The sequence below is a fragment of the Dendrobates tinctorius genome, unplaced genomic scaffold, assembly GCF_039654945.1.
Source record: "Dendrobates tinctorius isolate UK_male_01 unplaced genomic scaffold, ASM3965494v1 ptg000089l, whole genome shotgun sequence".
NCBI lineage: Eukaryota > Metazoa > Chordata > Amphibia > Anura > Dendrobatidae > Dendrobates > Dendrobates tinctorius.
This window is the reverse complement of record NW_027361757.1, coordinates 21,193,364-21,265,452: the sequence shown is the minus strand read 5'-3', so window position 1 is coordinate 21,265,452 and position 72,089 is coordinate 21,193,364. Positions and strand designations below refer to the sequence as shown.

Genomic DNA, 72,089 nt, shown 5'->3' with positions numbered 1-72,089 from the left:
AGGATCCCCTTTGTGGATGCTCTTTAAGAGTGACTTCCACTTTGATAAATTTAGCGCATCCATGGATTACATGGACAGTTGTTTATTGATTTTGTAATATGTAATGTTACATATCCCTTGTGTTGGTGGCTGCAAGGTAAATGTAGGCTTGCTGATAACACCTGACCACCAGGTGGTGGTTAGAAGTTGGATGATGAAGCCAGCAGCAGACGTCTTCTCTTCATGATGCTCCTTTTTATGGCATGTTTTGGCATGTGTTCAAAATGATTCTATGAAAAGACATGCAACTGCAAGGCGTACAGCTGCACATGGGGGATCTACATGGCCAGCATATACTGCTAATTACATAATGGCCTCTACACCAGACAAAAAACACAAATCTTATTGAAAAGTGTCTGATAAAAAAAACGATGTAATTGAAGACAAAAACTAAAAGACAAAGCACCTATGTATGAATCAGTATGTAGGGTAACTATGTGGAAACCGTTAATATTCTAGCAGAAAAGAAATAGCCATTGGATTTAAATCTACACTATAATCCTTTTGCATTGCTATTAGTGTATTAGAGAAGCAAGGAGAGATTAGTGATATTATCCGAATAATCACTATTATATCGTAATTACCAAAGCCAGGGTTGTAATCAGGAAAATTCACTGGGGTGAAGAACATTCTTCTGCTCGTATGCTATTAGCATCCATAAATTGAGCACAGAATTAGCGACTAAGGCTCCATCCACAGAGGATTTCCTCCCTCCTTGTAGCACCGATACTCTGACTTCCATTCTCTTTCTTTATCAGCAATCCATATATCTGATGAAGGTCTATTGTGATGAAAACATTTGTTTTACTCTTGATTACATAGAAAAATATAAATACACATTTGCATCATTGTTGAGTGTCAAGCTATTTGCTATGTATGTATACTTTTAACAGTGCTATTATTATTACTGTTTATTATAGTGCCATTCACTCCATGGCGCTTTACATGTGAGGAGGGGTATACATAATAACAAATACAGTAATCTAAAATGATATTAGTCACCGACTGGTACAGGAGGAGAGAGGACCCTGCCCACGAGGGCTCACATTCTACAAGGGATGGGTGAGGATAGAGTAGGTGAGGGTAGAGCTGTTTGTGCAGCGATTTGGTCCATCGGCGGTTACTGCAGGTTGTAGGCTTGTTGGAAGAGGTAGGTTCTTTTTGAAGGTTTCCACGGTAGGCGAGAGTCTGATATGTTGGGGTAGAGAGTTCCAGAGTAGGGGGGATGTGCGGGAGAAATTTTGTATGCGATTGTGGGAAAAGGAGATAAGAGGGGAGTATAGAAAGGAGACCTTATGAGGATCAGAGGTTGCATGCAGGTAAGTACTGGGAGACTAGGTCACAGATGTATGGAGAAGACAGGTTGTGGACGGCTTTGTATGTCATGGTTAGGGTTTTGATCTGGAGTCTTTGGGTAATGTGCAAGGATTTACAGAGAGGACAGGCTGGGGAATAGCAGGGGGACAGGTGGTTTAGTCGGGCAGCAGAGTTTAGAATAGATTGGAGGGGTGCGAGAGTGTTAGAGGGGAGGCAACAGAGCAGGATTTTGCAGTAGTCAAGGCGGGAGATGATGAGGGCATGGACTAGGGTTTTTGCAGATTCCTGGTTTAGGAATGTACGGATCCGGGAAATATTTTTGAGATGAAGTTAATAGGAAGTGGAAAGGGCTTGGATATGTGGTTTGAAGGAGAGATCAGTGTCAAGGATTACCCCGAGGCAGTAAGCTTGTGGGACTGGGGAGAGTGAGCAGCCATTTACTTTAATGGATAGGTCTGTTGGGGGAGTCAAGTGAGATGGGAGAAAGTGCTGCAGACCTATACTTTATCTTATGATGATCAATTCAACATGGACATTTTCCTTGGTTTAACCAATTAAGCAAACAACAGACAGACAACCCTGCTATTGATTTATTTTTGACCCCCAGCCATCTTAGGTCAAGGGGGTCAAAAATTAAATTTCGAGCCATGTTCCCATTTGAGTGTCTTCACAGGGAGCTTAAGTACATTTCCTCATATCCTCTGCTGGTACAACTTAGCACTCACCAACACTTCTGCGTAACCACAAGTTACCCCACAAATCAAGAAGAGCATCAGTGTTATTGTGCTGTTTAGAAGAATAGCAATTAAAGCACTTTCTGCTACCCCCACATTCTGAAGCAGGCAATCAATAAATGCAACCAATTCCATTTCATGGACAAGAGGAGAGGACTAGACAACTAGACACTGCAGGGAATCAAATTAATACCTATCAAGTAAACCATATAATAAAGCCTCTCATATAAAGTTTGCAAACAAGACCTATACAGAAAACTAGGAGTATGAAGCCATAGAAGGGTACAATAAACTTTATTGAATAAATACCACAATAAACAAGACAGATAAAAAGGAAATGCTAAAACAGAAATACATCTCACCAGGGTAATTACTGTACAAAAGATATACTGTAAGTATCATAGATTGGTAGGACTCAATAACACTTTCACAAAAAAAGTTAATCTAATATGTCCTCTTTGTAGAGCAAAAAAATAGTCAATACTGTATGTATAAACATGTTAGAATTAGAAGCAGTCTCTTGACCACCAAATATTGTTAAGGTAGTAGGAATGTTCATCTGAGCATTATTGGAAAGATAAGGCATATAAATATACTCTATATGTGGAAAAAAAAATCCTACAAAAATATAAAATACTTGCTGAAAAAACGATTATATGTTCAGATTACATGAAACTACATCCTCTGTCAGTTGCCATGCAGTTAACAATGTTTTAGGCAAGATCAACATCCTCCACTCATGCACAAGTTAGTACCTTAATCTAGTCATCAGTATCATATTTACCCATGGTGAGAGTTAGTACCTGGAAGAAAACCTCTAACACGTGTTTTGCATCTGGCTTTTTTGGAGGGGGTCTAACACAGATGACAGCATGTGAGCCAGCAGCTGTGACCGGTGGTAAAAAGGTTACCACTGGTCACAGTCGTTGGATGAAAGGAGTGCTACTATCATCATCCTACACCTATTCTCGGTGAGTGCAGTGAGAGTAGGCATACGACAATGGGAGTACTCATCAGCCAGCGCCTGTGCAAAAATGAAATGAAATAAAATAAAATAATGGCGTGAGATGCCCTCTATTCTTGATAACTAATGTAGGTAAAACTGACAGCTGTGGGCTGAAATAAATAATTTAAAAACACATGGGGTCCCCCCATTTTTGACAACCAGCCAAGCTAAAGCAGACAGCTGGGGGCTGGTAAGAAGCCATGGACATTGGCTCCCCAGCCTAAAAATGGGGTAATATTGATGTCAGCTTTGTAATGACATCAAGCCAGGCATTAGTAATGGAAAAGCATCTATAAGACATCCCCATGGCTAACCCCATAATTAGAGATGGATGGACCCCTGGACATTCGGGTCTGGTGTGGTGGGCTGAACAGTTAAAAAGAAGTTTGGGTTCGGAGGGCTGACAAACACCTGGTGTTTGGGGGACCAAACCCGAACAATAACACTGACTTCCTGGTGAGGTCCATGTTCGATGTCTGTGTCTGAACAGTAAGTGTTGGGTACAGACACCAAACTTTACTGTTCGGGTTCACCTATCTCTACCCATAATCAAAAGTAAGAAAGACAAAAACAGAAAAAGTCCTTTAATTTAAATAAAGACACAGAAAAACTTCTTCATTTGAAATAAACACTCCACACCCTCTTTTACTCATTTATTAATGTAAAATTAAAAATATTAAAACACCATATTCCTCACCTGTCCGACGACAAGTTATTTCATTCTACAGGGGTCAGCTACTTTAAACGTGGGTCGCAATAAGAGGCACCTTAAAGATAGGATAAAGGAACATTTGGACAATATCAATAAGGGATTCATGGGACACCCGTTATCACACCATTATGTAGATAAACACAATCGGTCTTGTATTGGGACTTCATTTTGCGGCATCCAAATTGTTCGAAAGAACCCAAGAGGGGGAGACTTTTTAAAACATATGTCAAAAATCGAATCAAAATGGATTTTTTTGTGGAACAGTTTGGTGCCTAAAGGACTCAGTCATGAAATAGAAATATATGCCTTGTGAGGAATGATATTTAGGCAATGAAATTTTTTTTTACAACAACAAAGCTGTCACAGAGTGAGGCAAGCACCTGTCAAATATATTGTCCCCAATCTGCTACAAAGACTCAGCGACTAATTAATTGGAGTTTAACGCATTTTATTTTAGCATAAAAGGACATAAAAATAAAAAATAATTAAATCTAGTTTTTTTTTAAACATGGACGTTTATATTTTTAATAGGTCATGAACATTTTTAATCTAATTTACCGTATATACTCGAGTATAAGTCGATCCGAGTATAAGTCGACCCCCCTAAATTTGTCTCAAAAACCTGGGAAAACTTATTGACTCGAGTATAAGTCTAGGGTGGGAATTGCCGAAGATACTGGTAAATGTAATGCTGCACAACATACAGTATGCCCCCAAAATGCTGCACAGTGAATGCTGGCCCAAATAATGCTGCACAACATACAGTATGCCCCCAAAATGCTGCACAGTGAATGCTGGCCCAAATAATGCTGCACAACATACAGTATGCCCCCAAAATGCTGCACAGTGAATGCTGACCCAAATAATGCTGCACAACATACAGTATGTCCCCAAAATGCTGCACAATGAATGGTGGCCCAAATAACGCTGCACAACATATGCGCCCATAAATGCTGCACAGTGAATGGTGGCCCAAATACCGTAATGCTGCCCCCAAAGTGATAGGATTACTGGTAATCCTATCATATTGCTGCCGCTGCCGCTGCCCCTGCTGGAATTTAAAAAAAAAAAACACTATATACTCACCTACGTTGATGACAGCTGCTCCTGAGCGTCGCCGGCTCTTCAGTGACTCAGGCAGAGGCCGCGTGCTTTCCACGTCATCGCGCCCCCTGCACGTCACTGCCGGAGAACGGGAGATAGCGGTGCGCAGAGATTTTGAACGCCTCCGCGGCCCTATCATCACCCGCCGCCGCCAGGACGCTGCAGGGGACCGCAGACGAACACCGGGGACCGCGGAGACGACTGGGACAGCGGAGATGACGGGGACCAGGTAAGTTGGCACTGTGACCCGAATATAAGTCGAGGGGGGGTCTTTTTCAGCCCCAAAAGGGGGCTGAAAAACTCGACTTATACTCGAGTATATACGGTATATAATAAATTATTTTTATAACAACGCAACTGGAATGCCGTACTGTTGTGGTTCCAGTAAACAAACACAAGTCAGTTCACAGGGGGATCTTTATGTCTACAACATGAGTCTGGTTACAATTTTATGCATGTTCTCATGTGTATGTGCATATGTGTGTATGTATATGTATGTATGTGTGTATGTATGTATATATACACATGTGCAAATACTCTTTTCATCAACCATAGTTCAAGATCATCTCGGTTTGAGTGTAGTACTACAAATATGTCCTATGTTGAGTTTTTTTGTATAACAACAAGGAAAAAATTTAAGGATTTTGGCAACTCAATGACACCATGTAGCAGTGAATTCTATACAGTATGTTGGATATACTTGTATTCCTCTATAAATGAACTTTAGAGATAGGCATCACTGGGCTAGTTTTGCCAATGGTCCGCAATTAAATCAGGCAGACTTTATGGAGGTAACGATGGAGTAGAACGTGGCTATATATGGACAACAGAAGCGGATGAGCCATACCATGAGAAAGAGGGATTGAGTCCCTCGAAACACGTCGGGAAATTGTCCCCTACACAAGTCCGTTGTACCGGAAAGGTGACGTCACCAATAGCCATGCTCCTCGCTCACCATGCCACTGCACGGGAGCGCCACCGACCGGAGTGTACTGCTACACGTTGCAGACACGAGTGCATGGTGAACTTGTTACTTGGGAGGATGCTACCTATCTCTGCTAATTGACTACATCTGCTGCATCTCCACCAAGACAGACGGAAAGCCTGCATCTGCAGGCACGCAAAAGTAAGTGCCCTTTCAACCTGCAGATTGCAGGGGACATCTCAACTCTCTGGCAATGGGTTCCTGGGGTATGCTGCAGGCGTTTACATGCTAATAGCGCTGCAGACCCCCTTTTTTGATACATCCATTGACAATTTATTTGTCCCTCGAAAAGGCCAACTCTGCATCATCTGGATTGCATGGCTGAACAGTGGCATGATGCAACAAATGGATTATCGATGAGCAGGTTAGGAATATGGTGCTTTATTATTTTTAACTTTACAGTAATAAATGAGTGAAAGAGGGCAAGGAGTTTCAAATAAAGGAGTCTGTGTTTTTTTCAATTAAAGGACTTTACTATGTGTATGTTTATATTATATTTAGACTGTTTGGTTTGTAATGAGGGTGTTGTAAAGTTGCCTCTCCATTACTAACCCGTGGGCTTGATGTCAGCTTACATTACAAAGCTGACATCAACCCCACAAATATTTCCCAACTTTCCAACACATCAGGACAAGTGGGAAGAATCAGGCAAAGCGCTAGAATTGGCGCAGCTAATAAATGCGCCTTTTCTGGGATGGCTATGGGCTACTATTTTTAAGCTGGAGTGGGCCAATATCCATTGCCCATTCTCAGTCTGAAAATACCATCCCCCAGCTGTCTGCTTTAGTTTGGCTGATTGTGAAAAATGGGGAGACCCCATGTGTTTTTTTTTAAATTATTTAAATAATTAAAAAATAACATGGGACCCATCTATTTTTGATAATCAGCCGAAATAAAGCTGACAGCTGCAGGCTGCAGCTAACAGGTGTCAGCTTTACCTGTGCTGATTGGCAAAAAAAAGTGGTTCACATGACATTTTTTTCTTTTACTTAAGGGCCTGTCACACTAGGCAATATCACTAGCAATATCGCTATAACTTGTGACGTTATATCGATATTGCTAGCGATATCGCTGTGTCTGATACTAACCTATGACCCACTCCCCTGCTGCTTATCGCTGATCGCGCGAGAACATCCTGGACTGTTTCTCGTTGTCAGCTTCCTGCGGCGCTTCCTGTGGAGAGACGAGCAACAAGCGTGGAGCCGGGCGGGAGGACGTCAGGATCGCCTAGTGTGACAGGTAAGTAGCGACCCTCGTCCCCAGCGATGTCGCTGGTGAGATCTGCCTGTGTGGCAGCTCACTAGCGACCACTTAGCGATGCACCAGCAATCCTGACCACGTCATATCGCTGGTCGGGATCGCTGGTGCATCGCTAAATGTGACAGTACCTTTATTTATTGAACAGTGGCTGTTGAATACTCTCATAATATCAACAACTGCCAATCTCATAAACTGACTGCAGTAGAAGTGTTTATGACTTCTAGACCACTCAAATAGGACACACAGCACCCCTATTCTCATGAATGTGTGGGTCCCAGTGGTGGGGATCCCAGCAGTTTGCCCAAAGCATCTATCCTGTGGGTAGTTGATAAATATTGTTCATCTTCCAATCTTTTAGATTTCTACTATGATGCTCGGTGTTTACTTGAAGATTTTAGTTTTTGTTTCAAAACTGGACCAAAAAATACTCCTTTTAATGTGTGACTTACCAAACATAACATTTGTGGAAATATTGATGGAAACAACATCTTTCTTCACACACACACGCACACATACACACACACACACACACACAAAGTAGTGGTAGTATTTCCTTAATCATTTATAGAAACAACACAGTCAGTAGATTCCTATGGATGTGCCTCTAAGGTTTCAATCTGCTCTTTGTAAATATCATTTACTATCTACAATGAATATTTTATTCCCATGACTCTCCCATTACGTTTGTATAAATGTCAACTGTTGTATATTTTTATATTTTGTATGGGGATTAAAAAAGAATTTTAGGCAGAGTAAAACACCTCCTACGCTTTTAGAGGGGATTCCATGCAAATATATTATCTCATTACAATGAAATTCCTTGACAATATAAAATTCATTGATGTCCTAAAAATTCTCCACAGATTTCATTAACTAGAACAAAATGATAAAACAGGGCATATCCGAAATAGCCTGGATGTGGAATTTTCCATTTAATGGGACATTAAGTAGTCATGTCTAGTGAACCTCCACACAATTAATTATCACCGATGCCTCTTTTATTGGTAGTAAAGTGAATGGAATACATTTTCAATCAAAAACTGAGTCTGTTCAACATTTTCTACCTTTTCAAAATATCTTTACCAATAAAATGTCAATATTTTGTTTCATATTCAGTAATATTTTAATTTAAAGAAGTTGTCCGCTACTTGCACAACTTCTTGTCATACGCAGGGCTGCCACGAGGAATTTTAAGGCCCCATACTGGAAAATTTTTTGGGTCCCCTTGAGACTCCACCCAGTCTCCATCTCTACTCCAGCTCTGCCTCCACCCCTCAAACCTTCCACATTTCCACCATCCCCGCTTGGAAAAACTCCATTTCTGCACGACGTCCTCACCAATCACACATTGCATTTATATTGGCTGTCTAACAGCCGCAAAACATGTGAGGTGGGGACTTGAGCATGGCACTCGAGCACCCGTGATACTCGATCGAGTAATGAGCGTACCTGAGCACCCCAATGCTCAATCGAGTATCGAGCAGTGGCGAGCACACTCGCTCATCACTAGTAACTAAACTTTCATTTTTTAAATATCTTTGTCCATAAAAGTTATGAAACTTTGCAAATCAATGATTAGGAGATTGGTTTTGAGTTCTGTAAAATAATTGCATGTAAGTGACCTCCAAACCACTCCTTTTCCCCAGTCTATTTTCATGCATTCAGCCTAAACCAAGTGCATATTTCTTTATATCCATGTTAACCAATTCATTATTTGTAATTAGATGTAGTGTAACTATGAGTATGCAGCCAATTACTAACCTCACTAGTCAATGATGCCACAGAACCAGTTGGGACCTCTGGAATGGTAATGCAGTAGTGGCAATTCCCATAATTGATATTCGTAACAGCATACCCAAAGATTACAGGGTATTCCTACAGATAAGCCATAAATTTCCCAGATTTTACAATGTTTTTAAATAGGTTGTTCAATATTAGAAAAAAATGTCTTTTTTTCTCAAAACAGTGACATTATTGTACAGGGATTATGTAGGGTATTGTAAGTCTGGCTCAGTCGCATGAAAGAAAACCTCTTTTAATGGTTGCAGTTGGCAAATGTGAACAGTTTGTCATTGGCCTTCTGACTACAAAAAGGAATGTCAAAAGTTAAAAAATATTTATCCTTTTTAGTAAGTATAGCACATAATCTTCTGTATTTAAGAGCAAATAATTAGTTAGCTAAATAGTACGTTGTTATGTTGTTTCAAATATTACATTGAACTAATATAATATCAGCTTCTACTTGGTGTGACAGGGTCATTGGCACTGTATATGCCGGGAGATATGTGTCGCGAAGATTGCTTTCTTCCATGATCTGGAAACCCATACGTTTCTCTCCAGCATGCTATGTGCTGAAGGGGTTAATCAGCCATGATAAAGGATGTGGTTTTTTGGTGAGTAGGTCAGAGATGGGTGGGATGCCTACTCACCATATCTCCACCTCAAGCCAGTGGCTGTGGAGAAAAATGCTGACATATAGTAAAGAAAAAGCCAGCTCACCTAGTACTTGAAGTCCAGCTTGCATGGAACCAGGTGGATCCACACCACATGTTGACTGTTTTCATATACCTGTTGCTTAATGAATGTATTCATTGATGTAGTTGTGTCATGTGACTTGTTCTGACTGTTTTCATTGGCACATTTTTAGTATTTTAGTAAATTCTTTTGTGTAGCCAAGCTGTGATAAAGAATGCAAGTGAGTGTTCGAAACGCGTATTGCTCCCCTGCCCTGTCTATGCAACCATGTTAATTTTTTGTAAGTTTTTAATGGACCTAAAATAAAGAAAGAAATATTTTACCAGACGCTGGAACAACAAGCCTTTTTTTTTCCTTGAGATAAATGTTGAGCCACTGTTTTTTTTCTCTGTTGTATATTGGAGAGGAAAGTCTCCAGATGTGGGTCCAGGAGGAGCTGAGGACTTTGGGTGTTACTTGTGGGTGAATCCTGCAGGAAAAAGGACTGTACTGAACTCCATCTTTGTTTTGCTTTGCCATTAGGCCAGAAGGTCAAGTTTACTTTGTTCAATCGTGCTATGGTTTATGCTGTGCTTTACTAAACCAGCAGGTGATTTACCACAAGAAGCGTTCCTGTATTTACCTCTGCAAGCAGCTTAGTGAGTCAACCCATCACGTGTGGTGTTTTGAATGTAGGCAGCAATCCAGAAACACACATAGTGGCTGTGGACAACTGCATGTCCTGCATAAAATCCGCCATCCAACACGAGACGTCTGGCAACACGGAGGAGCTTGTGAAGCATCTGGTCCAGATCCAACAGCTTGCCAGTCAACAGCAGCAAATGGCACAGCAGGCAACAAATAAACTGTTGGCACAACAGCTCCAACAACAGCAGCAACAACAGCAACAGGAGGCGCCAATGTGGCAAACTCCTCAGAGAGGCAATTCGTGGGAGTCTGGCAGTCTCCTCCCCAACTCCAGGTGATGACTCGTACGTCTGGAAAGCGGTAAGATGAGCCATGCAAAAGATGACCCCATGGGATGATGTGAAAGCTTTTCTGACTGTTTTCAAGAGGATGGCTGAATGGGAGTAAATTCCACCAGAGCAGTGGGTGGAGATGCTGGCGCCAAATTTGACAGGTGAACCACAAAAGGTGTAATATGACTTAGCACTACAGGATGCTAAAGAATACAGCAAATTAAAGACCGAAATCTTGGCACACCTGGGAGTATCTCTGTTATAGCTCAGCGAGTCCACCACTGGGCGTATGCTGGCGACAAACACCCTTGCTCGCAGATGTTTGATTTGTTACACCTAGTCCAAAAGTGGTTGCAGCCAGAGATTTCCACTCATGCCCAGATGGTCGAGCATGTGGTGATGGACAGGTTCATCCACTCGCTTCCCAGGCAAATACAGAACTCGGTTGCCCAGGGTGACCCTCGGAATGTGGATGACCTGGTTAGCCTGGTTAAGAGATACCAGGTTGTGGAGAAATTCCTTGGGAATCCAGACATTGCCACTTCTGCCTACTGGGATAATCAAAGGGAGATGGGCTCTCCATGGAGGGTGTCTAGATCCACAAATGGGGGGCATCTCAATCTCGCTGAGGTGTCCCCTAAAGCCATTATTAAAGATGTGGTCTGTTGGTGATGTCACAATCCTGGAAACGTAGCAGTTCGATTTCATATGTCCCCTGAAAAAATGGACTGCAGACTAGGTAGGCTTTACTCCTATTATGCATAATTGGCCTGCAATGTGGACTGTCAACCCGGTGAGGAGCAGCAGGCGTGTACCATGCCCATTAATAGGATACTGGTTCTTGGACTTTAGAACTCTGGAAGTCTAGTGACCCAAATCAGTGCTACACTGCCCCACTAGTTGATCCCTAATAAGTTTGTGTGCATCCACTGAATACACAAAGACGCCAAGGAATACCCTGTAGTCAGAGTGACCATGAAAACAAACTGTGGTACTAAGTCCCATGAGGTTGGTGTAGTAAAAGACTTGATACATTTTGTCATACTGGGGCGGGATTTTTCACTATTTTGGAACTTGTGGCTAAAGGGGGCTGCACAGAGTGTCCCGAACAAAAGTCAGGTCCCTCTGGAAGACTCCATCAAAAATAAGGATGGAGGAGTTTCCCCTATGTGTCCTCGCTGGAGAGGGGGACGAGACAGTGACAGAGGAGCCCATCTTCCCTGAATTAGATGTGCCTGAAGAGAGCTTTAGGACTGCTCAATTTAGAGATCTTACCTTAAAGGGGGCATTTGATAATGTAATTGTATTTAATGGGGTTGCGCAAGAGACAGGGGCTGACACCAGGTTCCCACACTTTGCTGTCAATGGCTATTTATTGTATCGGATCACATATCCAAATTCAGGGAAAGCGAGATAGAGGAGCAGCTGTTGGTTCCAGGTCCCTACCGGTTTAGGATTTTAGACAGGGCCCATTTGCATGTTTTGGGGGGACAGCTGGAGGTATAGATAATTCAAGAGAGAGTAATGCGGAGATTCTATTGGCCAGGATGTTACCGGGAGATCCTAAATTATTGTAGGTCCTGCCCCACCTGCCAGATAACCACTCCTACTTCTCATTTATGAAGTCCTTTAGTCCCGTTATCTGTGATTCAGAGGATTGCCATGGACCTAGTAGGTCCCCTAGTTAAGTCAGCATGGGGCCATAAGTATATCCTAGTGGTCATGGAAATGCGACCCAGTACGCTGAAGCGGTGCCATTAAGGAACTTTTTGGCTAAGAATATCGTCCGGGAGCTTGTCCATATCTTTTTAGGATGGGCCTGTCAAATGAGATATTGATGGACCAGGGAACCCTCTTCATGAGCAAAGTGATGAGGGAGCTATGTAGAGTCCTCCAGATTGCCCAGAGGCGAACTTCAGTTTACCATCCGCAGACCGATAGCCTGGTAGAGAGCTTCAATAAAACCTTATGGGCCATGCTCAAGAAAGTCATTGAGAAGGATGGTCGAGACTGGGATTTTCCACAAGACGTGTTCCTATGTTTACCTCTGCAAGCAGCTGAGTGAGTCAACCCCTCATACTGGGTATAATATTACAAAAACTAAAAAAATTACAATATATACCATAATCACATTTATAAAAGGTATCACAGACATTACAGAAGATCATTTCCTTTTGCTACATGGAAGCAAATCATAGCAATAGCTTTGTGTCATGTATCTTGATTCTTCGCATCCTGTTGGATGTCCCACTGCCATTGGTGATCAACACTGGAACGTGTAGTTCTATTAGAATAGTGGAAGCAATGTTTTCTCCCTGCAGCTTTAATAGAGGAAACAATAAAGATGCTAAAACACTTCCAATTCAACACAATGGGTGGTCATAAAAATAGAGTTTGGTGTTTAATGAATGCTGTGATCAACTGACCCACACAGCATGGGTGATGCAGTGTTGAAGAATAGAGATGTCTTCAAACAGATAGATAAGAGAAAACAATATTGGCCACCCTGTATTAATGCAGTTCTGACATTTATATGGCATAATTGCACTGAAAATTGTTTTGTTTGGATGACATTTTCTGCCACATGATATTATGATGGTTAATTCACTACCAAAATTCAAGAAAGTTCTGGAATGGATGCCTTTCTTGAAAATACAGTACAATATTACAGGTTATGGGTACTACATTCTGTGACTGATTTCAGTATGTGGAGTTTGGAAGGAATTGTTCTCCTAATATACAGCTATTAGTTTCTGCTATAAGCTGTTAGGCCATAGTTTGAACTCAATGAACTTAAGTCTACCTTCAGTCTTAAAAACTATGAAACTACAGGTTTTTTATATGAAGTTTACATTTCAAATTGATTTCCATACAGCACTAGAGTTGAGCGAAGCTCATGAATTTTGATCTAGGTAGAGCAACTCAATATGTGTGAAGGAGGTTAAAATGCATTAATTACATTTGGTATGTAACAAATCTGAAGAGTTAAAAAAATAAGAAACTATTATATGCATATCTTCTCAACCATCCCCATACCTATCTCACCTTGACCATTCCCTGCTTGGTCCTCTCATCGGTTCCTCAGAGGGTACCACTACTGACTAGCTCAGGCCTCTTACACACATCCTGGTAATTCCTGTACAAGAAAAAAAGAGTACTGGTGAGATCCATCGTTTGTGTCAGTGTGCCATCCGTATGTATGTGACATCCATGTATTCGTTTGCTGTCCGTGGTCCTTCTTTCACAACCGTGTGCCATCCATATGTCCATGTGACAGGTACTGGCACCTAGGAAAACTACAACAGTTTGCACTGATCCCAGTCGAGAGCTGAAGGCAGCTCTAATCATTATTACCTGGTCTCCCTGTGATCAATGTAACCAGGCGACAATGATGGGAATTGTATTCAGAAACAGCTGTGTAACTCCTGTGTAAATAAAGGAATTAATAAAAATGGCCTCAGGCGCAATTTTCATAACCAGCAGAGGGAAAGCCCACTGCTGGGGGCTGATGTTAATTATCTGAGACAAGGGACAATACCCCATAAGGTTCCCAGGGAATTAATAACAGCTTACAGCTGTTTACTTAGCCTTTCCCGGTGAATTTATGGGGGACTCTAGAAAAAAAATGACATAGAATCCCCCTATGAATACAAACCAGCCAAAGCTAAACAGACAGCTGTGGGTTGATATTAATAGCTTGGGAAGGGGTCAGAGACATTGCCCCCCAGGCTACAAACATCAGCCACTAGAGAAATGGCGCATCCATAAGATGGGCCAAATCTGGTGCCTAGCCTCACTCTTCGCGTTTGCACTGTGGTGGTGGCAAGTGGGGTAATAGGGTTGGGGTTGATGTCGCCTTGATGTCAGGTGACATCAAGCCCCGGGGTTAGTAATGGAGAGGTGTCTATTGGACACCCCCATTACTAACCCCATGATAAGTTTGGAAATAAACACACAGCAATAGTAAAATCTTTTATTTGAAATAAAAATCAACACCATATTTTACACATTTATTTAAAAACAAAAATAAAGCTATACTAACCTATTCCATTGAAACCCTTGTCCCCTATAATAGACAGAAAAAAAAACAACCATTATACTCACATTACGCCTAATCCATTGAAGGTGGGTGCTTCGAAAAATCCATCCAAATCCATCTAAAAAACAGACATGTGGGGTTCGACATATGCCATTGAGATTAATGATGTGCATGATGCCCACCACCATTACGGAATAGGAGCCAATAAGAGAGATAGCTGCAGAGCAACAGCTGTGAGACAGGTAAAGGGAGGTCTGAGGAGATGCACTCTCACTTTCATATATATATTGGACTGTGCAAAGGTTTTTGGCAGGTGTAAAAAAATGCTTCAAAGTCCTTTAAAAAATAGTTTGTTGTTATTAGTTAAAATGCAAAGTGAGTGTAAAATAAGAACTCTAAATGAAATCATTATTTGGTGTGATACCCTTTTGACTTTAAAGCAGTAATTTAGGTACACTTGCACACACTTATTGGAAGAATTTGGCAGGCAAGCTTTTCCAAACATTTTGGAGAACTAACCACAGATCCTCTATTGATGTAGCCTTGTTGTCATGCTTATGGATTCAAACCCTTGATTCTGTGTTCTGAGGTCAGCATCTCTTCCAGATGAGCAACAACAGATACACCTTTTCTTTGGGTGGTTTAGATCTGTTATCTTTGTTTCTGTCAATTTTGGTTACCAGGTGTCTTTCATTTACTGTTTGTCTGTCCTATCACCTGTTGGGTGCAGCTTTAAATACCTTCCCCTACTGGTTATTCCTGCTGGTGATATACTTGGATGATATTTTTAACTACTCAAGTTCTCATGAGGTTCATTGGCAGCATGTTTGAAAGGGGTTTCAGGTTCTTTGTGACCGCCATTTGTTTGCCAAACAAGAAAAATGTCAGTGTGAGATGCAGCAGATTTAGTTTTTGGGTCATTTGGTTTCTGCTGAAGGTCTTCAGATGGATCCTGTTAATGGCCTTGATTGGGTGCAACCTACTAATCGTAAAGATGTACAGAGGTTCTTAGGTTTCACTAATTATTATCATGAGATCATTAAAACTTTTCAGTCATAGTCAAACCTCTTACTGATATGACTAAGAAAGGTGTTGACTTTACCTCTTGGTCTTCTGAGGTTGTTGATGCTTTTGCTGCTCTCCAGTTAGCCTTTTCAAAAGCTTCAGTCCGCAATCAACCAAATTTTGACTTTCCTTTTTTGATTGAGGTAGATGACTCTTCTATAGGCCTGGGTGCTGTTCTTTCACAGAAGAAGGAAGGTTACTTTCATCCTTGTGTGTTTTTATAGTTGAAATTCTCACATGCAGAGTCCAACTATGATATATGCAATCAGGAACTCTTGGCGGTTATGAAAGCTTTAAAAAAATGGAGACATTGGTTGAAGGGGGCTAGACATAAAATAACGGTCTTTACTGATCACAAAAATTTACTGTATGTTGACGCTAAGTGCCTAAATACTAGACAGGCCCAGTGGGCTTTCTTTTTTGCTCGACTTGATTTCTCTGTGGCATATCTCTCTGGCACTAAGAATGTTAAGGCGGATGGCTTATCACATAGTTTTGTTCTGGAGTTAAGGGATAAAAATCCAGTTAAAATGCTTAGGGGTGGTGGTGGTGGGTCCTTTTGGTATCATTCTCAGACAGCGTATTATGAGACTCAGGATGGGGCACTGGAGGGCTTGCCACCCTTCAAGTTTTTGTGCTTTTCTTGCTTCGCATTGATCTTCTTAACAAAGTACATGTCTCAGTGTTGGCTGGACATCCGGGTTCCTCTGCCACCTGGAGAGCTGTTTCCAGGTCCTTTTAGTAGCACAGTGCTTGAAACGATGTGGATAAGTGTATTCTTAAGTATAGGATTTGTGCCAGGTCTACAACATCTCGCCAGGACCTTTCTGGGTTTCTTTTGTCTAATGAGGTTCTTTCTCAACCTAGGACCCACTTGTCAATGGATTTTGTCATGGATTTGCCTAATTGTGGTGGTAATACTGTAAGCTAATTACTGTGGTGGTGTGGGTGGTGATTGACCATTTTAAGAAGATGGTTCACTTGGCTCTGTTACCAAAATTGCCTATGGCTAAGAGTTTAGCTACTTTGTTTATCTCCCATGACATTAAACTACATGGTGTTCATAAAAACATTATTTCTGATAGAGGGGTTCAGTTTGTGGCTAGCTTTTGGTGTAGCTTTTGCTCTAGGTAGAGAATTAAGCTTTCATTATCCTCAGGGTAGCATCCTGAGACTAATGTTCAGATGGAGAGAATGAGCCAGGAATTGGAACAATATTTAAGATGTTTTGTCTCATCTAATCAATAGGATTTGGGTGGATTTTCTTCCTCTGGCTGAGTTCGCACTCAATAACTATACCTCTACCGCTGCCTCACCTTTTTTCTTGTGAGGGTTTTCATCCGGTTTTCTGAGATTTTTATGGTTTTCAGACCAAGAGACCTGCCAACCGCAGTCAAAAAAGGACTCCTGTCTTTCAGGTGGAAAATTTTGTATGGCTATCCTCTAAAAATCTCAGTCTTAGGCTATGTGCACACGTTGTGGAATTGCCGCGGACATTTCGGGGGGAATTCTGCAACTCCCTGCGGCGGGAAATACGCTAGAATTTCGCATGTGTAATTCCCGCGTATTTCCCACCTTTTAACTAGCGTTTTGCAAACGTAATTAGCTTGCAGAATGCTAGCGTTTTCCAAGTGATCTGTAGCATCGCTTGGAAAACTGATTAACAGGTTGGTCACACTCATCAAACATAGTGTTTGACTAGTGTTACCAACTTTTTACTATGAGGCTGCCTCCGCGGCATCAATAGTAAAAAGATATAAAGTTAAAAATAATTAAAAAAAATAAAAAATTGTGTTTTTCTCACCTCCGGCGTCCTGCGCAGGGTCCCTGACCCTCGCGATGCTCCCGGCAAATCCCGTTCCCAGCGATGCCTTGCGACAATGACCTTTCATGACGTAGCGAGACCGCGACTTCATCAAAGGTCATTGTCGCAAGGCATCACTGGCACCAGAAGATGCCAGGAGCACGCTAACGCCTGGGGACGCTGCGCGGGACGCCGCAGGTTGAGAATATCACAATTTTTTATGTTAATTCTATTTTTTACAGGGATATGGTACCCAGAGCCAGGAGGAGAATCTCCTCTCCTCCAGACCCTGGGTACCAGCTACACATGATCCCCTTACTTTGCGCATGGTGAGCATAGCCACATGTGGAAAGTGGAACAATGCTTTCCTATGTGTGCGGAATTCCCGCGATTCCACACAAAGAATGACTATGCTGCGTATTTTTCCGCGATGCGATTTTGCAGAGGAAAAATACGCAGCATTAGCACAGCATGTGCAGAATGCCATTGAATACAATGGCTTGCTTATTTTATGCATTTTTGCAGCATTTTTGCTGAGAAAAAACGCTGCAAAAACACAAAATCCACGGAAATTCCCAACGTGTGCACACAGCCTTAAAGTTCCACCTAGAAAAATTACTCCTAAATTTGTTGGACCGTATAAGAAAATCAGAATCATTAATCCGGTGACAGTGAAGCTTCAACTTCGGTTGCATGAAGGATTAATAATTCCTTCCATGTCTATCTCCTTAGAAAGTTTTAAGGGATGCTGTGTCCTCATGACAGTATTCAGGTAGACTTGGTGGTGGACAAGGAGTATGAGGTGGAACGAGTCTTGAAATCCAGACGTGTCAGAGCAACTTCAGTTTCTCGTTAAGTGAAAGATTTTCTGTCTGGAGGACTATTCCAGGGTGGATGCTAAGGACCTATATGCTGATTGCCTATTGAGGGAGTTCTATCTGCAGTTGGAGATCTTGGAGGTTTCATTGGCTCCCCCTTGAAAGGGGGGTACTGTCATACTTGTGAATTCAAACCCTTGATTCTGTGTTCTGTGGTTGGCATCTCTTTCAGCTGAGCCACAACAGATACACCATTTGATTGGGAGTTTTAGTTCTGTTACATTTGTCTCTGTTGGTTTTGAGTAACAGATATCATTCATTTACTCTGTTTGTCTTCCCTATCACCTGTCAGGTGCAGCTTTAAATACCTTCCCCTACTGGTGTTTCCTGCTGATGACATACTTTGTTGGATTCATTCACTTTCTGTAGTTTGGGTTGGTTGAAGTTGTTTTGTGTGTGATTTCTTTATTCCTTATGGAACTGTTCTCTACAAACCCTAAGAGCTGCTAATGATATTCAGGGTAAGCCACCATCAAGCAGAGGGGCCTTTGCGTTATCTTAGGGTACCAACCTCTGCAGTCAGGCAGGGACAGATCAGGGTCAGAGAAGGGAATTTCCTGTTCTGAATAGGGACCTGTCAAATTCAGGTGTTTGCCACTCTGGTTTATACGTTACTCATATGAATGTGCTTTGGCAGTCATAACACTTGTGCAAATTCTTCTGTATCTTCATGCAATCCCAGACAGACTTGATGATGTTGAGCTCAGGGCTCTGTGGGTACCACATCATCATTTCTCAGATTTCCTGTTCTTCTTTACTCTGAAGATAATTCCTAATGACATTGGCTGAATAATTGGTGTCCTTGTTCTGCTGTGCAATAAATGGTATTGCATGATGGATAATTATTTACCTGTGTTTCTCAACACTGAAGACTCCATTAAATCTATCTACCTAGAAGACAAAAATGGAGGCAGCACACCTGTTAAGGGTGAAAAAGAATGCTATGGGGCGGCACGGTGGCTCAGTGGTTAGCACTGCAGCCCTGCAGAACTGCGGTCCTGGGTTCAAATCCCACCAAGGACAACATCAAGGAGTTTGTATGTTCTCCCCATGTTTGCATGGGTTTCCTCCCACATTCCTAGACATACTGATAGGGAACTTAGATTGCGAGCCCCATCGGGGACAGTGGCAATAATGTGTGTAACGTGCTGTGAAATTAAATATTTAATAGCCCAAAATGGCATTGTTTCGGCTCACACTTTGACCCAAAACGTTGCTGTTTCTCTTTTTTCTTTTTTGTATCTATCTATGTATTTATATATATATATATATATATATATATATATAGTCAGTTACATATATATATATATATATATATATATATATATATATATATATATATATATATATATATATAGATATATACACACAGTGGGGGAAATAAGTATTTGATCCCTTGCTGATTTTGTAAGTTTGCCCACTAACAAAGACATTAACAGTCTGGGGTAGATTAATTTTAACATTGAGAGATAGAATATCAAAAATAAAATCCAGGAAATCACATTGTATAAATTATATACATTTATTTGCATTTTGTAGTGAGAAATGAGTACATGTTCCCCTACCAACCATTAAGAGCTCTGTCTCCTACAGACCAGTTAGACGCTCCTAATCAACTCATTACCTGCATTAAAGACAGCTATCTTACATAGTGACATTTATAAAAGACTCCTGTCCACAGATTCAATTAATGAGTCAGACTCTAACCTCTACAACTTGGGCAAGACCAAAGAGCTTTATAAGGATGTCAGAGACAAGATCATAGACCTACACAAAGCTGGAATGGGCTACAAAACCGTAAATAAGATACTGGGTGAGAAGGAAACAACTGTTGGTGCAAAAGTAAGAAAATGGAAGAAATACAAAATGACTGTCAATTGACATGGATCTGGGACACCATGCAAAATCTCACCTCGTAGGGTATCCTTCATCATGAGGGTGAGAGTTCAGCCTAAAACTACACAGGGGATCTCAAGGCAGCTGGGACCACAGTCACCAAGAAAACCAATGGTAACACATTACACCGTAAAGATTTAAAGAGAAGGTGCTGAGGTCAGATGAGACAAAAATTGAGGTCTTTTGGCATTAACTCAACTTGCCGTGTTTGGAGAAAGAAAAATGCTGCCTATGACCCAAAGAACACCGTCACCACTTTCAAGTATGGAGGTGGAAACATTATGTTTTGAGGATGTTTCTCTGCTATGGGCACAGGACTACTTCACCGCATCAATGGGAGAATAGATTGAGCAAAGTACTGTAAAATCCTGAGTGACAACCTCCTTCCCTCGGCCAGGACATTAAAAATGGATCGGGGCTCGGTCTTCCAGCAAGACAACGACCCAAAACAGGCAGCCAAGGCGACAAAGGAGTGGCTCAAAAAGAAGCACATTAAGGCCATGAAGTGGCCTAGTCAGTCTCCAGACCTTAATCACATAGAAAACTTATGGAGGGAGCTGAAGCTCCGAGTTGCCAAGCGACAGTCTCAAAATCTTAATGATTTAGAGATGATCTGCAAAGAGGAGTGGACCAAAATTCCTCCTGACATGTGTGCAACCCTCATCATCAACTACAAAAAAGTCTGACTACTGTGCTTGCCAGCCAGTATTAAGCCTTGCTTGCCAGATGGATCAAATACTTATTTCTCACTGCAAAATGCAAATAAATTTATATAATTTATACAATGTGATTTTCTGGATTTTATTTTTGATATTCTGTCTCTCAATGTTAAAATTACGCTACCCTTAAAATTATAGACTGCATGTCTTTGTCAGTGGGCAAACTTACAAAATTAGCAAAATTAGCAAGGGATCAAATACTTATTTCCCTCACTGTATATAACAGAAATAAATGAATTGGAGTATAAGTGTAGGAGCATGTTCACACTCGCCATTAAACAGACAAATCCTAAGATACAAACAAAATGAACATACACCCTGCTGTAAGAAAGTAGAAAGCAATTGTGCCTATAGTTAACATAAGTTACTTAGTAAACATTGTTTTTGATTAAAAAAAAAGGTATACCCAATCAGGACGGTCCTAACCTCTACTAATAAATACCTTATCATATTTATACTGTATGTATATATACACATAAATACTTTGTACCCACCAAACCATCAGAAAACAGCAGATGCTGAGATCAAACAGAAAACAGATTGTTTCATTATTAAAATTAACTAGAAAACTAGACAAAAATGATACATGTGAGAAGCATTCTAGAGATGGTACAAAATTATTTTTGCTGAATGATCATTTTTCTTTATAAAGCTTAGTAGTGTTTCTGGATAAATCCTAAAAAATATTCAGTAATTAGCAATATCTCCACGAAGAAGGTTGTCATAGTAATCCTAGCAGGTGTATGTACTGTGGCTTCACAGTGTATAACAAGGTCTAGATAATTTCAGATATTTTCTCCTTGTAAACAAATGACTCATAAGTGTTCTCATAAAACACATAAATGCCATTTAAGAAATATTGTAACTAATTGTTTGTCATATTTATAACAAAATGTTTACTAACCAGGTCCCTACTGTAATCTTTTTCCTTTTCTAAAATCTAGAAGCCATAATTAAAGTGAACCTGACAGCTGACACATGCTGCTCGATCCACAGGCAACATTTATCAGACACTGACTGTAATATCTCAGTCAGGTATGTTTTGATTTATGTTTTAAATGCCGTCGGAGACCAAGACCACGCTGTAGACTTGTCAGACAGTCGGGTCCCTGGTAACTTCTCCCGTCCCACTGCCCTGGATAAACAGATTTCTGGCTACGTGTGTGTGTATAAGTTAGGGTGTGTTCACACTGAATATTTGGATCAGAAACTGAATCCTTCTCAAATAATCATAACTTGGTCCTGGTGATGTATTAATGTATTTGTCATGAAAATACTAATATCACAGGGGTGCTTATTTTAGTTATCCCACCGCTGCCACCAATACATCACCAACTGCAGGGATTTATGTATATCCTGCTTTCCAGTTCCTGTTTGGAACTCGCAGCTCTCCGGAGCCCCCCCTTACCCTCAAGTCAGTCAGGGAACTGCACCTAGGATAAGTAATTTCCGGATGGGCCGCCTAGACGTGTCCTGGCTGTTAGGCAAGCTGCAGTGAGGGAAGTATAACTACTCCCAGTCTCAGCAAGACAATACTCTAATAAAACCCGTTCCATCACTGCCAGCTTTACCCAACAAGCCCAGAACAAACTTCGCTTCCACCAGCTCAGATTCTTAATTAATCACAGGTCTGTAGCAAACCCAAAATAGTAACATAATTCACTTCGGAGGTCATGCAGATACGTTATAGAGCAAGGAGAAATGAACTAGTAATTTTATGTATTTTACTCCAAAAGGTAGGCAGTGTTTACAAAAGGTATAAAAGATATTACAAAGGGAGACAATTGAAATATGTACAGGACAATTACAAAATATCAGGGACTAAACGTAGAGAAGCACTTACATTTGCTTACATCATTTCAGGCAGTCCATGCGGTCAGTGGAGGGGCGATACATCACAGTGCATAACAGAAGCCTTTCTGCGGCAGTATCCCAGGGCAAAAGCCGCTGGGAACTGAGCTCCCACTAACTTATACCCTATGGTCGTGACATCACTGAAGGGGTTGAGTTATGGAAGCTCTCCTCTTTTTTACAAAGGTTGAAACTTTGCTGAAAACTCGTAAGTATCATATCTCGGAGAGGGAACCTCGTATAGTGACGAACAAAGTATCATCTTACTCAGCATGACGCTGGAGTTCATTTAAGTCCAAACTCAAAGTGCTTGCATGAATTGGCTAAGTAGGAATCCATTTCTTGGATTCTACTGACGCTGGAGTCTAAAAAACTACAGGGTGGTTAGCTCTATCGAAGCACATCCCAAATATGTAACTTTCTTACTTGTAACACCAACTGGGGTCAACATATGCCCTAATAGTTAGATCTTACATCAACTCTATCTTAGACACAGAGCACATGTTTTTTACACAAAAAACTGACCTCTGCTAATTAACACATTCCTGAGGGAGGGGCAGGAGGGGTTTTGGATTACATGCAGGCAGAGGGAGAGAAAGAGCTGCAGCTGCTGACATGGGGAGAAGGAGGGGGGTTGAAAACCCAGAGTGTGTCTTGCACAGACCTACTGGATGTGTCACGGGGCAGTAGGAATGTCACAGGGCAGTAGTGGGGAAACAGGAGATGTGGAACCTGAGCCCCTGAACTGTCCCTCAGGCTAAGGGGGTGCCCTGACTTTCCTTAGCTTGGGGGTACATTTGATGGTAGTGAGGCCCAAGTCCCCGACCTGTCCCTATTTCCTGTTTAGCTCTGAGCTAAACTCCCAACCCCCTCCCAAGGAGGTGAGGCAAAGTGAACTGCACCAATAACATGAAAGGAAATATAAAACAGACACCATGGACTTAAAGCAACTAAAAACCAAAACTTAGCTTTATCTGCTGCCAATGCTCCCAGCGGCAGAGTAAGGCACCAGATCAGCATCCAGCAGAATCACCACTGCTCCAGATAAGCTGAACCCCCTCTGCACCAGGAGGTCCAGTCTTCACCAAGTTTGGTTAGCAAATGACCAGTATTACCAACCGTGATCTGCAGCACCAGGTGGCCTTATAAAGGGAAGTGGGAGTAGTCACCACCTGCTGACCAACTAAACATGTAGTAACACCAGCAGCCACTGGGGGGGAAAACCCAAGCAGCAGACTAACTAAACTTGTAGTAACACCAGCGGCCACCAGGGCAAAAACCCATATTAACCCCCGAGGGCCAGAAAGGAAAAAGGTTTATATGAGAGTCCAGACTCTGACACAGATCCAAAAATGGATCATGACAGTATGTGTGTGAATGAAAAGCCATGGAATGTTCTAGAAAGGTACTTTGATAATGAGCCTATTCGTCGTATCATTACAGTATTGATAGTGATTCTAGTGATGTATTCATGTAAGTACTCCTTAAAAAAATTGACAGCTCTTGGGATTAGTTCAGTATGACAATGTGGCCCTGGGACATAAAATGTTGTGCATCCTTGTGTCATGGCTGCAATTTGTAGACCTTCACAGTGCCACCCTACTCACCGTAAACATCATGCGGCACCTACTCGAGTCAGGTTGGTTCACTGAGGCTTTTTCCTGCAGAACGCTTCCACAGGGCTGATACAGCATGGTGTTCCCTTGTAACCTTAGGGGGAGTGGCTGATCTCTGCAGGAATACAACTCTCCTGAGTCCTGCAGAGATTTGGCTCACTGGCCTATCCCACGCAAGCAGAATGAATATAAGACAACTTCTCCATTCACCCCTTGCTTTAACATTTGGTTCCTAACCGTTTGTTGTCATGCATGCCTATCTCTGTATTCCACTTTCCGTTAAGACCCGGCTTGTTTTCCCATCATTCTTGACCTCTCTACTCCTTACCTCTGCTATATCTACTGACTCTGCTGCCTGCATCGATCTCGGATCAGGTGACTGTGCATTTTCTTTGCCCCTCTGCACTGCGTAAGTGAGCCTCTCCAGTCAGCTGCTGCTGTCCCTGGGAGTGTCCTGAAGTGCTACCTGGCAACTACCTGCTGTCAAGACTAACCTCCCCACCAGAGGCTCTAGAGAACACCAGGTAGTCACTTAGTTACATCCTTCCATGGTAAGAAGTACACAACTGACTGTAGCTCACTGTTTATCAAGCCTTTACAAAATTCCTGCATTGAATCGGGAACATAGTTTTCTTGCACTATCTCATTGATACCAGATGTTTATACAACCCATATAGCTTTGAGCAGTCTTTAGTTGTAGCTCAAAGAAAAGACTATGAGAATCTAAATATTTTTAGATAGTTGGAATTTCATAGTCTATTTTCTAACCATTGTTTTTTATTACACTTTCTACAAAACTTTAGAAACAAATGTTTTTTTCAGTATATTTGTAACAAATTGACTCATGTTTTACAGATATTAATGATCAGGAAGATGGGGGACAAATTACTATAGCTGAAGTGTAACTTTTCAGAGAGGAACGGTAAAGTGAAATTCTCTAATGGTATTGATGTTACTGTACTAAATAAATACTTACTGGGAAAGCAATGTTTTATGTCTCTGAAGCATTGAAAATATGGTCTTGGAATAAATTTTGCTTTAAATATATCTGTCGTTATAGACTAATAACAGAGAAAATGTAAGGAGGTTGATTACAATTTTGCATATGAAATAAAAGTAATGTATTCCAGCCTTTCATACATTATTTTGATAAATGTCAGCCCTATTTCTTTTTACAACATCCCATAGTTTCCTTTTTAATCCATGCTATTTAAAAGCAATTATGTTATTTAAAATGAACTAGTAAATTGTCATTTTATGAATTACACTCAGTTTCTTCCCCACAGTCGATATGAAAATACAAATTTTAAATATTGTTTTAGAGATGAGTGAATAGCTTTGGAAAAGTCCTTATCCGAATAGCTATAGCACTTAACGAATAGCTGCATCCGGAACCCAGATATCTGGAGCGCTCCCGGTGATCAGCTGTTTGACGCTGCAGCTCCATGTATTGCGGCTGTGGGACAATCACAACACATGCATAGAGAGCCGGGTGGTTGGACTATGCTGCATTTATGTAAAAAAAAACTCCAATGATCGAATTAGCAATTAAGAATGAAAAATGCCTTCTTTGAATAGAGCTAAAAATATGTATGTCACTTTGGCCATGCTAAAAATGTTTAAAAATAAGTCCTGAATAACAAGAAAAAAAATTAGGGTTTTTGTCTGAAATTGCTCTATGTAAATTACTGTTGTATGATGTACAAATTTGAACTAAGAAGGACACATTCCCTTCTCTTGAATTTACTTCTCTGTTTGACTAAAAAAATGGATCTAAAACTGCATAGAATCATAGAATTGTAGAGTTGGAAGGGACCTCCTGGGCCATCTGGTCCAACCCCCTGCTCAAAGCAGGATTCGCTAAATCATCCCAGTCAGATGTCTGTCCAGCCTCTGTTTGAAGACTTCCATTGAAGGAGAACTCACCACTTCTCGTGGCAGCCTGTTCCACTCATTGATCACTCTGTCAAAAAGTTTTTTCTAATATCTAATCTGTGTCTCCTCCCATTCAGTTTCATCCCATTGCTTCTAGTCTTTCCTTGTGCAAATGAGAATAAAGTTGATCCTTCTACAATGTGACAGCCCTTTAGATATTTGTAGACAGCTATTAAGTCTCCTCTCAGTCTTCTCTTTTGCAAACTAAACAATCCCAATTCCTGCAACCTTTCCTCATAAGACAGAGTTTGCAGACCGGTCACCATTCTGGTTGCCCTTTTCTGAACTTGCTCCAGTTTGTTGATGTCTTTTTTAAAATGTGGTGCCCAAAACTGGACACAATATTCCAGATGAGGTCTGACCAAAGAGGAGTAGAGGGAAATAATGACTTCACGTGATCTAGACTGTATGCTTCTGTTAATACATCCTAGAATTGCATTTGCCTTTTTTGCTGCTGCATCACACTGTTGACTCATATTCAGTCTGTGATCTATTAGTATACCCAAGTCTTTTTCACATGTGCTGTTGCTTAGGCCTATTCCTCCCATTCTGTATATGCTCTTTTCATTTTTATTGCCCAGATGTAGTACTTTGCATTTTTCCCTGTTAAAAACCATTCTGTTAGTTGCTGCCCACTTCTCCAGTTTATTTATATCTTTTTGAATCCTCTCTCTCTCTTCTCTAGTATTAGCTATCCCTCCTAGCTTTGTGTCATCAGCAAATTTAATCAGTTTACCCTCAATTCCTTCATCTAAATCGTTGATAAAGATGTTGAACAATACAGGGCCCAGGACAGAGCCCTGTGGTACCCCACTTGAGACATTCTTCCAACTGAATGTGCAGCCATTTACGACCACTCTTTGGGTCCGATCACTAAGCCAGTTATGAATCCACCTAACAGTTGCCTTGTCCATTCAATACTTAGTCATTTTTTCAATAAGGATTGTATGAGATACTTTGTCAAATGCTTTGCTGAAGTCAAGATATACTATATCTACAGCATTTCCTTGATCCACCCTATCAGTGATTCCGTCATAGAAGGAAATTAAGTTAGTCTGACATGACTTATTAGTTACAAACCCATGCTGACTGTTTAATCACTTCATTCTTATCCAGGTACTGACATACATGTTGTTTAATAATTTGTTCAAAGATCTTTCCTGGTATAGAAGTCAGACTCACCGGCCTATAATTGCCTGGGTCCACCTTCTTCCCCTTTTTGAAGATAGGAACAACATTTGCTCTTCTCCAGTCTTCTGGGACTTCTCCTGTTCTCCAAGAATTTTCAAAGATTATGGAGAGGGGTTCAAAAATTTCTTCTGCTATCTCCTTCAGTACTCTGGGGTGTAATTCATCTGGACCTGGAGACTTGAATTAATTTAGGTTAGCTAAGTGTTTTCTCACTATCTTTCTGTTTATAGATATCCTGGATTCTTCTATTCCCTTAATAGGACAGTGAAGAACAGTTGATGTTACATTTCCTTTCTGAGAGAAAACAGATGCAAAATAGGAATTTAAAAGTTCGGCGTTCTCAACATCCTGTCTTACCATTTCATCATTTTCATCCTGTAAAAATCCTATAGCATCTTTGACTTTTCTTTTACTTTTGACATATCCCCAAAATCCTTTATTATTGCTTTTGACATCTCTTGCAAGCCTCAATTCATTGTCAGCTTTAGATAATCTGATTTGTGCCCTGCAGGTTCTGCAGACAGCATTATATTCTTCTTTAGATATGCCTCCCTCTTTCCATTTTATAAACATTTTTTTCTTCCTTTTTAGCATGTGCTTAAGTTCTTTGTTCATCCATCCTGGCTTCCTTAAATGCTTCCTATTCTTCCCTCTTATCGGAATTGTTAACAATTGTGCTTTGAGAATTTCATTTTTCAAGATTTCCCATCCTTCCTGGACATTTTTGTCTTTAAGGATATCCAGCCATTGGATCCCTCCAATTCTCTTTCTGAATCCCTTAAAATCTGCCTTTCTGAAATCTAACCTTGACGTCTGAGTCTTCACAGGTCTTCCTCCTCTAGTTATCCAAAATTCTAAAATAGCATGGTCGCTACCTCCTAGGGTCCCAGCCACTTTTACCTCCTCAACCATTTCCTCCCTGTTTATAAGGATTAGATCCAAGGTAGCAGTTCCCCTTGTTTTCTCCCCTACCTTTTGGAAGATAAAGTTGTCAGCAAGAGAGGATAAGAATTTCCTTGACCTGTTAGTTTTGCCTGAGAGAGATTCCCAACAAATGTCTGGATAGTTGAAATCTCCCATGACCACTATGTCATATTTTTTGGAGAACTTGGCCATTTGATGCATAAAGAGTTCATCCATATCTTCAGTTTGCACAGGTGGCCTGTAGTAAATGCCTTCAATGGTGTCCTTTCCATTGTTCTGTCCTTGTATTCTTACCCAAACAGTTTCCACAGAACTCCCAGTCTCTGAAGCTTCAATCTCTGTGCAGATATACGCGTTTCTAACATACAATGCGACACCTCCTCCTCGTTTATCAAGTCTGTATCTTGCAATAAGTTGTATCCTTCTAACCTTGTATTCCAATCATGTGTATTGTCCCACCAAGTTTCAGTGATTCCAATGACATCATATTTCTTTTCCTGTGTTAGTAGTTCCAATTCTCCTTGTTTGTTGCCCATGCTTTGTGCATTAGTATAGAAACATTTTAGTTTGTGATTGGTTTCTCTTTCTCCATTGGTTTCTCTTTCTCCAATATTTTTATTAATTAGATTCTTTTGTCTTTGTTCTTCCTTTCCACTTCTAATAGCAGAGTTCTCAATAGCATTTGTCAGGTGTATGGCTTTTTCTGTTTTTTTGCTTCCCTTACCATGTTGTTCTAGTTTAAAGCTCTCCTTACAAGTGTAGCAAGGCGACTTCCAAATACATGTTTTCCAGTCTTTGTAAGGTGCACCCCATCTCTAGCAAGTAGTCCATCGTAAAGGTAATTCACTCCGTGATCCAGAAATCCAAATCGTTGCTGACGGCACCATCGACGTAGCCAGTTGTTCACCTGCAGAATCTTATTCCACCTCCTAGTTCCATGGCCATCCACTGGGAGGATGGAAGAGAAGACCACCTGCGCTCCCAGTTCTTTCACTTTCTTGCCTAAGTCTTCAAAGTCTCTGCAGATGGTTTCCAGGTCGTTTCTTGCACTGTCATTTGTTCCCACATGTAGTAGCAGGAATAGGTAGTCATCTTTAGGTCTGAAGAGTCCTGATATCCTGTCAGACACATCTTTAATTTTTGCACCTGGAAGACAGCACATTTCTCTTGAAGTTATATCCGGTCTGCAGATAGCGGCTTCTGTTCCTCTCAACAGGGAATCCCCCATGACAACCATTCTCCGTTTCTTCTTCACAACATTTTTCTTTCTCCATCCAGGAGGACTCTGAAGGCGTACAAGGTTGCTGTTTGTGGGCAAAGTCTTATCCTGATGTATTTCTTCATCGTTTTCCTGCGTGAGAGCCTGGTACTGGTTCCTGAGAAGTATGGGTGCTGACTGCCTCCTGATCCTCCTGCTTCTCTGGGTCACATGTCTCCATTCCTCTGTTTCTTCAGGTGTACTTCGAATTTCTTCTCTTTCTGTAACATGAAGAGATAATTCTGCTCTGTCTAAGAACTCTTCACCTTCCTTAATGATCTTCAACGTAGCTAACCTCTCTTCGAGACTTTGCAACTTTTCCTCCAACAGGGACACAAGCTTACATTTGTGGCATGTGAAGTTTGGCTTTTCCACTGGTAAGTCTGTGAACATGTAGCAAGAAATGCAGCTCACCAAATGGCTCCTGGCCTCTTCCATATTGAGATTTCTTAAAGACGATGAAAGATGAGCCAAAAATCGGTTTTCCGATTTCCTCTTTTCAGCTGCAACGGCCAAAACCCAGTGATCGTTGAGCTTGCGGAGACTCTTCACTTATCCCAGAAGGCACTGGGAATATGCAAATGATCTCCTCAAGACTCTTCCCCTGGTGATTCTAGCTTTAAACATAGTTGAAAATATGTCCTTTTTGATTTCTTGTGTTAATATCCCAGGTGTTAGAGCATTGTGAACACTGTTTCGGCTTCATTCACATGGCATTTGGTACATGTATAGATGCTTGTGTAAGAAGGTCAGGGCCTAGCCCTGTAAATATTTGGTACCACTGTTTGCTTGTACATGATTGACATATTTGAATTTCTCGTATTTATGTATCTGTGCATTATGTGTAAGCTGTATATGCGTGTTTATTGCCATATTGTAATGTACAGTGCTGTGCAAATTAATTGGGACAAAGCATTTTTTAAGTAAAATCGTAAGTTGGTTACCAGTCAGTGATTCAAACCAGTTTTAACTGCTTTGAACAGGCACTCACACCTGTTCAAAGCAGTTAAACCTGGTTTGAATCACTGACGACTGTTAACCAACTTACGATTTTACTTAAAAAAAATGTTTTTTCCCAATTAATCTGCACAGCACTGTATAGGTTAGGGACAGTGCAGTTAGTAAAAAGGACACTAAATGGGGGCTCTGAGTACACCTCATAATAGAGCACAGTTGTAGGACACTTTAGTTGTAGGAAACTTTAGAGGTTAATAATGGGAGTGGTAGCTGGGAACTGGAGAGATTTTCCCGGTTATAGTCAGTCGGGGGTAGACCCCTGGTGTGGCTCAGACAGTCCTGTTCCTGATCTGTGAAGCTGCCACACAAATGTGTGAAGTTGAGTATGGTGTCTTCAGCAACTTGATAAAGAAGCCAGTGGAAGAGTCAATGCAGAAGTGTCAGCCAAAGTCTGGGTTCTGATGAAGTAGTCAAGTGGACCACCAGCGAGTGCATGGGCAGGATAAGCAAAAGGGGATGGACGACCTAGTAGATAATTCTGAGTCTGGACTGAAGACGGTTCCAGGGAGATAGATTGAAGTGCCGTTTTCACAGGGATCCTTGTTCCACTGTTACTTTGTGGTCCATTCTGGTTTAGCGGAATAAACTAGAGGAAGCTGAAGAAGATGTGGTACCGTGTCAAGTGTGCTAATGGTGTATTGGATGTGCTGTGTCCTGAGGAAAATAAATCTTTATTGTTTGAAGATATCCTGGACTCTGCCTCTAGTCCTTTGAACCCAGGAATAATGTGGAACGCACCAGGGATGAAGCAGCTGCCAGCACAGTGAGTAGGGGATGTGGTGATGTGTCTACACCCCGGCCGTATTATTACACTTGCATTTTTTGCTGATTTTGTTACCTACATCTTACTTTGACAGGTTGTAAAAAATATTGTAAAAAAAAAAAAAACTATATTCACTGAAGTCTATGGATTTTTTGACACTTGACAAAATTATTGATTTAAAAGTTCTCATCACAAAGTAATATATAATCCTCTGCTAAAATTATCATTATGTATTTTCTAATGTTAACTTGTTACTAAATGGCAGTTGTGCTGTGTGACATGCGTTGTGATTTTCATCATATGTCCCACTTTCAGCTGTTATTCAGAATTACACTTACACTTGAAACTAAACAGATTGTCGGCATCTGATTGCAGTTACATCAAATCTGTAAATCATTTGCATATTCTATAAGCCATTTGATTAGTCAAAAACAAACTTCAAGTAGGCAGTAATAGCACAAATAAGAATACCAGTCTTAATTTATTTTACAAGCAGAAAATCTGTTGTATGCCAAAAATATACAACATTGTGCGATCACACAGGTTAACATTGGATTTATAGTGAGGATCTCTCGTAAATTTAATATTAGTGGTCAGTGGCATAACTTGAAGCTCCTGGGCCCCCATGCAAAAAAACTCCAACTCCAGTCATTTCAAGTCTTTAATAGCATTGTTTTTTATATAGGCCAAAGAGAATTTTTCAAGGCTTGGGTGCGATTGCAACCCCTATATTGTAGTTGTGTCCTTTTTAGGGGGTGTCTGAGATGTCTGCTATGGCTGTTAAGGTAACCTCCACCAACCCCATCAGATTCCAAGTTTTTCCTGTCCGACAAGGTAGCCAGCCATTGGTAGCCAGAGTCCACCCGTTTTTGCATTTGTGATTAGCAGGGGAGGCAGAGACATTGGAAGTTTCAGAGAGGAATTCAAATTTTTAACAACAGGTTCCTTACTTTGACTCCAAAGGTATAGAGTATGTGTGAGTTTGATGTACTGAATCAAATCAGGTTATTCTTAGTTCTAAAACCAAGTAAAAACATTACAATATTCCAAATACACATTAAATGTAAATTATTGTATGTAACAATAATGTCCTACAAGGTTATCTAAACATGTGTGCCAGGCTAGTATTTAAACTAGTTTGCTATGACTACATAATATACATACATGCCCACACTGGCTACATGGCAAATTTAATTTACTTGTGAACCAATTTGTAGACATTCAGCACCATGGGCATGTCAAGCCTATTTTAGGGTGTGCACTGTGTCAATGCAGGAGAGCTGTGTAGCACACATAGTTCACTTAAGTAAATCTCAGATCTTTCTATAGTACCGAAAAACAAAAGTTTGGAGTTCAGATACCATTTCAGAATCAAGTTTTAGGCACTAAAACCAATCACATAAACATAACTACAGCAAGAGAGCATAAATATAGCACCAGAACTAAATTCAGTATTTGAAAACCACCTGATTTTACATAAATAAAGCACCAAAACTAAACTCATAACATATGTATAGTTATAATATATATGTTAGAGATGAATGATTCTTGAAATTCTGCTGCAGTCACACTCGTGAATGGAAGGAAATATTCATCTACAAATTTATTGAGGAGTAGAGTTGAGCGAAACGGGTCGAAAAATTTCAAAAGTCGCCGACTTTTGTCAAAGTCGGGTTTCATGAAACGAAACCCGACCCTAGGATGAGGTTGGCCACGAGGTCGGCGACTTACGCGCCAAAGTCGCGTTTCAAAAGTTTGTTTTGCTCTCTTTTTCAGCCAATCAGGATCCACAGACACTGTGGGCAACGTGATGACATAGGCAGGGGTCACCACCATCTTTCAGAAGGGCATGCAAGTGATTGGCTTGCTTTGGTGGGCGTCACAGGGGGTATAAAAGGGCGTGCACGCCGACCGCCATCTTACTAATGCCGATCTCAGTATAGGGAGAGGTTGCTGCTGATTCTGTAGGGAGAGCGTTAGGCAGGGAAGAAGACAAAAAAACTGCTTCTGCTGCTAGCGATTTGGCCTGCACAAAACACCAGTCACTGTGTGTGCAGTGCAAGGGGAGGCTATATAGTGGTGTATCAGTGGTGTTGGTTGTTGGGCTGCCTTCTAAGGCTTCCTGACATTCCTGCATTGCTGTTTACCCACTGCTCCGCAAACTGCTTTTTTAAAAGCAATTCCAATTTTTTTTTTTGTCCTGCTGAGAAGAAAAAAAAACTGCTTCTGCTGCTAGCAATTTGGCCTGCACAACACACCAGTCACTGTGTGTGCAGTGCAAGGGGAGGCTATATTGTGGTGTATCAGTGGTTTTGGTTGTTGGGCTGCCTTTTAAGGCTTCCTGACAGGCTGGCATTGCTGTTTACCCACTGCTCCGCAAACTGCTTTTTTAAAAGCAATCCAATCTCCCTTATCCTCTAGTCACTTTTGTCACAGCTGTGCCATCGAGCCTGTCACATAGCGCTCAGATATTCATTGGGCCTCACACAATCCAAAAGTGTCCAGTGTCCAAAAGTGTGTGCAGAGATTCAAAATCTCCCTTGTCCTCTAGTCACTTTGGTCACAGCTGTGCCATCGAGCCTGTCACATAGCGCTCAGATATTCATTGGGCCTCACACAATCCAAAAGTGTCCAGTGTCCAAAAGTGTGTGCAGAGATTCAAAATCTCCCTTATCCTCTAGTCACTTTGGTCACAGCTGTGCCATCGAGCCTGTCACATAGCGCTCAGATATCAGTGGGCCTCACACAATCCATAAGTGTCCAGTGTCCAAAAGTGTGTGCAGAGATTCAAAATCTCCCTTATCCTCTAGTCACTTTGGTCACAGCTGTGCCATCGAGCCTGTCACATAGCGCTCAGATATTCATTGGGCCTCACACAATCCAAAAGTGTCCAGTGTCCAAAAGTGTGTGCAGAGATTCAAAATCTCCCTTATCCTCTAGTCACTTTGGTCACAGCTGTGCCATCGAGCCTGTCACATAGCGCTCAGATATCAGTGGGCCTCACACAATCCAAAAGTGTCCAGTGTCCAAAAGTGTGTGCAGAGATTCAAAATCTCCCTGTAATGATGTATAGTAGGTTTCTATGAAGACAGTGGCTAGATGATAGAGTCACAGACACAGGTATACGTGAAAGTAGTTTGTATTAAACAAGCAGCACAGAACAGCACAGGTGCTGGCGGAGCCAGACAATGACAGCAGTGGTAACAGCAGCAGAACTCAGTCCAGTAGATAGCAAGTTGTACACCAGCACTATGTAGATGTAAGCAGACACAGTCTTAAGGATGCAGGCAAGGACATTCACTTAGCCCTCTTCCTTGCGGGGGGGAATCTTCGGGCACAGTGCAGTGGCAGAGAAAGTCACTAGGTAATTGATACTGGATGATTAAAGGTAGCAGGGATAGGTCTCTCAGGTGAAACGCACACAGCAATCAAGATCCTCAGCGCATACCGTGAGTGCTGTAGTAGCGGTGAGCGGTGGAGGCAGAGCTGGAAGGAGCCTTCAGGCAGACACCGTCAGAAGGTCCAGGCGGCGGCAGTTAGGCAGCAGGTAATCCAGGTGGATTCAGCAGGAAGGAAGGAGGTAGCACAGCGTGCAACTCCCAGCTAGCAGATCAGGTACAGGACGAGATATACAAGCAAGGTAGTCACGTCCTGGAAAGCTATTTAAACCCGGCGGGCGGGACCAACAGGCGGTGATGTCACAGGAACCAGTATGGCCGAATGAAGCCAGGCTTAAGGGCAACAGTAAGGGCAAAGTCCGGAACACAGCAGAATAGGAACGATGCTTACATTATTCCCCCCTTAAAGAATGTCCTCCGGACAATCTTCGACCAGGCTTGTCCGGGTACCTTAGATGAAACTGCTCCAGCAGCCGCGGAGCACAGATATTCTCCACCGGTTCCCAGGAATTCTCCTCGACAGAGTATCCTTGCCACTTGACCAGGTATTGCAGCTTCCTTCTGAAGATCCATGAATCCAGAATCTTCTCCACGACATATTGTTCATGTCCATCAACGAGCACTGGAGCTGGAGGAGAGGAAGTACGCCCTGGGAAGGAATTTGGTACAACTGGCTTTAGTAGGGAAACATGGAACACCGGGTGAACCTTCCAGGCAGGGGGTAATTTCAGACGCACCGCTACCGAATTCACTAGAGCCACGATCTTGTATGGCCCTACAAACTTCTGCCCAAGCTTGACAGTCGGTGCCCTCACCCTCAGATTCTTGGTAGACAACCAGACCGTATCTCCCACCCTATACACCGGAGCCGGCCTCCTGGTACGATCTGCTGCTCTCTTATACCTCTCCTGCGCTGTCGTCAAGGTGGTCTTCAGAGCTTCCAAATTCTGCTGTAAGAAAGAAAGATGGTCAGACACAGCAGGCACTGCAGCCTCCTTGGGGAACTGCGGCAAGATGCTTGGGTGGTAACCCTGATTAGCAAAGAACGGTGACTGCTTAGTCGAGGAGTGCTGCGAGTTGTTATATGTGAACTCTGCCAGGGGAAGCAGATCTACCCAATCGTCCTGCAGATGACGTAAGTAGCAACGGAGGTACTGCTCCAGGGTCTGATTCGTACGTTCCGTCTGTCCATTGGTCTGTGGATGGTAAGCCGAAGACAGACTTACTCTAATATCCAGAGCCGCGCAGAAACACCTCCAGAACCTAGACGTGAACTGCACCCCACGATCCGAGATCACCTCATCCGGGACTCCGTGCAGACGGACCACCTCTTGAATCAACAAGTCTGCAGTCTGTTTTGCTGTGGGTAATCCAGCGCAAGGGATAAAGTGTGCTGCCTTAGTGAGGCGGTCCACGACCACTAGAATGGTGTTCTTACCCTTGGAGACCGGTAGTTCAACAATAAAGTCCATTGAGATGGATCTCCAGAGACGAGATGGTATAGGCAAGGGTTGTAACAACCTGGAAGGCGACGCACGAGGCGTCTTGAACCGAGCACATACCTCGCAGGATGACACGTATCCCTCCACGTCCTTCCGGTACGAAGGCCACCAGAAGTACCGAGCCAGGAACTCTTGGGTCTTCGTTATTCCACGATGTCCCCCAATCTTAGAATCATGGATCAGTCGGAGGACTTCAAGTCTTGTCACCTCTGGTACATACAGCCGATTCTCCTGTAACCACACTCCTCCACTGAAATTTAGGCTTACTTCGGGGGTAGGTTGCTTTAGCAACGGATCTGCTGCGTATGCTGCTTTGATCTCAGACAGAAGATCCTGATGATGGATTGCAGAGATGAAATGAGCGGGAGACACAACAGTACTAGGAGACGACTCAATCACTTCCTCAGGAGCAGCAATCCTAGATAGCGCATCTGCCTTACCATTCCGTGCCCCCGACCTGTAGGAGATGATGAAGTTGAATTGGTTTAGAAACAAGCTCCAACGTGCCTGACGTGGGTTCAAACATCTTACGGACTGCATGAATTCCAAGTTTCGGTGGTCGGTAAGAACTGTAATCGGAGTTGAGGACCCCAGCAGCAAGTGTCTCCACTCCTTGAACGCCGTCACAATCGCCACTAACTCCTTGTTCCCTACGTCATAGTTCTTCTGCGCCGGGGATAGCTTCTGAGAAAGAAAGGCACAAGGATGAAGAACTGCCTTCTCACCTCCTCTCTGTGACAACACTGCGCCGATGGCGACATCCGATGCGTCCACCTCAAGAGTAAAGCTCAGGTCTGGGTCTGGATGTCTTAAGATGGGAGCCGACACAAATTTGTCCTTCAGCCGTGTGAACGCCTCCTGGGCTTGCGGAGTCCACCGGAACGGTACCCCCTTCTTAGTCAGTTGGGTGATGGGTGCCACAATCTCAGAGAAGTTACGGATGAAGCGCCTATAGAAGTTGGCGAATCCCACAAACCTCTGAACTTCCTTCACCGATCCTGGTGCTGGCCACTCCTGGATCGCTCTGGTCTTTTGATCGTCCATCTGGAGACCCTGTGGAGAGATGACATAACCGAGGAACTGCACTGTTGCCCTGTGGAACTCGCATTTCTCCAATTTGATGTAAAGATGGTTATGCAGCAGGCGTTGCAGCACTGTCCTCACATGGAGCCGATGTTCCTCGAGATCACTGGAAAAGATTAAAATGTCATCGAGATACACAACCATAAATACATCAAGCACATCTCGGAAAATGTCATTAACAAAATGCTGAAAGGTTGCAGGAGCATTTCGTAGTCCGAACGGCATGACCCGTGACTCGAAGTGTCCATAACGGCAGCGGAAGGCCGTCTTCCACTCATCTCCAGACCGAATTCTCACGAGATTGTAGGCTCCCCGAAGATCCAGTTTGGTGAATATCTTAGCCTGCTTCACCCTCTCCAGTAGTTCAGAGATTAAGGGTAGCGGGTGCCGATTCATGACCGTTACCTTGTTTAAATCACGGTAGTCCATGCAAGGACGCAGACCCCCGTCCTTTTTCTTCACGAAGAAGATTGGTGCACCCGCAGGAGAAGTAGACGGTCGGATGAAGCCCTTGGCGAGATTCTCGTCGATGAAGTCCTTCAAGGCCTCTAATTCAGGACCAGACAAAGGGTAAATACGCCAGAATGGGATCTCCGCCCCAGATACCAGTTCTATCGGGCAATCATAAGGCCGGTGGGGAGGTAACATATCTGCCCTCTTCTTGTCACATACCTCTGCCAGATCCCGATACTCCGGTGGTAATTGTCCCTCAGTCGTAGCTACTACCTTGGGGATAGCAGCGACCTTAGGAATAGCGGGGTTGCTGTTAGAACTTGGAGGGAACTGCACTTCCCTGGTCTCCCAGTTGATGCGAGGATTCTGAACCTGGAGCCAAGGTAACCCCAGGATAATAGGGAAGTGAGGAGAAGATATTAGTAGAAAGGACAAATGTTCCACATGTTCCTCTCCAATGCATACCTTCACCGACTCAGTCTCCATGGTTACCGGTCCAGATGTAAGTGGCGACCCGTCTACTGTCTCCATCAAGACTGACGACTCCCTCTTCACTGCCCTGATTCCATGCTTCCTTGCAAACGCGAAATCCATGAAGTTCCCACTGGCCCCGGAGTCCAACATGGCGGCGCTCTCGACACACCGACCCTGGAAGCAGATCCTCAAGGATAGGTAATAGTGGGAATTCTTCTTAATAGCGAAGTAGGAGGAAACGACGGATGTCATCGAGATCACCACTGCGTTCAATGGAAGAGATGCCAGCGAATTCATATCGGCAAAGTCCAGGTCTCTCTGATTGTCTCTGCCCCCTGAATTGTTCAGATCTAGGACGCAGGACTCCCCTGCCTCGGAGTTACAATCAATGATAGCTGCAGCCGTCTTACGTCTCCTGACTGGACACTCGGAGATGAAGTGACCGGTCCCCCCGCAGTAGAAGCACAGGTTTTCCTTAAAGCGATGCTCCTTGCGGGCATCAGGAGGATTTCTACGTACGGCATCCACCTGCATCGGTTCGGGCTCGGGATTCCTCCTGCTGGTGACATCTCTGGAGGGAGAAGAGAACGGAACAGTGTTATTAAACCGTAGATCAGACCAGCGCTCCTGTCTGCGCTCGGAGAGTCGATTGTCAATGCGGATGCAGTGATTGATGAAGTCCCCAAGAAGCACGGGCGAGTCCCCGCGTGCCAGTTCATCCTTAACTGCCGTAGACAATCCCCTGCGGAAGATGGCCTGCTTGGCTGCCCCGTTCCAGGTGGTGTCTAAAGCCCATCTACGGAAGTCCAATGCATACTCCAGCACCGAACGCTTCCCCTGCCGAAGGGTCAGCAGCGTCGTCTCAGCAGTATTAGCTCGGTTCGGGTCATCAAACATCTGCGTCATTGCGGCAATGAAATTGTCCATAGAGTTAAGCAGAGGGTCGTCGGTCTCAATCAAAGGGTTGGCCCACGCGAGCGCCTTACCAGACAGCAGCATGACTATAGTCAGAACTTTGGAGCGTTCAGTAGTGAACTGTGGGGCATGAGCAGCAAAGAAGATCCGGCACTGGTTCAAAAATCCTCGGAATTTATCCCTCTCACCAGCGAACCGGAAGGGTGGAAGCTTCGGGAAGGTCGGTGTAGTATCCCGGGCAGCACCTGCTACCTGCGCGGCTGGGGCCTGTTCCAGAGCAGCAATCCGATCGAGCTGCATAGGAATCGCTTGCTCCAACGCCAGAACACAATCACCCTGAAGAGGAGCTGCCTGTTCCAGCGCCGTAATCCGATTTGCCAGTAGTTGCAACTGTGCCTCTGCTGCCCCGGCGTTGTGTTCGATACGTTGCTCCAGCGTGTCCAGCTGGGTCCTAATGCCTGCCACATCCTGCCGTATCAAAGCAAGCTGCTTGCTTACACGTTTCTCCAGGGACTCTACACCTGCGGTCTCCATATTGGTGGCTTGTATATCCTGTAATGATGTATAGTAGGTTTCTATGAAGACAGTGGCTAGATGATAGAGTCACAGACACAGGTATACGTGAAAGTAGTTTGTATTAAACAAGCAGCACAGAACAGCACAGGTGCTGGCGGAGCCAGACAATGACAGCAGTGGTAACAGCAGCAGAACTCAGTCCAGTAGATAGCAAGTTGTACACCAGCACTATGTAGATGTAAGCAGACACAGTCTTAAGGATGCAGGCAAGGACAGTCACTTAGCCCTCTCCCTTGCGGGAGGGGAATCTTCGGGCACAGTGCAGTGGCAGAGAAAGTCACTAGGTAATTGATACTGGATGATTAAAGGTAGCAGGGATAGGTCTCTCAGGTGAAACGCACACAGCAATCAAGATCCTCAGCGCATACCGTGAGTGCTGTAGTAGCGGTGAGCGGTGGAGGCAGAGCTGGAAGGAGCCTTCAGGCAGACACCGTCAGAAGGTCCAGGCGGCGGCAGTTAGGCAGCAGGTAATCCAGGTGGATTCAGCAGGAAGGAAGGAGGTAGCACAGCGTGCAACTCCCAGCTAGCAGATCAGGTACAGGACGAGATATACAAGCAAGGTAGTCACGTCCAGGAAAGCTATTTAAACCCGGCGGGCGGGACCAACAGGCGGTGATGTCACAGGAACCAGTATGGCCGAATGAAGCCAGGCTTAAGGGCAACAGTAAGGGCAAAGTCCGGAACACAGCAGAATAGGAACGATGCTTACACTCCCTTACCCTCTAGTCACTTTGGTCACAGCTGTGCCATCGAGCCTGTCACATAGCGCTCAGATATTCATTGGGCCTCACACAATCCAAAAGTGTCCAGTGTCCAAAAGTGTGTGCAGAGATTCAAAATCTCCCTTATCCTCTAGTCAATTTGGTCACAGCTGTGCCATCAAGCCTGTCACATAGCGCTCAGATATTCATTGGGCCTCACACAATCCAAAAGTGTCCAGTGTCCAAAAGTGTGTGCAGAGATTGAAAATCTCCCTTATCCTCTAGTCACTTTGGTCACAGCTGTGCCATCGAGCCTGTGACATAGCGCTCAGATATCAGTGGGCCTCACACAATCCAAAAGTGTCCAGTGTCCAAAAGTGTGTGGAGAGATTCAAAATCTCCCTTATCCTCTAGTCACTTTGGTCACAGCTGTGCCATCGAGCCTGTCACATAGCGCTCAGATATTCATTGGGCCTCACACAATCCAAAAGTGTCCAGTGTCCAAAAGTGTGTGCAGAGATTCAAAATCTCCCTTATCCTCTAGTCACTTTGGTCACAGCTGTGCCATCGAGCCTGTCACATAGCGCTCAGATATTCATTGGGCCTCACACAATCCAAAAGTGTCCAGTGTCCAAAAGTGTGTGCAGAGATTCAAAATCTCCCTTATCCTCCAGTCACTTTGGTCACAGCTGTGCCATCGAGCCTGTCACATAGCGCTCAGATATTCATTGGGCCTCACACAATCCAAAAGTGTCCAGTGTCCAAAAGTGTGTGCAGAGATTCAAAATCTCCCTTATCCTCTAGTCACTTTGGTCACAGCTGTGCCATCGAGCCTGTCACATAGCGCTCAGATATCAGTGGGCCTCACACAATCCAAAAGTGTCCAGTGTCCAAAAGTGTGTGCAGAGATTCAAAATCTCCCTTATCCTCTAGTCACTTTGGTCACAGCTGTGCCATCGAGCCTGTCACATAGCGCTCAGATATTCATTGGGCCTCACACAATCCAAAAGTGTCCAGTGTCCAAAAGTGTGTGCAGAGATTCAAAATCTCCCTTATCCTCTAGTCACTTTGGTCACAGCTGTGCCATCGAGCCTGTCACATAGCGCTCAGATATTCATTGGGCCTCACACAATCCAAAAGTGTCCAGTGTCCAAAAGTGTGTGCAGAGATTCAAAATCTCCCTTATCCTCTAGTCACTTTGGTCACAGCTGTGCCATCGAGCCTGTCACATAGCGCTCAGATATCAGTGGGCCTCACACAATCCAAAAGTGTCCAGTGTCCACAAGTGTCTGCAGAAATTCAAAATCTCCCCTGTCCTATAGACACCTTGTACCTTGTTTTACATTACTATATAGTTTGTTGGATTTTGTCTACATTTCTGCCAAAAATGAGGAAGGCTGGTGCAAGAGGCCGTGGAATTGGGCGGGGGATGGCAGCTGGTAATGATGGTGTTGGTGGTGGATCTGATGGTAGTGGCAAGAGCAAAATAGGACCGAATGCAGGAGGTGTTGAGCCTGCGTCATCGTCTGGCTACATAAGGCCTCGAACTCTTAGTTTTCTAGGATTTGGCAAACCGCTTTTAAAGCCAGAGCATCAGGAAAAAGTTTTGTCTTACATTGCTGACTCAGCCTCCAGCTCTATCGCCTCCTCTTCTTCAGTTGTAAAAAGTAAAAGCACTGAGTCGTCATTGGAGGCTCATTTTCATGAACCACACCTTTCCTTGTGTCCTTCACCCCAACCAAGATTGAAGGATGACGCAGGCCATACTACTGATTACTCCATGGAGCTGTTTTCACATACCATGCCTGGATTATCAAGTCAAATGGTGAATTACCCAGGCCAAGATGAATCTGACATGGAGTGCACTGATGCACAGCCGCTGATGGATGATTCTGCTGGTACATTCACTCAGAGCACTACATTGTCCTCGCAGTGTACAGAGCCAGATTCTGACCCTGATGAGACTCAGGTGCCCCTTCCCGCACACTATACCACCATACACGGTGACACAGAGGAAGGTGCACATGACATAGAAGAGGAGGTGATGGATGACCCAGTTGTTGACCCAGATTGGCATCCATTGGGGGAAGAGGGTGCTGCTTCCAATAGCTCAGATGAGGAGCATCCACAGCAGACATCGACATCGCAACAGCTGTTATCTGGCAGGCCCGGAGCACTCCAAAGACAGGTTCCAAACATCAAAAGAGTTGCTGGACAGCTTGTCCAGAGGGTCAAAAGATCACAGCGTGCTAGGCCGCAAAATGTCTGCCAAAGTAGGAAGAGTGCAGTGTGGCACTTTTTTGAACAAAATCCTCATGATCAGGCCAAGGTTATCTGTAAGAAGTGCGCAAAGACCTTTAGCCGAGGGAAAAATCTGAAAAATTTGAATTCCAGTTGCATGCTTAGACATTTAACCAGCATGCACTTGCAAGCGTGGACACAACACCAAACCTCAAGTGCCACATGTGCAACTGATCACAACGAAGGTAGTCAGCAACGCTACATTGTTTCCCCCACTGTAAGCCCACCGGTTAGCACAGCAGCAAATGTTGAGGTGTCGTTGCAAGACCACAGCAGTCAGGGAATCCCACTGTTATATCAACGAAAGACTGATTCTAGGCCATCAGAAAGAACACCAACTCCATCACCATCATCAACCCTCTCTCAGTCCGCCCTGTCCACCGCTACTTCCACCATATGCAGCTCTCAAGTCCAGCTCACCCTCCCAGACACTATGAGTAGGTCAAGAAAGTACTCAGTCTCTCATCCGCGTACACTGGGTTTGAACGCCCACATTGCCAAACTAATCTCGTTTGAGATGATGCCCTTTCGGTTGGTGGAAAGCACAGCTTTCCGCGAACTCATGGCCTATGCAGTACCACGCTATGACCTACCCAGTCGCCACTTCTTCTCTCGCAAAGCCATCCCAGCCCTCCACCATCATGTGAAAGACCGCATTGTCCATGCACTCAAGCAGTCAGTGAGCGGAAAGGTGCACCTCACAACTGATGCATGGTCCAGTCGGCATGGCCAGGGCCGTTCCGTGTCCATCACTGCGCACTGGGTTAATGTGGTGGATGCAGGGTCCACAGGGGACTGCGGTGGTGGGACAGTGCTGCCTAGCCCACGGTATAGGAAACAGTTGGCTGTAGGCGTTCGACCCTCCTCCTCCTCCTCCTCCAGAAGCGAAAGCTCGTTCACAGAGCGCAGTCGTATGAGCACTCCATCTGCAGCTGCCACTGTTGCACACGATGTGTCCCCCTATCGAGCAGCTAGTGGAAAGCGTCAGCAGGCTGTGTTGCAGATGATGTGTTTGGGCAACAGACACACCGCCGAGGTGCTGGCCGAGTACTTGAAGCGACAAACTGAGTCATGGCTGGTCAGTGTACATCTTGAGGCAGGCAAGGTAGTTAGTGATAACGGCCGTAATTTTGTGGCAGCCATAGCCCTTTCAAAACTCAGCCACATACCTTGCTTGGCTCACACCTTGAAACTGGTGGTGCAGTGCTTCCTCAAAAATTATCCGGAGTTAACAGCCCTGCTCCATAAGGTGCGAAGACTGTGCGCGCACATCCGCCGGTCGCCTGTACACTCCGTTCGTATGCAGAAGCTGCAGCGATTGCTCCACCTTCCCAACCACCGCCTCATTATCGACATTGCAACAAGGTGGAACTCCACCCTGCACATGGTGGAGCGGCTGTGCGAGCAGAGGCAGGCCATAATGCATTTGTGGGAGGATACACGGCCAGGCACTTTGAGAGCAGACATGGAGTTGACAGGTGTGCAGTGGTCGAAGCTGAAAGACCTCTGTAAAGTCCTTCAGTGTTTTGAGGAATGCACACGGCTGGTAAGCGCAGACGACGCCATCCTAAGCATGAGCATCCCACTTATGCGTCTGCTCATGCAAACTTTGACGCACCTTAAGGAGCAGGCGTCTGCAGCCAATGTTGATGAGGAGGAAGAGGAGGAGGGAATCCTTGATGACATTCAGCCATTGTCTGCTCAGGGACCTCTCCTGGATGAGGTGGAGGAAGAAGAGGAGGAGGAGGATGATGATGGGGATGATTACTTAGGGGAGGAGGATGCATCTCGTGGGGCAAGTGAAAATGTTGGCGTGGCAAGGTCTGGTACAGGGTTTGTGCGTGACTGGAGGGATGTGGATTTGCCAGAAAGTGCTCCTACACCCAGCACTCGCAGTGCATCATTGACACCGGGAACATTGGCCCACATGTCAGATTATGCCTTGCAGATCCTAAAAAGGGACCCCCGCATTGCCAAAATGATGAACGATGACGACTACTGGTTGGCCAGCATCCTGGATCCACGCTATAAAGGCAAATTACAAAACATCATGCCACAGGAGAACCTTGACCTAATATTGGCTAATAAACAAGCAACTCTGGTAAATCGGTTGCTTGAGGCATTCCCAGCACACAGCAGCGGTGATGGTTCTCACACGAGCCGTACGGGCCGGGGGCAGCTTGGCAGAGGTGTTCGTGGTGCACACAGCAGAAGTGGCGTTGGAGACACGGGTTTCATGACAATGTTGTGGACTGATTTTTCAAATACCGCTCACACAACTGGTAATACTGCATCGATGGAAAGTGACAGGAGACAGCAGTTGTCAACTATGGTTACAAACTACTTTTCCTCCCATATCGATGTTCTCCCACACAGGTCATTCCCCTTTGACTATTGGGCCGCTAAACTGGACACCTGGCCTGAATTGGCCCAATATGCCTTACAGGAGCTCGCTTGCCCAGCTGCAAGTGTGCTATCGGAAAGAGTCTTCAGTGCAGCTGGATCAATCCTGACAGAAAAAAGGACCCGTCTGTCAACCCAAAATGTGGATGATCTAACCTTCATTAAAATGAACCATGCATGGGTTTCCAAGGATTTTGTCCCACCTTCCCCTGATGACACATAGAGTGACAGAAAAATGGCTTGCTTTGGTCCACCTCTTCCTGGGACTTCACCTATTTTGCCTTTTGCATCAGCTGAATGTCCAACATCAACATATGCCACTTTCTAAAACTCCCTAACTGTGCTGCCTCCCCCCCATAGCCGGGGTCACCACCTAGCGCACGACACCGTGCGAGTGCCGTTGCCCTGGACAGGTGGGTAGGCCGACTCTTGGGCGCGGGCACTGGCACAGGGTTCCTCATAGTGCAATCAAGTGTCTCTAACGGTGGTGGAGCACACCCGCCGTCAGACACACCGCTGTACTATGAGGGGCCCAGTGCCAGTACCGACGCCCACGAGTGGGCACCCTTGCTTGGGCAGGGCCCCAGCATTTGCAATCTTTACCTCTCCCTGCTCCTCCGCTGTGTAATCTGGGCCGTCAAATCCATACTGTGCCTGACACCGTCTGAGCCTGCCTCCTGATGTATAGACATATATTTTGAATGTGTACGCTATCCATACATGTTATCCGGGGAAACGGTACCCTTTCTAACCTTTGTGCAATCACGTGCAATCCATACTGGGCCTAACACCGTCTGAGCCTGCCTCCTGAGACATATATTTTGAATGTGTACGCTATCCATACATGTTATCTGGGAATACGGTACCCTTTCTAACCTTTGTGCAATCACGTGCAATCCATACTGGGCCTAACACCGTCTGAGCCTGCCTCCTGATGTATAGACATATATTTTGAATGTGTACGCTATCCATACATGTTATCCGGGGATACGGTACCCTTTCTAACCTTTGTGCAATCACGTGCAATCCATACTGGGCCTAACACCGTCTGAGCCTGCCTCCTGAGACATATATTTTGAATGTGTACGCTATCCATACATGTTATCCGGGGATACGGTACCCTTTCTAACCTTTGTGCAATCACGTGCAATCCATACTGGGCCTAACACCGTCTGAGCCTGCCTCCTGATGTATAGACATATATTTTGAATGTGTACGCTATCCATACATGTTATCTGGGGATACGGTACCCTTTCTAACCTTTGTGCAATCACGTGCAATCCATACTGGGCCTAACACCGTCTGAGCCTGCCTCCTGAGACATATATTTTGAATGTGTACGCTATCCATACATGTTATCCGGGGAAACGGTACCCTTTCTAACCTTTGTGCAATCACGTGCAATCCATACTGGGCCTAACACCGTCTGAGCCTGCCTCCTGAGACATATATTTTGAATGTGTACGCTATCCATACATGTTATCCGGGGAAACGGTACCCTTTCTAACCTTTGTGCAATCACGTGCAATCCATACTGGGCCTAACACCGTCTGAGCCTGCCTCCTGATGTATAGACATATATTTTGAATGTGTACGCTATCCATACATGTTATCTGGGGATACGGTACCCTTTCTAACCTTTGTGCAATCACGTGCAATCCATACTGGGCCTAACACCGTCTGAGCCTGCCTCCTGAGACATATATTTTGAATGTGTACGCTATCCATACATGTTATCTGGGGATACGGTACCCTTTCTAACCTTTGTGCAATCACGTGCAATCCATACTGGGCCTAACACCGTCTGAGCCTGCCTCCTGAGACATATATTTTGAATGTGTACGCTATCCATACATGTTATCCGTGGAAACGGTACCCTTTCTAACCTTTGTGCAATCACGTGCAATCCATACTGGGCCTAACACCGTCTGAGCCTGCCTCCTAAGACATATATTTTGAATGTGTACGCTATCCATACATGTTATCCGGGGAAACGGTACCCTTTCTAACCTTTGTGCAATCACGTGCAATCCATACTGGGCCTAACACCGTCTGAGCCTGCCTCCTGAGACATATATTTTGAATGTGTACGCTATCCATACATGTTATCTGGGGATACGGTACCCTTTCTAACCTTTGTGCAATCACGTGCAATCCATACTGGGCCTAACACCGTCTGAACCTGCCTCCTGATGTATAGACATATATTTTGAATGTGTACGCTATCCATACATGTTATCCGGGGATATGGTACCCTTTCTAACCTTTGTGCAATCACGTGCAATCCATACTGGGCCTAACACCGTCTGAGCCTGCCTCCTGAGACATATATTTTGAATGTGTACGCTATCCATACATGTTATCCGGGGATACGGTACCCTTTTTAACCTTTGTGCAATCACGTGCAATCCATACTGGGCCTAACACCGTCTGAGCCTGCCTCCTGAGACATATATTTTGAATGTGTACGCTATCCATACATGTTATCCGTGGAAACGGTACCCTTTCTAACCTTTGTGCAATCACGTGCAATCCATACTGGGCCTAACACCGTCTGAGCCTGCCTCCTGATGTATAGACATATATTTTGAATGTGTACGCTATCCATACATGTTATCTGGGGATACAGTACCCTTTCTAACCTTTGTGCAATCACGTGCAATCCATACTGGGCCTAACACTGTCTGAGCCTGCCTCCTGAGACATATATTTTGAATGTGTACGCTATCCATACATGTTATCCGGGGAAACGGTAAACTTTCTAACCTTTGTGCAATCACGTGCAATCCATACTGGGCCTAACACCGTCTGAGCCTGCCTCCTGAGACATATATTTTGAATGTGTACGCTATCCATACATGTTATCCGGGGAAACGGTACCCTTTCTAACCTTTGTGCAATCACGTGCAATCCATACTGGGCCTAACACCATCTGAGCCTGCCTCCTGATGTATAGACATATATTTTGAATGTGTACGCTATCCATACATGTTATCCGGGGATACGGTACCCTTTCTAACCTTTGTGCAATCACGTGCAATCCATACTGGGCCTAACACCGTCTGAGCCTGCCTCCTGAGACATATATTTTGAATGTGTACGCTATCCATACATGTTATCCGGGGAAACGGTACCCTTTCTAACCTTTGTGCAATCACGTGCAATCCATACTGGCCCTAACACCGTCTGAGCCTGCCTCCTGATGTGTAGACATATATTTTGAATGTGTACGCTATCCATACATGTTATCTGGGGATACTGCACCCTTTCTAACCTTTGTGCAATCACGTGCAATCCATACTGGGCCTAACACCGTCTGAGCCTGCCTCCTGAGACATATATTTTGAATGTGTACGCTATCCATACATGTTATCCGGGGAAACGGTACCCTTTCTATCCTTTGTGCAATCACGTGCAATCCATACTGGGCCTAACACCGTCTGAGCCTGCCTCCTGAGACATATATTTTGAATGTGTACGCTATCCATACATGTTATCGGGGGAAACGGTACCCTTTCTAACCTTTGTGCAATCACGTGCAATCCATACTGGGCCTAACACCGTCTGAGCCTGCCTCCTGATGTATAGACATATATTTTGAATGTGTACGCTATCCATACATGTTATCTGGGGATACGGTACCCTTTCTAACCTTTGTGCAATCACGTGCAATCCATACTGGGCCTAACACCGTCTGAGCCTGCCTCCTGAGACATATATTTTGAATGTGTACGCTATTCATACATGTTATCCGGGGAAACGGTACCCTTTCTAACCTTTGTGCAATCACGTGCAATCCATACTGGGCCTAACACCGTCTGAGCCTGCCTCCTGAGACATATATTTTGAATGTGTACGCTATCCATACATGTTATCCGGGGAAACGGTACCCTTTCTAACCTTTGTGCAATCACGTGCAATCCATACTGGGCCTAACACCGTCTGAGCCTGCCTCCTGAGACATATATTTTGAATGTGTACGCTATCCATACATGTTATCCGGGGAAACGGTACCCTTTCTAACCTTTGTGCAATCACGTGCAATCCATACTGGGCCTAACACCGTCTGAGCCTGCCTCCTGAGACATATATTTTGAATGTGTACGCTATCCATACATGTTATCTGGGGATACGGTAGCCTTTCTAACCTTTGTGCAATCACGTGCAATCCATACTGGGCCTAACACCGTCTGAGCCTGCCTTCTGATGTTTAGACATATGTTTTGAATGTGTACGCTATCCATACATGTTATCCGGGGATACGGTACCCTTTCTAACCTTTGTGCAATCACGTGCAATCCATACTGGGCCTAACACCGTCTGAGCCTGCCTCCTGAGACATATATTTTGAATGTGTACGCTATCCATACATGCTATCCGGGGATACGGTACCCTTTCTAACCTTTGTGCAATCACGTGCAATCCATACTGGGCCTAACACCGTCTGAGCCTGCCTCCTGAGACATATATTTTGAATGTGTACGCTATCCATACATGTTATCCGGGGAAACAGTACCCTTTCTAACCTTTGTGCAATCACGTGCAATCCATACTGGGCCTAACACCGTCTGAGCCTGCCTCCTGAGACATATATTTTGAATGTGTACGCTATCCATACATGTTATCCGGGGAAACGGTACCCTTTCTAACCTTTGTGCAATCACGTGCAATCCATACTGGGCCTAACACCGTCTGAGCCTGCCTCCTGAGACATATATTTTGAATGTGTACGCTATCCATACATGTTATCCGGGGAAACGGTACCCTTTCTAACCTTTGTGCAATCACGTGCAATCCATACTGGGCCTAACACCGTCTGAGCCTGCCTCCTGAGACATATATTTTGAATGTGTACGCTATCCATACATGTTATCCAGGGAAACGGTACCCTTTCTAACCTTTGTGCAATCACGTGCAATCCATACTGGGCCTAACACCGTCTGAGCCTGCCTCCAGATGTATAGACATATATTTTGAATGTGTACGCTATCCATACATGTTATCTGGGGATACGGTACCCTTTCTAACCTTTGTGCAATCACGTGCAATCCATACTGGGCCTAACACCGTCTGAGCCTGCCTCCTGAGACATATATTTTGAATGTGTAAGCTATCCATACATGTTATCCGGGGAAACGGTACCCTTTCTAACCTTTGTGCAATCACGTGCAATCCATACTGGGCCTAACACCATCTGAGCCTGCCTCCAGATGTATAGACATATATTTTGAATGTGTACGCTATCCATACATGTTATCTGGGGATACGGTACCCTTTCTAACCTTTGTGCAATCACGTGCAATCCATACTGGGCCTAACACCGTCTGAGCCTGCCTCCTGAGACATATATTTTGAATGTGTATGCTATCCATACATGTTATCCGGGGAAACGGTACCCTTTCTAACCTTTGTGCAATCACATGCAATCCATACTTGTCCTAACACCGTCTGAGCCTGCCTACTGATGTATAGACATATATTTTGAATGTGTACGCTATCCAAACATGTTATCTGGGGATACGGTACCCTTTCTAACCTTTGTGCAATCACGTGCAATCCATACTGGGCCTAACACCGTCTGAGCCTGCCTCCTGAGACATATATTTTGAATGTGTACGCTTTCCATACATGTTATCCGGGGAAACGGTACCCTTTCTAACCTTTGTGCAATCACGTGCAATCCATACTGGGCCTAACACCGTCTGAGCCTGCCTCTTGAGACATATATTTTGAATGTGTACGCTATCCATACATGTTATCCGGGGAAACGGTACCCTTTCTAACCTTTGTGCAATCACGTGCAATCCATACTGGGCCTAACACCGTCTGAGCCTGCCTCCTGAGACATATATTTTGAATGTGTACGCTATCCATACATGATATCCGGGGAAACGTTACCCTTTCTAACCTTTGTGCAGTCACGTGCAATCCATACTGGGCCTAACACCGTCTGAGCCTGCCTCCTGATGTATAGACATATATTTTGAATGTGTACGCTATCCATACATGTTATCTGGGGATACGGTACCCTTTCTAACCTTTGTGCAATCACGTGCAATCCATACTGGGCCTAACACCGTCTGAGCCTGCCTACTGATGTATAGACATATATTTTGAATGTGTACGCTATCCAAACATGTTATCTGGGGATACGGTACCCTTTCTAACCTTTGTGCAATCACGTGCAATCCATACTGGGCCTAACACCGTCTGAGCCTGCCTCCTGAGACATATATTTTGAATGTGTACGCTATCCATACATGTTATCCGGGGAAACGGTACCCTTTCTAACCTTTGTGCAATCACGTGCAATCCATACTGGGCCTAACACCGTCTGAGCCAGCCTCCTGATGTATAGACATATATTTTGAATGTGTACGCTATCCATACATGTTATCTGGGGATACGGTACCCTTTCTAACCTTTGTGCAATCACGTGCAATCCATACTGGGCCTAACACCGTCTGAGCCTGCCTCCTGAGACATATATTTTGAATGTGTACGCTATCCATACATGTTATCCGGGGAAACGGTACCCTTTCTAACCTTTGTGCAATCACGTGCAATCCATACTGGGCCTAACACCGTCTGAGCCAGCCTCCTGATGTATAGACATATATTTTGAATGTGTACGCTATCCATACATGTTATCTGGGGATACGGTACCCTTTCTAACCTTTGTGCAATCACGTGCATTCCATACTGGGCCTAACACCGTCTGAGCCAGCCTCCTGAGACATATATTTTGAATGTGTACGCTATCCATGCATGTTATCCGGGGAAACGGTACCCTTTCTAACCTTTGTGCAATCACGTGCAATCCATACTGGGCCTAACACCGTCTGAGCCTGCCTCCTGAGACATATATTTTGAATGTGTACGCTATCCATACATGTTATCCGGGGAAACGTTACCCTTTCTAACCTTTGTGCAATCACGAGCAATCCATACTGGGCCTAACACCGTCTGAGCCTGCCTCCTGATGTATAGACATATATTTTGAATGTGTACGCTATCCATACATGTTATCTGGGGATACGGTACCCTTTCTAACCTTTGTGCAATCACGTGCAATCCATACTGGGCCTAACACCGTCTGAGCCTGCCTACTGATGTATAGACATATATTTTGAATGTGTACGCTATCCAAACATGTTATCTGGGGATACGGTACCCTTTCTAACCTTTGTGCAATCACGTGCAATCCATACTGGGCCTAACACCGTCTGAGCCTGCCTCCTGAGACATATATTTTGAATGTGTACGCTATCCATACATGTTATCCGGGGAAACGGTACCCTTTCTAACCTTTGTGCAATCACGTGCAATCCATACTGGGCCTAACACCGTCTGAGCCAGCCTCCTGATGTATAGAAATATATTTTGAATGTGTACGCTATCCATACATGTTATCTGGGGATACGGTACCCTTTCTATCCTTTGTGCAATCACGTGCAATCCATACTGGGCCTAACACCGTCTGAGCCTGCCTCCTGAGACATATATTTTGAATGTGTACGCCAGCCATACATGTTATCCGGGGAAACGGTACCCTTTCTAACCTTTGTGCAATCACGTGCAATCCATACTGGGCCTAACACCGTCTGAGCCTGCCTCCTGATGTATAGACATATATTTTGAATGTGTACGCTATCCATACATGTTATCTGGCGATACGGTACCCTTTCTCACCTTTGTGAAATCACGTGTAATCCATACTGGGCGTGAGAACGGCTGGCGAGCTGTTAAGCAAGGTACAGCACCTGTGGTTTGCACACGTAAGTTTTTCATTTTTTCAGGAATGACGGTTAGGCCTAATTCCGGAACTGCGGTTGACCTGCACTTACTGGGAAATCATTGTTCGTGGGTAATAATTGTAATCAGTGATCCCCATCACTAACGTTGTTCAGCGGGTTATCTGAACCTGTAAGCGACAAACGCTGGCCTTATCAGTGTAGCGCACATGCAGCCACGGACATGTAAGGGCATGACACACCAGTTATTGGCCAATCTCATGTGCCAGAGCCTCACGTGTCCCTCTAGTAAGCCGGACTCGGACCGCGGGGTATGACGGAGTCTCGTTCGTTAACGGAATTAAGCTTGCAATGTGTGCATCTGTTCTGTAGCTGGCATGGTTGAGGTTTCCCAGGTGGAGTCGAATTTAACCGTAGGCTCCACTCCTGGTGGTGCCCTTCTGGACATTCCTTTAAGGTTCAGCTTTGCAACCATACTGCCCACGTAAAACAAACACTTTGCCTTCATGAACGCTGTTTGGAGGGTCATGACTCGTGGGAATAACGCCGCCCAATCAGTTAACCTGCTAGAGAGATCCTTCATTGCTCCCAAGCATGACATCACACTCCCTAGGAAGAAGGTAATGCCACTGTGGCGACCGTACTCCTGGGGGCGACACAAGTGCACTGATGCCCAGCCACTGCTCGATGAATCTGCTGGTACATTGACCCAGACCACTACATTCCCCTTGCACGCTACACGACCTGAATCTGACCCTGATGAAACTCAGGTTACCCTTCCCATATACAGTTCCATCTTACACGGTGACAAAGAGGAAGCTGCAGATGAAAGTGCAGGTTCGGCCCACCCGCCATCAGACACACCACCGTACTATCAGGGGCCCTGTGCCGTCGCCAACGAGTGGGCCCCCCCTGCATGCCCAGGATCACAGCACTTGCAAAGTTGAAATACTGTGCAGTGAGATGGAAGATGGGGACGACGTGGTGTCCAGACAAGTACAGGGATTCCCTAGCGAGGAGACTTATTTGATTGTTTTCAATGTTGGGACAGCAATTTTTGGGGAGCACTATACTCTGGAGAATGATAGATGGGGCCCACCATACACTGGAACATTCCAAAGGTGGACATCAGACACTGGAGCAGCATTTACAGGGCCCATTATACACTAGAGCATTAGAAATGGGGCCCATTATGTTTGGAGCATTATTTGGGCCCATAAGACAGTGGAGCTTCATCCATGGGGACCAACATATACTGTAGCATTATGTGGAGCTCATCATATACTGTTTCAAACATTATATGGGACCAATGATTCTGTATGGAGAAATAGATGGGCCTCGTCATGAGATGTAAAAAGTGAGGTATTTTTCATTGTACTATACCGCTATTTCTCTGCCGTATCGGAGCATGATGAGTTGTGGTATGTGTTAAAGGGGCGCTCTTTCGCCCAGGGCACATGAAAACCTGCAGCCAGCCCTCCCCCCCCACAACTTTAGCCAAATAACCCCCATTTTTCAGTGCGTAACTTGTATTATGAAGTTAATTAAGGTTGACAAGCTTAATTAAGAAGAATTGATGCTTTTGGCATTCAAATGGGCACTGTAGGTGTGTTTCCTGTCCTCCTCTCACTGCCGACTTTTATTCCCCATTGACTTACATTGGGTTTCGTGTTTCGGGACGACCCCGACTTTTCCCTATAATCGGATGATCTTGCTCGACCCGACTTTTGGAAAAGTCGGGTTTCACGAAACGAAACGCGACCCTAAAAAACCAAAAGTCGCTCAACTCTATTGAGGAGTAATAAGAGATTGACGTTTCTGCTTGACTGAAATGAACACCGAGTCCAGCTGATGATGTCACTGTCAGAGGTTAAATTATCCTGCTGTAATTGAGATGAGTAATGGGACATATATATATTTCATTACTCTCTATCTGATGTACCATTGCTAAAATGGAATACTGTTACGCTTGTCACCTATGTTTGTTCACTCTGAGCAGTAGATTTACCTGCAATCCTGTGTAATATCACCAGATAACAAGCTCAGCTATGCTACATCGGCATATCTATCCCACATCAAGCATCAAATCAGGATTATCCAGCATGATCCTTTGCTCTGTGTCTTTATCAGTCTTCACAGAATTCTGTTCATGCTGTAAGAAGCTGGGTGACAACTTCTGTAGATACCGTAATGGCAGCCATATTGGTTGTCACTCAGCTTTTCCAAGAACACAGCTGTGTTGTTTGTTTAGGAGCAGTACTAATTACAACTTCCATGTTGACTGAACATCTGTGCCAGGTTGCTAAGTCAGTGACTGATCCCCTGTACCGGACTAGTGGGTCAGTAACTAATCCTCTGTGTCAGATCGCTGGGTCAGTGACTGATCCTCTGGGCCGGATTTGTGGGTCAGTAACTAATCCTCTATGAAGGATCACTGGGTCAGTGACTGATCCTTTGTGTCGGATCGGTGGGTCAATGACTGATCCTCTGGGCCGGATTGGTGGATCAGTGACTGATCCTCTGTGCCAGATTTGTGGGTCAGTAACTAATCCTCTATGAAGGATCACTGGGTCAGTGACTGATCCTTTGTGTCGGATCGGTGGGTCAATGACTGATCCTCTGTGCTAGATTGGTGGGTCAGTAACTGATCCTGTGAGCCTGATTGGTGGGTCAGTGATTGATCCTCTGTGCCAGATTGGTGGGTCAGTGACTGATCTTGTGTGCCGGATCACTGGGTTAGTGACTGATTCTCTGTGCCAGATTGGTGAGTCAGTGACTAGTCCTCTGTGACGGTTTGGTGGGTCAGTAACTAATCCTCTCTGCTGGATCACTGGGTCAGTGACTGATCTTCTATGCCAGATTGATGGGTGAGTGACTAATTCTCTATGTTCTGAGCTCCAGAGTCCATTAGAAGCCTCCTATTCTAAGATCAAACTGGATGTGCTCCGCGTTCTGTCCAATCAGTACTGCGCTCAGATGCTTTATACCCAGCGAGGGGTGAGCAATAGGAGCACATTGTGACGTCACATCTTGGTTCGCTCACTCTGCGCTCGCCGTATATCCATACACTTCTTCCACAACTTGTGCATCCTGTTTGACATCCTGGATGATGAGCGTCGGGTACGTGCATATCCAGTAGATAGAGAGCTGCTGGCAGGTAGCTGACTTCCGCACGCTGCCCCAAGGGTGCTCCTGTGCCTTAGGAAGGTGGCACTCCAGATGGGTAATTCTTTTTTGACCGATTTGTTCATGTCCTCAAGACTTCAAAGCTGAATTCTCAGAACAGGGAGAATTACCACGCAGGAAACCGCAGAGTTCCCTCAGAAGTTCCCTGAAAAGTGTGGTACAGAGTGGAGACCGGCAAGTGGCAAGTGACACAGATGGTGTCACCGATGATGAGTTCTTTCCCCTGTTTGTCCAGGGCTCCAGCATTTTCCTGGGTGCGCCGGGTGGTGACACAAGTCCTACATGCATGCCCATATAGACGACTTAGGAAGGTTGATCCTACTGATAGCTTTTCTTTAAGCACTAATCGCTGCCATTGGAACAATAATACGAATCTAAAGTTATGTTCACTCATGTTAATTACCTCACATCTTTAATATTGCCATGAAACTGAGCTGTATCAAATATACAACTACTAAAATTCATTAATGAGAAGCACCAAAATTACAGTGCTCTTGTCCCAGAAAGAAGCCAAGAATATTCGGACATAATGTCACTCCGGATGCTTTCCCAGTGCGAAGAGAGAGAAAAAATTAACATCTAGTATGAGATAGGAAATGATTGAGACCAGTGCTGTAGTTGACATCAGTGCATGTGGCGGTTCAGTACAGTTGACATCAGTGCATGTGGCGGTTCAGTGCAGCACAAAGCAGCAGCCAGTATAGTATATCTCTATAGCTGGCGACTTCTCAATTGGCCAGCTGGGAGATTTGTTTCTATAAGAAAGGCACTGAAGATATGATCAGTGTAGCAGTTTATCACAGAACATCCAAATTTATAATGATCATAAAGATTCTCAATATAGAAGTCTGTAGATTAAGTGGTTTAATAACTGGTATTGGCAGAACAACAGTCGCAATTGCTAAGAGTCAAATGCAGCATATTCCTGTCCATAGTGGTTATACACTGTCAGACCTGATATATTGTATTAGCTGGGCTATGTTATAACATAGAAATTGCAAACCTATGCATTGTGTTTTCACAAAAGTGTGCATTAGCTATATAAAGGCACAAGCTGGATATAGCCAGGGGTGAACCTAGCCTCTCTGCTGCCTGAGGCGAGCAGCAAAATGATGCCCCCCCGCATACAAAGTATATTTTCATATCTATCCTGTAAACTGAGTACAATAGTGGACATTTTGATTTAGATAAATAGAAAAAAAAAAAGGTGTCCAAACACAAGTATGTCAGCGCCATCACACACACATACAAGAACAACACAGAAGTATCCAGAACAAGGGTCATTAATGGCAATGGTAGGCCTGGCACAGGGCCGGACTGGGACAAAAATGCAGCCCTGCCACACAAATCCCACCAGCCCACAAACTATAGCACTCATCACCCCGATCAGTGAATTTTTGCTATACTTTGTCGTCCCCATATCACCCTCTTTAAGGAGTTATTTGAAGAGCCACATGTGAATGGCACCACTGTGCGTATGATTGACCACAGCTCCATTTACATGGTGCTCTTCAAAGCTATGTTACCTAGGATCATGGGGGTCCCAGCGGTCAGATCCACAACAAACAAAGTCATCCCCTATCCCCACATAATGCTCCATACAGTATTATGGGCCCCATATATTACTGCATACAGTATAATGGGCACCATATACTTCTTCATACAGTGTAATGGGCCCCATATATAACTGCATACAGTATAATGGGCCCCATATAATGCTCCATACAGTATAATGGGCCCCATATATTACTTCATACAGTATAATGGTCCCCATATATTACTTCATACAGCATAATGGGCCCCATATAATTCTTCTCCCCAAACCCCGCTGCTCTGGTCTCCTAAGTGTATTCTGATCCTCCGCACTGGTTGGCACAGGGACATCATTACCTTTACGTATATAATTGTCCACTTGGACTGATAGTAATAGTGATTTGTTTGTACCCTGTTGTCTAGGGCTGGCCCTCTTTATGGGGGTGCTCAGGGCATATGATTATACACCAATAAAAAGTATGAGAGGTTCAAAGTGACCAGTGCCACCTAGTTTCCTACCCCCTTATGCTACTGGTGCTGTGGGCACGCTGACTGGTACTGAGGAAAAGAAAGAACAGAGAGAAAAAAGAAAACAGAGAGAGAAAGAAAGAACAGAGAGAGAGAAAGAAAGACGGGAAAGAAAGAACAGAGAAAGAAAGAAAAGAAGAAAGAACAGAGAAAGAAAGAAAAGAAAGAAGAAAGAACAGAGAGTCAAAGAAAAAAAGAATGATTAGAGATAAAGAAACAGAGAGAGAAAGAAAGATTCTATAAAGATACTATAGCAGCTTAGCTCCCACTGTAGTGCCCACCTGAGCCTCCCGATGCAGGACATATCATGATCCGCTCACATGGCCGGCATCCTCGAGTTCAAGGCGATCCTGCTCTCCGCGCTGTTGGAGGAGGACACTGTGATGGATCTGAAGCATTCCCTGAAGTGCCTCCATGGTTCCGTCACAATCTCCTCCCGAAATTACCTCATTTCCGGTCAGCTTCTAGCACGTCACTTCCGGTGGAACGTCACGTGCGAATTTTAAAGTGCTCCTCGGAGCTCCGCTGTGTACTCCTGTGTCCGCGGGAAATGTAAGCTCCCAGCCGGGGCAGTATCTCTCTCAAAATCGGGACTGTCCCGCTGGGAGGTATGAATGCTCCCCACCATACACCTTGTACACGTATGGCTCCGCATACATCCTACACACACTGTTCCGCTTTCTATGCCTCGTACACACGGCTCCATTCTGTACACCTCGCACACACACGGCTCCACTCAGTACACACATGGCTCCACTCCGTAAACCTCGTACACCTTATACGCATGTGGCCACGCTCTGTAAACCTTTTACACAAATGGCTCCACTCCGTAAACCTTATTCACATGCGGTTCTGCTCCATACACCTCAAACACACGCGGCGCCGCTCCATACACACACGTGCGACTCCGCTCCGTACACCTCGTACACATGCGGCTCCGCGCCGTACAACTCACACACTCACGGCTCTGCTCCGTACATCTCGCATACACGGCTCTGCTACATCCACACTGTAAACCTTCCCTGACCCCACACATAAACTTCACATCATCCATGAGAACCAGCACAGACAGCAGAGTCCTGCATAAACCAAGGGTTGATACTGGGTACTGGGGGACCATTATACTGTGTGGGGGGGGTGACGGTAGTGGGGAACATTATACTGTGTGTGGGGGATGGAGGTACTGGGGGAACCTTATACTGTGTATGGGGGGGATGGCGGTACTGGGGGAACATTATACTGTGTGGGGGATGGCAGTACTGTGGGAATATTATACTGTGTGGGGGGGTGACGGTAGTGGGGAACATTATACTGCGTGTGGGGACAGGAAAGGGACATTGCAATGTGTTTTGTTACTTCCTGTTTTCCATACTTGGGTCATATGTATCTATCAGAGGAAAAGGAACAAAATGCTATGATTCTTAGAAAGCGACAACAAAAAAGCACCAAGATAGTCTCAGCTCTGAAAAGGTTACTTCCCCCTGTGCCCAGTAATGGGGAGCCTCCGGCACCGACCTCCACCCGCAGAGCCGCACTCCACATAGAGAATAATGGAGCCTCCAGCACCGACCTCCACCCACAGATCCCCACTCCACATAGAGAATAATAGGGCCTCCAGCACCGACCTCCACCCGCAGAGCCGCACTCCACATAGAGAATAATGGAGCCTCCAGCACCGACCTCCACCCGCAGATCCCCACTCCACATAGAGAATAATGGAGCCTCCAGCACCAACCTCCACCCGCAGAGCCACACTTCACATAGAGAAAAATGGAGCCTCCAGGACCGACCTCCACCCGCACTCCACATAGAGAATAATGGAGCCTCCAGCACCGACCTCCACCCGCAGAGCCACACTCCACATAGAGAATAATGAAGCCTCCAGCACCGACCTCCACCCGCAGAGCCGCACTCCACATAGAGAATAATGGGGCCTCCAGCACCGACCTCCACCTGCAGAGACGCACTCCACATAGAGAATAATGGAGCCTCCAGCACCGATCTCCATCCGCACTCCACATAGAGAATAATGGAGCCTCCAGCACCGACCTCCACCCACAGATCCGCACTCCACATAGAGAATAATGGAGCCTCCCGCACCGACCTCCACCCACAGAGCCACACTCCACATAGAGAATAATGGAGCCTCCGGCACCGACCTCCACCAGCAGAGCCACACTCCACATAGAGAATAATGGAGCCTCCAGAACCGACCTCCACCCACAGAGCCACACTCCACATAGAGAATAATGGAGCCTCCAGCACCGACCTTGACCCACAGAGCCACACTCCACATAGAGAATAATGGAGCCTCCAGCACCAACCTCCACCCGCAGAGCCGCACTCCTCATAGAGAATAATGGGGCCTCCAGCACCGACCTCCACCCGCAGAGCCACACTCCACATAGAGAATAATGGAGCCTCCAGCACTGACCTCCACCCGCAGAGCCGCACTCCTCATAGAGAATAATGGAGCCTCCAGCACCGACCTCCACCCGCAGAGCCACAATCCACATAGAGAATAATGGAGCCTCCAGCACCTACCTCCACCTGCAGAGCCCCACTCCACATGGAGAATAATGGAGCCTCCAGCACCGACCTCCACCTGCAGAGCCGCACTCCACATATATGGCTTCTCTGTGCGCACAGGACCTGTGATGAGGTCACAGGAGGGGAGACCCTTACTACTTCCCTCCTGTCACTGTGACCATCAATTACAGCCTCTTGCATGACCGGCCGCAGCACCAGCGTGCAGACTCAGAGGCTAAATTGTAGGTGCTGCAGGTAGAGGAGCGCATAATGCCGCCCCCTGCTGCCTGCCGCTTCAGCAAGTCGCTCAACTTGGCTCATTATAGCTGCAGCCCTGGATATAGCATTCTGTGCACTATATATATAATTAGAAATGGAACAATAGGCAGTGAATGGCAGTTATTGAATTATATGATGTATAAGTACTGTATGAAGTATTAAACTCTATACAATAGCATAGAGTTGGGCGAAATGGGTCGGTCATATTCAAAAGTCGGCGACTTTCGCTGAAGTCGGGTTTCATGAACCGAAACCCGACCATAGCGTGAGGTCGGCGACCAGAGTGCCAAAGTGCCGTTTCAAAAGATGCTTCCAGCGCCCTTTTTCAGCCAATGATGGAGGACGCACACTGTGGGCAACGAGATGACATAGGCATCGGTCACCACCATCTTTGAAAAGGGCATGCAAGTGATTGGCTGGCTTTGTGTGGCGTCACAGGGGCTGTAAAAGGGCGTGCACGCCGACCGCCATCTTATCTCTGCCAATCTTAGCATTAGGGAGAGGTTGCTGCTGCCGATTCAGAATAAGGGAGAGCGTTAGGCAGGAAAGAAGAACCAAAAAACTGCTTCTGCTGTTAGCGATTTCCACTTACAACACAACAATTTGTGTGCAGTGACAGGGGAGGCTCTATTTTTGTGCATCAGCTCTGTTGGTTATTAGGCTGCCTTATAAGGCTCCCTCAAATCTATGGTGAGATTCAAATTCTCACCAATCCTATAGACACCCTCCACCATGTCATACACCATCCAATTTCAGCCTGTTACATTGAGGTGTAATCTCTCCTGGGCCTGAGACAATAGTTCTGCATCCTCAAATCTATAGTGAGATTCAAATTCTCACCAATCCTATAGACACCCTCCACCTTGTCATACACCATCCAATTTCAGCCTGTTACATTGAGGTGTAATCTCTACTGGGCCTGAGACAATAGTTCTGCGTCTTCAAATCTAGAGTGAGATTCAAATTCTCACCAATCCTATAGACACCCTCCACCTTGTCATACACCATCTAATTTCAGCCTGTTACATTGAGGTGTAATCTCCACTGGGCCTGAGACAATAGTTCTGCGTCCTCAAATCTATAGTGAGATTCAAATTCTCACCAATCCTATAGACACCCTCCACCTTGTCATACACCATCCAATTTCAGCCTGTTACATTGAGGTGTAATCTCTCCTGGGCCTGAGACAATAGTTCAGCATCCTCAAATCTATAGTGAGATTACCCCATCCAAGTAAATAAGGCTAAAAATTTAAAAAGGGATGTCCAAGACAAACAACTATCTAGGGTCTATAGATGGCGGGACACGATTGGTTGATCTCGCCCAAGATACAGGAATACATCCTATTCACGGTCAAGATCCACCTCACTACGTTCCAACATCTCAACCCAAGAGGACGACTTGGGACAGAGAAGTACTGGGCCGAATTTTGGCCCTAAGATGGCTGCTGCCAAGAGGATTGAGACGCGTCAGTTCACAAAAACTAGAGCTGCGGGATCGGGAGTTCCCCAGGGTGTCCCTCGGGGGGATTTACAGGTACTAAACCTCTCAAATCATGTTCTCACGGATGTGCAATTGGAGGTTCTGGGGAAGGGACTAACATTCTCACCCTCTAACTCTTTTAATTACTTTACAGCCTTGAAAGACCTTCAACTATTTTCAAGGAAGTTAATTTTGAAAAAACTTCACACTGCAAGCTATGTTCCTGGGTCCCTGAACAACACTGAGAGGGAGGCAATTCGTGACTTGGAGGACTTGCTCGCTGAACAGGATGGTCCACCGATAAGTAATAATAATAATAATAATAATAATAATTTTTATTTATATAGCGCCAACATATTCCGCAGCACTTTACAATTAAGCGGGGACATGTACTGACAATAAATTCAATACAAGTTAAGACAATTCAAACAGTGACATTAGGAGTGAGGTCCCTGCTCGCAAGCTTACAATCTACAAGGAAATGGGGGGACACAGTAGGTGAGAAATGCTTGTTAATTCAGGTCTGGCAATTATAATAGGGAATTTCATATAAAGCTGCATGATCCGGTCATCAGCCCGTGTGTTTAAGTGCAATAGACAAGTATCAAATGCAGTTATCATGTGCATGAAGGGTGTGGAGACAGATGAATAGTAGGGTGCAGATTCAGAATAATAAGTAAGTTTCCTCCTTCATCTGGGCCTAAATCCACTAGGTTCCCTCCCTTGTCGCTTTGTTGCTCTGTGGATATTTTCACTAAATTAGTGAGTGAGGACTTCAAAAAACTGTCCTCACGGCGTAGATTGGATAATCTAACTCAAAAACAACGCCTGGCGATCTTCCAATTACAGTCACTGGAGGATGTTGTATTTAAGCCAGCCGATAAGGGGGGGAATGTAGTGGTATGGCCTAGTTGTAAATATGAGAAGGAAGTGTTTCGTCAATTGAGGGACCCAGTAACATATCAAAAATTGCCTTTGGACCCTGGGATCCGTTTTTCACATGAGCTTAGACTGATCCTGGAGAAGGCATTTGAGAGTGGTGTTATAACTAAAAAGGTCTTGGATGGCTTGGTAGTGAGATTCCCCAGAACCCCCACTTTCTACCTCCTACCTAAGGTCCACAAGGATGCTCTTGACCCCCCAGGGCGTCCTATCGTGTCAGGGATTGGCAGTATATGTGAGCCTGTATGTCGCTTTATAGATTTCTATTTGAAACCTCTAGTGGAAGTACTGCCATCCTATATCCGTGACACGACGGATGTCCTGGCACGGGTTGATGGCATCCTTGTGGAACCTTCCACTCTTCTTGTTACTGCCGATGTTGAAAGCCTTTACACATGTATCGATCATTCGGTTGGAGTAGATGCTGTTCGCATGTTTTTGGGGGCCTCCGACCTGGATGGCCCACTATGTGAGCTCTTCCTTGAGCTGGTCGACTTTATCCTGACCCACTATTTTTTTGTTTTTAAGGACCAATTTTATTTACAGAAGCGGGGCACAGCCATGGGGGCGGCCTGTGCGCCTTCGTATGCCAACCTCTTCTTGGGGGCTCGGGAGAGGAATTTATTTGGCAACGGGGGCCCGCGGGACGTTTCCCATGTGCTGTGCTGGTACCGCTTCATAAATGACATTATATTTTTGTGGGATGGTGATGTCGACCAGCTCAGGCATTTCATGAGGTCGCTTAATGTTAACAACTACAACATTCGCTTGACATACAAGTACGATGACAGAGTTGTGGATTTCCTGGATGTCCGCCTGGAGATCGACACTGATCGGCGTATTTAGACGGACGTCTTCAGGAAACCCACCTCTGTCAATTCTTTACTACATGCATCTTCGGCTCATGATCCAGCCACTGTGAGGGCCATCCCAGTCGGACAGTTCCTTCGCATGCGACGCATCTGCTCCACCAATGATCGATTCGAGAAACAAGCCCAAGATATGAGTGATCACTTACTAAAGAGGGGCTATAGCCGAAGGTGTATTAAGAGGGGCTACAATAGAGCAAGACATACCCCGCGTAGTGGTCTCTTACAACCCACTACAAGGATCGGCAGACAAGATAGAGATGGACCTATACGTTTTATATCTACATATAACCATGAATGGTGCAATATGCGCGCCATTCTACAAAAACACTGGCCTATTCTGGGGACAGAACCAGCTCTGAGGACCGTCCTGGGGCACTCCCCTTCCATGACGCCACGCCGTTCTAGCAATTTGAGCGACCTCTTGGTTCGGAGCCACTACGTACCCACTCCTAAAAATTTCTTCGGGTCGAGTGGTCCGGTGTGTGGATCTTTTCAATGCGGACTTTGCCTGGCTTGCGCCAATGTCCTGCGTTGTTCCACCTTCAGCTCCTCGGATGGTATGAGGGAGTTTAAAATTAGACAACGGATATCATGTGGCACGTCAAATGTCATCTATTACGCCACCTGTCCGTGCCCTAAAATCTATGTAGGCCTTACCACTAGAGAGCTGAGGGTGCGGACACGTGAACATGTGCGGGACATTGGTGCAGCCAGGACCGCATCTGATCCCACTGAACTTAAAACCATTCGCCGACATTTTCGGGCACATCATAACTGTGATGCAGGGTTGTTGAAAATTAGGCGGATCGATGCATTACATATGGGTATAAGGGGTGGGGACCATAAGAAAATCCACGGGCAAATGGAGGTTAAATGGATTGTCCTATTGGACACCATGAGCCCTAGAGGATTGAATGAGTCCCTAAGTTTTACCCCATTCTTATAATTTTCTATTCAATTCAATTGAACTTAATGTTCGCCCCTCCTCTTTTTCCTTCTCCTCCTTCTCTTGTAAAATGCGACATTCCCTCCTCCTCCTTTTGGGTTTAGATTTTATTCTGAAGGAATATGTGTGATATGGTTCCCTTTGTTTGTGGTTCCCGCATGACTTCATATTTCCCATGTCGTTCTGCAGTGGTTGTTTTTATTACTATTTTATTACTATTTTTCTTTTTATTCTCATATTGTTTTTAACAAATAGATATACTCTTTGTTTGTCATTTTCAGTTTATCACTTTACGTGTCTCTGTTCGGCTCCAAATAGCCCTATATAGTGGATTTGATGTTCTACTCTCTACATTCAAGGATACCTATGGATGCCCCCACAGATCTGTCAACTTGCAACATGCTGTATATTTGAATATGGTCATCTTTCCCCTTTCTGATTGTATATTCTAATGTACTTTATTTGTAGTGATCATATATTTGATTATTATAACTATTACCTTGATCTTATACTTATACTTTATTGTATTGTTATATATACTACTGTGAGGGGTCCTTTGTATACCATTTACAGCGCGTAATGTATATTTACTATATTTTATGCAGCGTGGTTGCCTTTAATCATATTGTATGCAATATTGCACTATGATATGGGGTGTATCTCTACACCATTTTGGTCTTTTGATGTAGATCCCTGGATTTGGGACTATATACATTTTTTCCTACAATCTCTGTATGGCTGTGCGAATCGCGGTGGTGTGTGGCTCCATGCTGTGGTCGGCGTCCTTAAACACAGTGCGCTCTGCTCCGGGGTCCCGATGCGTGCGCAGTGTGTGGACGCCGTGCTGCAGCACAGGAGCTGCAGACACCATGGCGCATGCGCCGCTTGTGCCATTTCTATTGGTGGACGCCGATCATGTGACCGGGGTCATGGGCTATTTGAACGCCCTACTGGGACTTCTGTACTCACTCTCCTCCTTGATAAAGTGGCAGGGGACGTCGCGAAATGCGCGTCGGAGGCCCCACTGCTGGACCCCCTCCTCCTCCCCTCCCTGGTAAGTTGCTCCATGGTCTTTAGCATGCAGTCCTCTGACTCCAACCAGCATTGGGCTTATCTTTGACCCTCATTGTTAGTGGGCACCGGTAATATTACATTTTGTCACCGCTATCAAGGCGATTTACCCTATAGTTCCTGGTGTGGCATCCTGATTTGGGATATGATCTACGGTCCATGGTTTTTACTCACCGGGATTTCAGTCTGAGGGGTGTGAGGATGGTTCATGGGACATATTGTTCAAATTGTTCATGAGCACATCTTTTGCTATCCATTTTGTATTGCTGCTATATATTTAATAAAAATTTGTATTTTTCTGCATGGAATTTATTGCGTGCTCCTATGTTTCTCCTCCTATTATCAATATGTTTTGAGCTTGCGCTTAGGGTGTTGGAGCTGGGTTGTCCCTTGTCTCCTTATCACCTTTTATCTATGGGATTTTTGGTGCCAAGTACTGTCTGAAGTATTAAACTCTATACAATAGCATACAGGTAATCAGTAGAGTTGAGCGAAACGGGTCGGTCATATTCAAAAGTCAGCGACTTTCGCTGAAGTCGGGTTTCATGAACCGAAACCCGACCATAGCGTGAGGTCGGCGACCAGAGTGCCAAAGTGGCGTTTCAAAAGATGCTTCCAGCGCCCTTTTTCAGCCAATGATGGAGGACGCACACTGTGGGCAACGAGATGACATAGGCATCGGTCACCACCATCTTTGAGAAGGACATGCAAGTGATTGGCTGGCTTTGTGTGGCGTCACAGGGGCTATAAAAGGGCGTGCACGCTGACCGCCATCTTATCTCTGCCGATCTTAGCATTAGGGATAGGTTGCTGCTGCCGATTCAGAATAAGGGAGAGCGTTAGGCAGGAAAGAAGAACCAAAACACTGCTTCTGCTGTTAGCGATTTCCACTTACAACACAACAATTTGTGTGCAGTGACAGGGGAGGCTCTATTTTTGTGCATCAGCTCTGTTGGTTATTAGGCTGCCTTATAAGGCTCCCTGATAGCTGCATTGCTGTTTGCACACTGCTGTGCAAACTGCTTTTTTAAAAGCAAAAATATTTTTCTTCCTCTTTTCTGCACAGTTACCAAGCGTTCATTTTTCCACCCTTTTGTGTGTGCAGCAGTCCTGCTTATAAGGCTGCCTGCGTCCATACTTGGACTGAGAGCATCATTGTCAGCGTCCTCAAATCTCTAGTGAGATCGAAATTCTCACCAATCCTATAAACACCCTCCACCTTGTCATTTACCATCCAATTTCTGCCTGTTACATTGAGGGGTAATCTCTCCTGGGTCTGAGACAATAGTTCTGCATCCTCAAATCCATAGTGAGATTCAAATTCTCACCAATCCTACAGACACCCTCCACCTTGTCATACACCATCCAATTTCAGCCTGTTACATTGAGGTGTAATCTCCACTGGGCCTGAGACAATAGTTCGGCATCCTCAAATCTATAGTGAGATTCAAATTCTCACCAATCCTATAGACACCCTCCACCTTGTCATACACCATCCAATTTCAGCCTGTTACATTGAGGTGTAATCTCTCCTGTGCCTGAGACAATAGCTCTGCGTCCTCAAATCTATAGTGAGATTCAAATTCTCACTAATCCTATAGACACCCTCCACCTTGTCATACACCATCCAATTTCAGCCTGTTACATTGAGGTGTAATCTCTCCTGGGCCTGAGACAATAGTTCTGCATCCTCAAATCTATAGTGAGATTCAAATTCTCACCAATCCTATAGACACCCTCCACCTTGTCATACACCATCCAATTTCAGCCTTTTACATTGAGGTGTAATCTCTACTCTGCCTGAGACAATAGTTCAGCGTCCTCAAATCTATAGTGAGGTTCAAATTCTCACCAATCTAATAGACACCCTCCACCTTGTCATACACCATCCAATTTCAGCCTGTTACATTGAGGTGTAATCTCTCCTGGGCCTGAGACAATAGTTCTGCATCCTCAAATTTATAGTGAGATTCAAATTCTCACCTATCCTACAGACACCCTCCGCCTTGTCATACACCATCCAATTTCAGCCTGTTACATTGTTGTGTAAACTCTCCTGGGCCTGAGACAATAGTCCTGCGTCCTCAAATCTATAGTGAGATTCAAATTCTCACCAATCCTATAGACACCCTCCACCTTGTCATACACCATCCAATTTTAGCCTGTTACATTGAGGTGTAATCTCTCCTGGGCCTGAGACAATAGTTCAGCGTCCTCAAATCTATAGTGTGATTCAAATTCTCACCAATAGTAGATACACCTTCTACCTTGTTTTATAGTACCATATAGCTGGTGGTATTTTGGGTACATTTTCACAAAAATGAGGAAGTATGGTGGAAGACGCCATGTAAGTGGGCGGGGGTTCCCAGCTGGTTCCGATGGTGGTGGTGGTCGTGTTGCATCTGTTGGTAGTGGCAAAAGCACAATAGCACCTAAGGCAGGAAGTGTTGAGCCTGTGTCATCATCTGGCTCCACAAGGCCTTGAAGGCTCTCTTTTCTGGAAGTAGGTAAACTACTTTTAAAGCCGGAGCTTTAGGAACAAGTTTTGGCTTACATTGCTGACACAGCCACCAGCTCTCTCGCCCCCTCTTCTGAAGTTTCAAAAAATAAAAGCACTGAGTCTTCAGTGGAGGCTCCTGGTCAGGAACAACACCTTTCCTTGTGTCCTTCACCCCTACCAAAAGTGAAGGATGTGGCAGACCACACTACCGATTACTCCATGGAGCTCCTTTCACATACCATGCCTGGGTTAGCAAGTCAAATCGTGAATTCCCCAGTCCAAGATGAATCTGACATGTAGTGCACTGATGCACAGCCACTTCTAGATTTTTCTGCTGGTACATTCACTCACAGCACTACATTGTCCTCGCAGTGTACTGAGGCAGAATCAGACCCTGATGAAACTCAGGTGCCCCTTCCTGCATACTATACCACCTTACACGGTGACACAGAGGAAGGTGCACATGAAATTGAAGAGGAGGTGATGGATGACCCAGTTGTTGACCCAGATTGGCATCCATTGGGGGAAGAGGGTGCCACTGCCAAAAGCTCAGAAGAGGAGGAGGAGGATCCGCAGCAGGCAACGACATCACAACAACTGTTATCTGGCAGGACTGTAGCAGTCCAAAAACATGTTACAAAAACCAAAAGAGTTGCAGGACAGCTTGGCCAGACGGTCAAATTAGCACAGCGTGCAAGGTCTAAAAACGTCTTCCATAGTAGGAAGAGTGCAGTGTGGCACTTTTTTGAACAAAATCCTAATGATCAGGCAAAAGTTATGTGTAAGAAGTGCGGAAAGACCTTTAGCCGAGGGAAAAATCTGAGAAATTTGAATACCAGTTGCATGCTTAGACATTTAACCACCATGCACTTGCAACCATGGACGTACTACCAAACCTCACATACCACATGTGCACCTGCACCGAATGAAGGTAGTCAGCAATGCTACATCGCTTCCCCCACTGTAAGCCCACCGGTTAGCACACCACCAGCAGCAAATGTCGAGGTGTCGTTGCAAGGGCAAAGCAGTCATGGAATCACAATGTTATTGCTACGAAAGACTGAATCTAGGCCATCAGCAACACCACCAACACCATCACCATCACCAACCCTCTCTCAGTCTGCATTGTCCACCGCTAGTTCCACCATATGCAGCTCTCAGGTCCAGCTCACCCTACCAGAGACTCTGAGTAGGACAAGAAAGTACTCATCCTCTCATTCGCGTACACTGGCTTTGAATGCCCACATTGCCAAACTATTCTCGTTAGAGATGATGCCCTACTGGTTGGTTGAAAGCAAAGCTTTCCACGAGCTCATGGCCTACACAGAACCAGGCTATGACCTACCCAGTCGGCCCTTTTTTTCTCAAAAAGCCATCCCAGCCCTCCACGTGCATGTGAAAGACCGCATTGTCCATGCACTCAAGCAATCAATGAGTGGAAAGGTGCACCTCACAACAGATGCATGGTCCAGTAGGCATGGCCAGGGCCATTACGTGTCCATCACTGCGCACTGGCTTAATGTGGTGGATGCAGGGTCCACAGGGGACAGCGGCGGTGGGACAGTGCTGCCTAGCCCACGGTATAGGAAACAGTTGGCTGTAGGCGTTCGACCCTCCTCCTCCTCCAGAAGCGAAAGCTCGTCCACAGGGCGCAGTTGCTCGAGCACTCCATCCGCAGCTGCCAGTGTTGCACACGAGGTGTCCCACTATCGAACAGCTAGTGGTAAGCGTCAGCAGGCTGTGTTGAAGATGATGTGTTTGGGCGACAACAGACACACCGCTGAGGTACTGGCCGACTACTTGCAGCGACAAACTGAGTCATGGCTGGGCAGTCTATATCTTGAGGCAGGCAAGGTAGTTAGTGATAATGGCCGGAATTTTGTGGCAGCCATAGCCCTTTCAAAACTCATACCTTGCCTGGCTCACACCTTGAACCTGGTGGTGCAGTGCTTCCTCAATAATTATCCGGAGTTATCACCCCTGCTCCTTAAGGTGTGAAGACTGTGCTCGCACATCTGCCGGTCGCCCGTACACTCCAGTCGTATGCAGAAGCTGCAGCGATTGCTCCACCTTCCCCAGCACCGCCTAATTTTAGACGTTGCAACAAGGTGGAACTCCACCCTACACATGGTTGAGAGGCTGTGTGAACAGAGGCAGGCTGTAATTCATTTGTGGGAGGATACACGGGCAGGCAGTTTGCAGGCAGACATGGAGTTGTCTGGTGTGCAGTGGTCTAAGCTGAAAGACCTCTGTAAAGTCCTTCAGTGTTTTGAGGAATGCACATGGCTGGTAAGCGCAGACGACGCCATCATAAGCATGAGAATCCCACTTATGCGTCTGCTCATGCAAACTTTGACGCACATTAAGGAGCAGGCGTCTGCAGCCGAGGAGGAGGGAAGCCTTCATGACAGTCAGCCATTGTCTGCTCAGGGAAGTCTCGTGGACAAGATGGAGGAAGAAGAGGAAGAGCAGGAGGATGATTATTTTGGGGAGGAGGATGCTTCTCAGGTTGCAAGAAAAAATGATGGCGTGGCAAGGTCAGGTACAGGGTTTGTGCGTGACTGGAGGGATGTGGATTTGCCAGAAAGTGCTCCTACACCCAGCACTCACAGTGCATCATTGACACCTGGAACATTGGCCCACATGTCTGATTATGCCTTGCAGATCCTAAAAAGGGACCCCCGCATTGCCAAAATGATGAACGATGACGACTACTGGTTGGCCAGCATCCTGGATCCACGCTATAAAGGCAAATTCCAAAACATCATGCCACAGGAGAACCTTGACCTAATATTGGCTAACAAACAAGCAACTCTGGTAAACCGTTTGTTTAAGGCTTTCCCAGCACACAGCGGCAGTGGTGTTTTTCCAATGAGCCGTAGGGGGCAACATGGAAGAGGGGTTCGTGGTGCACACAGCCAAAGTGGCGTTGGACACAGGGGTTTCATGACCATGTAGTGGACTGATTTTTCAAGTACCGCTCACTTGACTGGTAATACTGCATCGATCGAAAGTGACAGGAGACAGCAGTTGTCAACTATGGTAACAAACTACTTCTCTTCCCATATCCATGTTCTCCCTCACCGGTCATTCCCCTTTGACTTATGGTCCAGT

General features: G+C 44.8%; 1 protein-coding gene and 1 long non-coding RNA gene across 2 annotated transcripts; both read right to left on the bottom strand.

The window, feature by feature from the left end:
* Nucleotides 1-34,883: 34,883 nt before the first annotated feature.
* Nucleotides 34,884-37,071, bottom strand: LOC141098299 (uncharacterized). Its single transcript, XM_073585951.1, has 2 exons — nt 36,508-37,071; nt 34,884-35,895 (listed from the first exon to the last, which is right to left on the bottom strand). The coding sequence occupies exons 1-2, from the start codon at nt 36,985-36,987 to the stop codon at nt 35,338-35,340; spliced, it is 1,038 nt and encodes a 345-aa protein (XP_073442052.1). The 5' UTR covers nt 36,988-37,071; the 3' UTR covers nt 34,884-35,337.
* Nucleotides 37,072-39,990: 2,919 nt separating this feature from the next.
* On the bottom strand, nt 39,991-40,638 carry LOC141098298 (uncharacterized). The gene is made up of 2 exons (XR_012234203.1): nt 40,317-40,638; nt 39,991-40,242 (listed from the first exon to the last, which is right to left on the bottom strand). It is a non-coding gene; the product is annotated as an uncharacterized lncRNA (long non-coding RNA).
* Between the last annotated feature and the right edge of the window lie 31,451 nt (nt 40,639-72,089).

Excerpts from the sequence above, each read along its gene's own strand:
- LOC141098299 (XM_073585951.1), bottom strand. The coding sequence starts at position 36,987 with ATGCAGTCCGTAAGATGTTTGAACCCACGTCAGGCACGTTGGAGCTTG. Across the intron at positions 35,896-36,507 it reads GATACGTGTCATCCTGCGAG|CAGAATTTGGAAGCTCTGAA; the intron begins GTATGTGCTCGG and ends TCTTTCTTACAG.